Source organism: Hakea prostrata, chromosome 10 (assembly GCF_041222555.1).
Source record: "Hakea prostrata isolate BN-2017 chromosome 10, UWA_Hpros_2, whole genome shotgun sequence".
NCBI lineage: Eukaryota > Viridiplantae > Streptophyta > Magnoliopsida > Proteales > Proteaceae > Hakea > Hakea prostrata.
This window is the reverse complement of record NC_142609.1, coordinates 34,603,312-34,662,904: the sequence shown is the minus strand read 5'-3', so window position 1 is coordinate 34,662,904 and position 59,593 is coordinate 34,603,312. Positions and strand designations below refer to the sequence as shown.

The 59,593-nt window shown below is 37.4% G+C and overlaps 1 protein-coding gene, 2 non-coding genes and 1 pseudogene across 4 annotated transcripts; 3 read left to right on the top strand and 1 right to left on the bottom strand.

Moving 5' to 3' along the window:
• The first annotated feature begins 14,808 nt into the window (after window positions 1-14,808).
• Window positions 14,809-14,915, top strand: LOC149002621 (small nucleolar RNA R71). Its single transcript, XR_016170529.1, has one exon. It is a non-coding gene; the product is annotated as a small nucleolar RNA R71 (small nucleolar RNA).
• A 6,213-nt stretch (window positions 14,916-21,128) lies between these two features.
• Window positions 21,129-23,682, bottom strand: LOC149002620 (uncharacterized; annotated as a pseudogene). The gene is made up of 5 exons (XR_016170362.1): window positions 23,306-23,682; window positions 22,712-23,212; window positions 22,370-22,571; window positions 21,760-22,245; window positions 21,129-21,651 (listed from the first exon to the last, which is right to left on the bottom strand). The product of XR_016170362.1 is annotated as an uncharacterized LOC149002620 (transcript).
• An 18,683-nt stretch (window positions 23,683-42,365) lies between these two features.
• On the top strand, window positions 42,366-42,472 carry LOC149002619 (small nucleolar RNA R71). The gene has a single exon (XR_016170519.1). It is a non-coding gene; the product is annotated as a small nucleolar RNA R71 (small nucleolar RNA).
• Window positions 42,473-56,312: 13,840 nt separating this feature from the next.
• Window positions 56,313-59,094, top strand: LOC149002618 (uncharacterized). Its single transcript, XM_089137951.1, has 5 exons — window positions 56,313-56,783; window positions 56,876-57,377; window positions 57,518-57,719; window positions 57,847-58,332; window positions 58,440-59,094. The coding sequence occupies exons 1-5, from the start codon at window positions 56,426-56,428 to the stop codon at window positions 58,884-58,886; spliced, it is 1,995 nt and encodes a 664-aa protein (XP_088994077.1). The 5' UTR covers window positions 56,313-56,425; the 3' UTR covers window positions 58,887-59,094.
• Window positions 59,095-59,593: the final 499 nt, after the last annotated feature.

Genomic DNA, 59,593 nt, shown 5'->3' with positions numbered 1-59,593 from the left:
AACCAACTTTAGAGGCATTGGTATACACTGTCAAACCTCCAGAATCATTTATTATTGTCAATGTAAAACCCAACCCTAACCTTGACCCGGAAACCCTGTTGTTTGTAGGTCCGATGACCCGGAGTAAAGGAAGAAGTCAATTGTGGGCTATCTTAGTGGAAGATATGAAGTTTGACCCTAAACCCAAGGATGTTGATGTTGGTGTTCCAATTATTGATACTTGCTCAGAACTAAAAAGGAAACTACACCTGATTGAAGATGAGATTAGTTGACTGACTTGGAGTATTATTTGACTTGGTTCGAAGGCATTTCTATACCCTAGGTAAGTCATTTGAGGTGTGTGTTGAAGCTCTTTAGGTTTGGTGTCCATTTGATCCTCCAAATCCCAACTTTGGCCTTGCTGTCATGCTTGGTCGATTGATTGGTCGATTGGGCCAATTGACCAATGAGATCTGTTTTGGCTAATTAGGTCTTGGTTGCTCTATTTAAGTGCAAGCTCATGGTTATTTCGTCTCCTCTGCCTCCTAAGCCTCTGGAACCAGTTAAAGCTCCATCCCAATCACTTTCTTTGCATCCTAGGTTGGATTCTTGCAAGAAGTCTTGCATTTCTCTTCTCTTGCATCAAAAGGTATGTCTACACTCTCTTCTTCTTCCCCATCTCGGTTTTTCTTTTCTTATTGGACTGAGACAGTAGAGTAGATGCTACATCCTCTGTTGCAAACATCTCTCCACTCATCTCTCATGGTTTCCTAAGGATTGATGGCTAATTTAGTGATCTTAATCATGATCATTGCAAGCTTTTGAAGGAACCATGACTTTCTCTTTGATCTTCTTCTTGATTCATCTTTTGATTCAAATTCTTACATTCTTAGATCTGTTTTCTTGGTTAGATTAGTGTACAATCTCCATGTTTTCTTTACTAGATTAGTAACCTATCCATCTCTAATTTTCCCTTCATGATCATACAATGTTTTCTTCAAAAACCCTGACTGTTACTTTTATGGTAAGTTTTGTTTCCTTATTTTTATCTTCAGGTTTTGATCAATGATAGTGTTAGACTTGTTCTTTAGTACTAGTACACTATCATTATAATTCCCTTTTTGTATGGTGGTGTTTCGGATCGCAAAATTCTATTTTCGGATTAGAAACCTCTTTGTTGTCTGTTACTGACTCAGTTGGTCGACGAATTGGTCGACTGGGTCAGTAGACCAATCAATCGACCAATGAAGACAATACCTCTTTTCTTGGTCTGTTCTGATTCGTTTGATCTTCTGCCTTTTAGACTTCTTTCCTAATAAGATATGTATACTTGTTTAGGATCTTCTTGCCAAGTTTAGAAAGATTCTCCTTGATTCTTGGGATTCTATTCAAAGTTATATAAGGTAAGGATGGTTACTTCTATAATTACATAGATTGTGTGATCTTGGTTTCTATATTAGAATCATTCGAATTTGTTACCATAAATAGATTCTTTTATGGATACACTACTGATGCACTTACTTCAATTACAGTTGCATTACTTACTTGTATTCTTTAGTTTATGAATGTCTTCTATTGTCAATTGTATATGAGATGGATCATGTTATTGTATACTTTCTATATGAGGAGTTACTAGGATTGTGTATGACATGATTGACTGATGATTGTGACTGATTAGGTATGGTTCAGGATGGAGAGGTGTTCTTTTGACACTTCTGTCCATGGACATCAGCGGAAATATTATGGGATGTTTCCGGGGGTGCCCATTGACACCTTCCTGAATTGTTGGTTGTCATACCTAGGGTTGTCTAGCAGTGTTTGGCTAGGATGTCCCCGTTGTATCAGACCCTAGTCGAAGGGTATTTGCGACCGAACGACCCATGGTAGCAATGTGGATTCATGGGCGCTCAAAACCAGTAACCAACTCGTGAGAGGACAGGAATCACATTGTGGGGGCCATTCACTGGTAGGATTGCATATGGATAGACTTGGGCTCATGGGCGCTCAAGACCAGTAACCAACCCGTGAGGGGACATGAGAGCTTCCCGTTTACTATATGTGGATAACCAACAGGGTTGAGGAGTCCGTAGTCTGGGACTATGAGGAAAATTTATATTTAAATCCTGATTTTTACCCGGTTTAACCTATGGTTTCAGGACCGCGAACCCGGGCCTTGAGTCGGCAACAACTGTGGACCATTCGAGTTGAGCCCGAAGGTTCAGAGGAGGACCAAATGATCGTGGATGAACCTAGTGATGATTTGATAACTCTCATGGAGTTTAAAAGAAGAGAGAAGATTCATCACGATGGTGTTAAAAGGCGGTTTTGGCATATTCGTAAATCGGCGATGGATAATCCAATGGAGACAAATAAGGTATCAAATCGAAGATCGTCGAAATACCTTTCCAACGAGCTAAAATTCACTGAATTCCGAGTCCGTTTGGGGGTCCATCCATGGACGGAAAGTTGGGCCGGTTGGGTGAACCAATCCCCCACCCTATTTTCTATTTAGGGGCAAAAACGGAATTTCGGATTCTTAAACCCTATTTTATGTTTTAACTCATCCGTAGCCGCATTTTATTTTACAAGAACGACTTTGAGGCTGCGGGAAGAGGAGAAACGAAAGAGGGGGCGATTTCCATTCTTCCGGAGGCATTCTGTGATTCGAATCTTCAAGAAAATTTCAAGAAAGGTTAGTTTTATTTAATCCTTCTCTTACTCACAATTTTGTGAGTATTTTCTCTCCTTCCCTTTTGAGGAATCTTGAAAGGGAAGCATGTTTAGGTTGATAGCTTATTTCTCAATTTTCATTTTAATGTCGCTTTCTAATAAATGAGTTATTGGTGCAATCCCATGATAAGGGTGATTCATTTTGACTCTCTAGGTTACCCACGGGTGATTTATGAGAGCCAATTTGGGGCACTTTGATTTAGGTCAAATTAAATCAAATTGAGAACACCCTTTGATCTCTTTATTTCCAATTAATTTTTCCCCACAATTTCATTTCATTTCGACTTCAATTAAAGACAAAATTATAACTTTTAGCCGATTTAGGTTAAAAGGGTGAGTTAAAACCTAGAGTTCTATTTGGGGTTGTTACGGGAATATTTTTTACATATTTTACTAAACCCAAATTAACTCTTATTTTTATTTGGTTAATCCTTTTGCATGATTAGGATAAATTACCCAAAGGTTATTTCCTTGTGGGAAGAGATATTGATCTGTGGAGAAATATCAAAGTAAAAGGTGAGGAATAACCAACCCATTATATTGAATTGATTGTTGTTGGTTTATATCTTTTGATAAATATGAATTGTCATAATATATGTTTATCATTATTACTTATGATGTTGTTTCTTGCTGTGAAATATATTAATGTTGTTATGATATGGAATGTGAATGTATGTGAAGGGAGAAGAGAAATATTATTATTTCTTCTACCTTGTATTATCTGTTTGGGTTGTGGGTTCGCCCATCGCCCTAGTTATATGATTGCTTAGTTGTGGTTGGAGAATGGGGAATGCCCTTTTGGCATTTCTGCCATAGGATACCAGAGGAGGCGGTATGGGACGCATTCCTATGGTGCCCTTGGCGCTTTCCCTAACTACTGGTTGGCATATTTAGGGCATGTCTAGAAGTGTTGGGCTAGGTGACCTCTTGAGTACTACTACTCTTCCGGCAGGGGTATTGAAGCCGGTTAACCCGTGATGGTAGTGGTTGGGTCCTGTATCGAGCAGGCCCACTATCATCATTGAGAGGTAGGGTTGCATATAACAGATAAGGGCTCATGGGCACTCAAGACCGGTGAAACGACCCGTGAGAGGACATGGAGATCATCCTGTCTATTATATGTGGATGATCACTGGGTTAAGGGATGTAATCCAACAGATGCCTCCCGTTGAGGATTACATTCATAGGTGGGAAGGTATTGAACCAACGAGCACTAGGCGTGAGGGGAGATATCCGGACCATTGTAGTACGAGACTCGTATGACCTCGCACCGGGCTTAGGTTTGTCCCCGCACACGCGCTAGATCTTATGCCAATGGTGATGTGAGAGAGTGGTGACTTAATCCCCAACCATGGCTCGATGAGACTTTACCCAACAACCGCGGAGAACCCAACAGACGTGCTTAAGTGCCGTGAGGGAAGAGTGATGAGACTGCCCAAAGAAGACTGGTGTTTGACTTAATGCGTGTCTACTTTAGAGACTACATTATAGAGTTAGGAATCTCATATCATCACTTTGCATTTGTTTATTTATATTATTAAATACATGTTTGTCTTATGAATGTTGAAATTGGAATTGTATGAAGATATGATGTGATTGTGTTACCTCACTGAGTTCTATGAACTCATTCCTTTATTTTGTTGTTTCTTTAGACTGTTCTACAGGTCATGAGGACCCCTTTTTCGTTGAGGATCCCTTATCAGGTGGTTACCCAGACGGTGAAATTGGAGACGAAGTGGAGGCTCATGACTCTTCCTGTTCCTGCCAAGACTGCTCTTATGGAGAGTCTTTTCCTTAGAATTCTTTAGATTATTTCCGCTGCAACATTATATATTCTTTCTTTTCGTATAACTCTGATGTTCAGTTTTGAAAGGATTTTGAATATTGTAATCCTTTCTTTTCATTCTTGATTATTAAATACTTGAACTGATTTATCTCTGGTCCATTTAAATTTACTTTATCATGTATTGTATGGAATTGTCCCTGAACCTAGATCTTGCGGTGTATCACCCCCACGGGTATTCGGGTATGACCGGATCCGGCTGGGTGGGGTGTGACATCTAGTGTGAAGGATACTGGAAAGAACCCCAAGGGGGGAGGGGAGGGGGTGTGGGGATCGGTTTTGATAGGGGGGGTGGGAGAGGGGGGTTTGGGGGGGGGCCCCTTCTGGGTGGCGCGCTAGATTGAGGGTGGTGGTGGGGGGGGGGGGGGGGCCCTTTCCCCTCTGTGTTTGTTGGGGTGGGGGGGGGGGGACCACCCAGCGGTGGGGGTGGGTGGGGGTTTGTTGTTTGGTGTGTTTGTGGTGTGTTTTGTTTGGTTTTTGTTGTTTGGGTTTTGTGAGTTTTTTATTTTTTTTTTTTTTTTTTTTTCATTGTCCGTCTCATATCATATTGCATTATGCTTTGTTTTATAATCCTGCCATTTATGTTATTGTGGATTTAACCTGCCTTACTGGGTTTCTTTCGAGACTCACTCCTTTTGTACCATATCTTCTTTTGTTAGACTTCTCTACAGGTTCAGAATACTATGATGGTACGTATGAGGATGTGCAAGGTGAAGAGGCATATTTCCCGCAAGGTGATAGCTGTTACAATGATTACTGTGAAGATCCCTCGGGTGGTCATGCTTCGTACCATGATTAGTCCGTATGTGGAGTGGAAGCATCCTTGCCTTATCTCTGAAGTCTACACTTACAAGGACGTTCTTTACAAAGTTGAAAACAATTTAGTTACTTCTGTTACTTCTTTTTGGGATTAGTTGTAATCTCTTTTCTTTCCTTTTTGAGCTACTTTTCCGCTGTTTGGCAGAGTGAGTTTCCGCCTCACTTTACTCCTTGACTTGACATTATCTATTATCTTTTTGCACTCTGATGTTATATGATCTTTTCCTTCCTTATTTGGATCTCTCATTTATATTGGCACATTGATTATTTAAGTTCATGATAATGTTATTGCTTATGTGGGAGGATGATTTCCTCGATACTTGTTCTTTGGGACTGTGGATCACACACCTGGGTATGCCAGTTAGGGTATCGGCTAGGGGGATGTGACAGTCAACACTGGAGCATTAGTAATCCTCTTCTTGAGTTCTTGAAAACTCTTTTCACAGGTTTTGTTCCACTCAAACTTGATTCCTTCTCTGGTAAGCTTGGTCATAGGGGCTGATAGTCTAGAAAAATTCTCAAATAAAGCACCTATAATATCCAGCCATACCAAGAAAACTTCGAATCTCGGTGACTGACTTACGTTGGTCCCAATCGGCTACAGCTTGAACCTTCGCAGGGTCAACCTTGATACCATCAGTAGAAACAATGTAACTTAAAAACATAATTTTGGGTAACCAAAAGTCACATTTGCTAGACTTGGCAAACAACTTCTTCTCTCTCAAACGCTGCAAGGCAAAACTCAAGTGCTCAACAATGCTCTTCCTCGCTCTTTGAATAAATCAGAATGTCATCAATGAATACAATGATAAACTTATCCAAGACATCCTGAAATACTCGGTTCATCAAATCCATGAATGTTGCCGGTGCATTAGTAAGACCAAAAGGCATGACTCGAAATTCGTAATGCCCATAGCTAGTCCTAAAAGCAATATTGCAGACATCACTAGACTTTACTCTCAACTGATGATACCCAGATCTCAGATCGATCTTCGAGAAAACAACGGCACCTTTCAAATGATCAAACAAGTCATCGGTCCTAGGAAGAGAATATTTATTCTTGATCGTCAACTTGTTCAATTCCCGATAGTCTATGAACTCCGCATATTACCGTCCTTCTTCACAAACAACACCGGGGCTCCCTAAGGCAAAACATTGGGTTGGATAAACCCTTTCCTTGTCAAATCATTCAACTGGGTCTGAAGTTCTTTCAACTCAGTCGGAGCCATCCAATACGGAGCTTTCGAAATAGGGGCTGCTCCAGGAATTAGGTTGATTGAAAACTCTAACTCCCTCTCTGGGGCAAACCAGGCAAATCATCAGGGAAAACATCAGGAAAATCCCTGACAACATCGATATCAGACAACCGTTTCACACCTTCCAAAACATCCATAGAAGAGGAAAGAAGTCCAACATCTTTGGTCCATTGCCTGACTTTAACAGTCGCAGCCACAATCTTCTTGCTCAACTTCCCTTGACTACCTTGATACTCAAATGGACTATCATCCTTAGGATGAAACAGTATTTTCCTTTCAGAACAAAGGATAACTGCGCCATACTTAGACAACCAGTCCATTCCAAGTATCACATCAAAATCAGACATATCCAACTTGATCAAACGGGCTTCCAAGATTCTACCAACAATATCAATTGGACAAGACTCAACCACTTCATCTAATCTAACAACAGATTTGGTAGGAGTACTAATAACTAGTCATCTTTCCAACTTTGCAAGTGTAACAGGAATACAATTCACAAATGAATGAATAAGATGCACCAGTATCAAATAATACAAAAGCAGAGGTAGATGATACTGGAATAATACCTGTCACCACATCGTGATCTATCTCAGATTCTACACTGGTAACACTAAACACTTTCCCAGAAGGAACATTCGAGGCAGACTTCAAAGCTGACATCTGAGGATTTGGCTTATGAGTGTAGTTACGGGAATAATGACCCGCCTTTCCACAATTAAAGCAAGTCAAGTCCCTACCACCAACATGAGCTGCTGAAGAAGGAAATGCAGGTCTCTAGTTATTCACCACTAGACGGGGGTTAGCATATATTGGTCCAGTACCCTAACTACCTGCAACAGGATACTCCGGTCCACTTCTAGAACCATAACTCGATGCAAAGCTAAAGTTGGGACTAGCACCTCTAGACTGAAATGAAGGTGCGGAGTAAGGAGCAGGCCTAGAGAATCTCCGGTTACGATCCACCAAATGGTTCTGGTTAGCAACAAAATGCTGGAGTTGATAATTCTCTCTTTAATTATCTTCCACTTTCTTCGCATTCGAACCATCTCCAGCATAATCCACAATCGGATGAATTGCCAAATAAGTCTTCAGAGATGGCCTCAAACCTTTGAAGAATTTCTTTGCCTTTTCACAATCACCTTTAAACACTAAAGGGGCAAAGAAGATCAACTCTTCAAACTTCTTCTGGTACTCGAGAACAGTACTAGGTCCCTGTGTGAATGCCATGAACTCAGCTTCTTTAGCATCTCTCATAGACTCAGGAAAGTAATTCTTGCAAAAGGCTTCCTTGAAAATTTCCCAAGTAAGAACCGGGTGCGAAGCTTCCAAAATAGGTCTGGTCACATTCCACCACACATCAGCTTCATGCTACATTCTTTGTTCTGCACACAAAATCTTCTAAGTTCCATTACAACAGAGGTTGCGAAAAGCTTTTTCCATCTCTCGGATCCACTTGTTAGGGAACAATGTATCCGATGAAATACCAGTGAAAGCAGGGATCTAGAGCTTCAAGAAATGCTCCATCAATCTTGCATGAGGACCAGGGGCAAAACCATCCACAAAAGCACCAGCCGCAGAAGTACCAGCTCCAAGAGGATTAAGAGCTGCTTGGGGATTCTACTGAGTAGTTGCAAAACCTTGCATCATAGTAGTGAACTGATTCTGCTATTGGTGCAACATGTTTCCCAGAATGTTCATCACATCCTATATAGAGACTACTTGAGGTGGATTTAGAGGAGGGTTTCCACTAGGAGGAATTTTAGTTCCTGGAACTTCAGTTCCTGTGCTTCTAGTAGGAATCTCAGCACGAGATGGATCTTCATCGCCAACTTCGCCTTCTTGACCATTAACTACAACGTGATTCCTTAACTGAACCATTCTACGAAAAGAACTCCAGAAATTAGCAACACTGTAAGATCAAGTCCAAAAAAGATTCTTCAAACCAAACATGCACCACAACAAGGTGAAAACCCATAAACAAAGGCAACATTAAGCACAAAGTCCAAAAAGAAACAAAACATGGCCAAAAACCAAATTTTTGGGCAATAGCAACTGGGCCGGTCACTTGGGTCAATCAACCGCCACAAGCGACCACCCCAAGTCTCGCGACATAGACAAGCCTATATACGGTTTTGGGTCCCATTTTCACTTCTACACTTCTCAAAACAACATTTGGGCTCTGGGGATTTCATTCTTAGGGTAAAGAACTCATTTTGGAGACTCCGTTGGCTTCGTATGTACTTCCCACTTGATCTTTACACGCTACAGAGGTAATCATCTCACAAAACCCTTCTTTTCTATGGTTTGCATGTGAGAAGCTATAATGTGCTTCTATTTCTAGGTTTTCTTTGGTGCAAAACATTCCTTTTATCTCCCAAAACATGTCTAAGCATAGATCTACTATTCACTATACATTTTTACACTTGCGGGTAATTCCTAGACATGTCCTAACTCTAATTTCGCTTTCTTTTTACCCAAAATTTTTTTTTCCACACTAGATGGCTGCCCACGGAGGTAGGAGAGTACCCATTCGCGGCTGAGGTTGTGGTCGGGGTGACGCACATGACCCAGTCCATCCAAACTACTTCAGGTCACAGGAGGCACCGGCTTGTACTTTGACCACTTCAGTAATCGCCAGATCGAGCTAGGACGATCGGTGGTGACTTCAGAGCTAGAGCAGTTCCAGATTGAGGATAGGTTCGCGACAGTGGGTTGGAGAGTTACACTGTTCTTGAACGAGTCCGCCTATCCGAAACTAGTCAGGCTATTCTACAAGAACCTGACCTTCCACAGAGAGCCAGTGGGAGATCATGACACTAGGCTCGTCATAGAGAGCCGGTTGAAGACTATAGACATACGCTTCACCACCGAGGAGCTGGTTCACATCCTTAACGTTCCATACATCCACAGCGATAGGAGATGGTTCGAGTTGGGGATAGAGTCTGACGATGTCATCTTCTGGGAGTAGAGAGCTCTCATCTACTCAAGCATTTGCATAGGGGAGTGCAGCGGGGTAGAGTCGGTGATTGAGCTGCTTCCCTCATGCCGGATCATCTCACAGATCATTGCACAGAACCTGCTGCCTAAGGCAAGACATCAAAGTGAGATTTCACTCATGTAGGCTCTGATGACCTTCTCAGTGTACACCCGCTATCAGATAGACTTGGCATACATTATACATAATGCCATGATCTACCGAGTGACACATCTGAGGGAGCAAACCTTGGATACGGGAGGCAACTGACTCGAGTCTTCGAGCACTTTGGGGTCCACTTCAAGGGAGAGGAGGCTATTCCGGTCAGTCATGGTGCTAAGATCGGTTACAAATTGGTCGCTTAGATGCACTTACTGGGCGGACCAAATTCACTAGAGATGCCAGCCAAGCCGGAGGACATGGATGTAGAGGCTGATGATGATGATCATGCAGACTCACCACCACCATCTCAATTCGAGGTAGGGGGTACATTTGGGACTCAGGATACTTTGGAGGTCGCACCACCTTGGGCTAGGGGTCTGTTCACTCGAATGGACTAGTTCAAGCAAGGGCAGGCAAAGATGAGGGGCCAAATAGCAGAGTGCCTTGACATTCTCCGCCAGATGAGACTAGCACCACCACCACCACCACAACAGTAGTTAGACTTAGGCTTTTATCCTTTTCGATTTAGTACAAACTAACTATAGGATTTAGATATGTTTATTGTAGTTTTTTTTTAAAATTTTTATCAGCACATGTTATTCCCTATCTTTTTGTGAAGTGTAGAGCACACTCCAAGTTGTGTAAAGTTTCTTCTTATTAATGAAGTACAGTTATGCTTGTTGCATTTTTATTAATGTGAGAATATGTTTCACTTGACTTATAGTAAGTTATGCAAAAGAAAATTCACTTACTTTCTTAGTTTGTTTCTAACGAAAGGATTTTCCTATTATCCACTCTAGTTCTTTTTAGTCACTTTTGGATCTATGACTCAGATTTCTCATCTAACACTTGTATTAACTATTATTGACTACGTAAAACCATGACTCTAATACCACCTTTGTCACAAAGCACACCTGCCGGTCTCGGTTACCGCCTGACAACCTGTGGGAGTGATCCTTCACAGGATCCACGGTTTTTATCCATAAATAATATTAAATGCAAGTAAAGATAATCATGAGCAAGAATAAGTTCCATAATTAAACAAAAGGATTACAGGAGTCCAAATACTCCAATAAAATAATCAAGGAAAGAAATAAATAATCAAAAAAGAATATGAGTTCAGCAGAAGCAAACAAAAGAATTAAATGATTTTCTTTCCAGCTTCTTTCTCTAAAGCTAGATAATGTTTCTCATGTATTTCAAGAAAAGGGGTTCTCCAGATCTTCTCCATACGATGGGCAAATTGCCTGGCAACCTGTGTCCTCCGCCCATCAATGGGTGCTATAAGCGTATTCCATGCACTCGCAGGAGCTCCCACACAGGCTATCTCCATTTCCAAATGCCAGTGCCACATCTTCTTCATACGAGAAGGCTCCTTCATGGGAAACCAATCCATCTTCCAGCATATATCCTCCATCTGTATAGGCTAATATAACATAGACAAATAAAGGAATGAGTTCTGGTGAACTCAGTAAGAACAACAATAATTCTCATCCATATGTCAAACATCAACAATAATGAATAGATGATATGCATGGAGTGCAAAGTATAAATGCTACTAGATCTAACTGTGCAAGTCTCTAACTGTTGACATGCTTTAAGATATACACCAGCCCTCCTCTGGGTAGGTCTAGTCACTTTGATCCGGCAAGGACTGGCTACCATTGTAGGGATCCTGGGTAAAATGGTAAGTCCACACCTGGCTCTCAAACCATGGCTGGGGTTAAGTCAACACTCTCTCACCACGACCATTGGCATGAGTATTGGCACATGTCAAGGTTTCTAATCCAATGCAAGTCATAACCCTATGGCACCAACCAACTCGGTTCAGTATCCTTCACAACCTAGGATTGAGAATCCTCATGAACTAGTTACCGCTATTGAACTCCATTTCATAACCCTATGGTTATCCACATATTGTTGGGGCGAAATGCTCTCATGACTCCTCACGACACCCGGTCCGCTCCTTGGACGTCCATGAGCCCAACCCTGACATATGCAACCCTACCATTGTATGACCAACAGTGGATCACTGAGTCTCCGCACGAACTGGTTACCGCTATAGGATTAAACAGAGTCACATCACCGTCGTCATGGGTCATCCGGCTTCAATTCCCCTACCGAAAGGGTAGTAATATGTGGGTACCTAGATATGCAACTCTAGACTCTACCTAGATATGTCATCTAGTAGTTATGACACTGCTAGAGACATTAGGGAGCATGTGTCCCATACTACAGCCCTCTGATATCTCAAGCTAAGATATCCCAATGGAATACCCTTTCCATCAGAACCACAATACATCAATCATCATCATACCACATTCATAATTGATAAAGTTTATGCAAAGACAATACAAACAGCAAGCATACATTAAGACCAGCAAGCTATTCATGGTTACAGCAGTATATAAAGTGAAAGAACAGTATTGAAAGACACTGGACTAGAATGTTCAAGTCATTTTATAAAGATGAGGTTGTGTGTCCTTACTTGTAAATAAGTAGAATTCCTCTAGATTGCATACCAGAAACAATTATAAGACTTTTATTGGAAACAGAGGACACCTATAAACAGGGTTACAATAATATGTAAGTCGAATGAATCAAACCGGACAAAATCAAAAAGTCACTTGGTCACTAGAAGCCAGCCGGTCGCTTGTGCCGGTCGCTTAGGCTGAGCGACCGCCACTACTGACCACCTTAAAAACTGTGAGTTTCAATTCGGAACTCAGGCTTTTGATTATCTGTTTTCAATCCGATTTTTGGATGATCATAGTCCGAATTTCAAATCTAACACTCCCACAACCAAGGGTAATACGAAACCTAACAATTGACACCAAATTGGTTATCCAGAATCCTCCCCTTGATTAGATCAGTCCTTTTCACGAAAGTAGGGTTTCGTTTTCGGACCTGATCTCATCAAGATCATTAAAAAGGTAGGTACTGTAATAGAAAGATCATAAACAACCAAAGAGGAAAACAAATACTTTAATCATAGCTAAAAGCAGAGTATGAATGAGCAAGGGATCACTTACCTCAGCCAGATCAGCTATAAAAGACAATAGAAGCTTCCAGGACACTAACAACACTTTAGATCACCTTCCAGCACGTCTCTACAGCTGCCTAACCACCAAAAATAGCAATCCCGAATATAATATTCGTAAAATAGACGAGGGTTGCTATTTATAGAGGTCTGGGGGCAAAATAGGGCAAAACCCCGTAACCAGGACCAGGCGGTTGCTTGGGGCGGTCGCTTGGTCCAATCAACCGCCACTAGTGACCGCTCCCTAGTATATTGCTATACAAAGGTGCTCTACTCAGGGGGTTGAAGTCCAAGCACAACCTAACCCTAAAGAACACATGGGGGAGGTCTTACCTTCATTCCGGACAACTCCAGACATCACTTGCCTTCCAGAAGTCCAACTACCATGCAAGGCAGGCTCTTCAACAAGAGAATCCAGATCCATGGATTCAGGGTATGGATCATGGACTTCTATCCGGACACTCCACAAATTTACCCGGTAGACCTTCGGGCTCTTGGACCTGCAATACGGATCCCAGGTTAGAAATACGGGGGTTTGAACTGAGTTGGTTGGTGTCATAGGGGAAGTATTTGGACTACATGTAGTATGTCACTGTATGACCTTGCATTGAATTGGAAATCCCGACATGTGTCAGTACTCATGCCAATGGTCATGATGAGAGAGTGTGGACCTAAACCCCAACCATGTTTAATTGACAAAGACTGAACCCCTTGCCCGAGATCCCAATAAAGGTAACCAATCCGTGAGGACTAGTATAACTAGACCTACCTAGAGAAGGGCTGGTGTTATATCTTAAAGCATGTCCACCATGTAGAGACTTGCATAGTTAGACTCATAGTTGCATCCATGTATTTGCATATCATTCTTTATATATGTGCTTACCTTGATACACTGTCGATATGTATGTGAGATGTGTTTTCCTTACTAAGTTCGTTAGAACTCATTCCTTTTCTTTGTATGCTACTTTATACTTTACAAATGTGTATACTGGATCAAGAGAAGTTCCGTATGATTGGAGCAACTCCTGTGAAGAGGATGTGGTGGCATCAGTGGGTGATGGAGATGTATATCATGAAGCCTCTTGCGAATGCATGGATGGTGCGCTTATAGCACCCATTGATGGCAGAAGGAGACATATCACTCGGCATTTTGAGAAGTCTTTGGAGCAAAGCTAGATAGCTCCCCACATTGCTAAAACTGAGGAAAAGACTTTAGCCCAAGAGTGAGCTAAAAGAATTAAATTGAACTATTTTTTTTTTTTTTGCTTCCGCTGAACTCGATTAATTTTGGACATGATTACTTTATTTCTTTTCTTTGATTCATTCGTTGGAGTATTTGGACTCCTGTAATACCTTTCATTTGATTTTTTTAAATTATTCTTGCTTTTGATTATTATTGCTTGCATTTATTATTATTGATGATAAAACTGTGGATCCTATGACGGATTGCACCTACGGGTTGTCAGGAGGGACCGATACTGGCAGGTGGGGTGTGACAAATATCATCTTCTTTTATGAACATAATTAGGGGGTGGGGCTTTTGGTCTTGTCTTTGTTTCCCTCGATCTTTTCATGCAAAATTTGGGTTGTTCCTCCAACCTGAATTGTAAGTATTGTTGTAGGGGTTACATTGAGGCTTCTTACCAAAATTAGCATTTTCTGAAAAATTATTAGAATGTATATTAGAATCATGGCTAGCACTACTCATATTATAAAAAAAAACTCCCTGAGTTTTAAGAGAGAATCAAATTTTCCACTCTTCTCCCAATGGCATTGAGCTTAGCTTCAATTGTAGTCATGGCATCAACCTCATGTACCTGTGAAACTCTACCCTTGGTTATCTGTTAGATGGCCATTGGTAGAAGTCAGCTTCCATCTGATCCATCAATTCATGGACTTCATTTAATTCAATGTTATGGATTGATCCTCCTACACATCTAGGATGGATTTGAATTGTTTATCCAATTCATTGTAAAAGGTCGGAATGATCATTCATTGGGGAAGATTTTGGTGTGGGCATCTCCTCAAGTATTCTTTGAAATGCTCCCATGCCTCATGTAAAGACTGTCCTTCTCCCTACACAAAAGTAATAATGCCCTTACACAATTTAGTAGATTTAACAGGAGGAAAGAATTTATTTAAAAACTTTTGAACTAAAGACTCCCAAGTCCTAATTGAATCTGGAAATATGATTGTAGATATGTCTTCGCTTTGTCACGTAAAGAGAAATGGAAAAGTCTCAGATGGATGGCATCTTCACTGACTCCATTATACCTAACAATGTCACATAGTTCTAAAAAACCCTCCAAATGTGCATTAGGGTCTTCACTAGCCGGCCCATAAAATTGTGTCTGAATTCTAACGCATCTCATAAAAGCAGGTTTCAGTTCAAAATTGTTTGCTTCGATCGCAGGCCTTCTAATACTTGACATTGGGGCTCCAATAGAGGGTCTCTGTAGTCTCTCAAAGTCCTCCTAGGTGTTGCTGGTGCTAGGTTTTGTAGTCAATATTTTGCTAGTCTGTGAAGTCATTGTTTAAGGTATTTTGATGTCCCATCACTTCTTCTGACATAGATGTTTGGAGAATAACTTCAAGAGCTTTGAGTCATCCACTACCTAGACTTGAAAAATAAGAAAAAACTATGAGAAACGAATCAAAGAGAACCAAATTAGAACTAAGAAAAATCGAAAAAATTACGTTCAATAATTAAAACGATCCAAATTGTAAATAAAATGAAAAAGAAAAAAAATTCAGAACTGAAATTAAAGAAAAAAGTACAAATAAAAACAAAAACTTTTGACTAGATTAACAAAGTATAATTTAATTGAATAGTAATTTTAACACTTGTAAATCGCCAAGTGGTGCTAAAAATTTGTAGGCTGTTTCTTTTCTACTTCCTCCATTGTTACATTATGAGTATTTATTTATTTACCACTTCTCAAGCATGTGCTCTCTCCACTAGGTTTGGTTCAATATGTTCGGCAGACCTCTGTACTAGTGTTCAAAATTTTGTTTGGAGAGTTGGCCTACTTACTTCTCTAAATTATTTATAAATACCACATCCACACTCTTCATAAACCCCAATAGAAGTCTTTGCCAATCATCTCTTCCAAACGATTATTAGGGGTGGGGCTTTTGGTTATTGTCTTCGCTGCCCTTGCTTTTTTCATGCAAAATTTGGTGGTTCCTCCACCATGGATTGTAAGTATTGCTGTAGGGGTTACATTGTGCGATGCCCTGCATCACATTATACTATTAGTTTAATGTTTTATTAGTAATGTTTGAACCCCCGATCATAACCTAGTCGATACACAAACTGAGCCGATGATATAATATATATATATATATATATATATATATATATATATATATAGAGAGAGAGAGAGAGAGAGAGAGAGAGAGAGAGAGAGAGAGAGAGAGAGAGAGAGAGAGAGGACGGAGAAATAAAAGAGAGTAAAATAGAGGGGAAGCCTTGTGCGGTTCCCGCATGTACTGAAATAGCCAAGGATCATTCAAGAAATACAAGAGAGAGGGCGGGCTTTAACTGAGTCAGGATCAAGAAATGCGCCTAGAACAAGAACAAATAAGTGGTAATGACTAACCTATGTATGTTGTAAGTGGATGGTTCCACTTAGTAAATAGGTAACATTCACATGTTAATATAAAATCTATCTTATTCTTCCACTAATGCAATCTATGGAAGTGCATGATATATTGCTTTGTGAATAAACAACAGTGCATGGGATCAAATGACAGTTGAAGAACTTGATTGAAATATTTGAATTAAAATGTTGATAATGTTCTTGAACTGTTAAACTAGGAATTTGAAATGATGCTTATGCTTGTTAAATTTAGAATTTTCATGTTTTATTATATAAATGATGGGATTGTATGGATAATTGTATCAACCCTTATTCAAATAAGGCTAAGGCATTGAAATAAAAGAGTTACACTGAAGTAGACAAGGTGTAATAATGCAAGGCTGAAACTGAATATAAAAAGAGAAAAGAAAATGGAGGAAATAATAAGAATAAAGAAAGAAATAAAATGTTAATGGCTTCTGTAAGTTCTACTACATGGTGAATCCAAATGGGAATGCATGAAGCGTGACTGCAAAGTGAAAATATAGACCAGATCAATGATGGCCTCCTGTGGAGAACACCTGGCCTTGTGCCAAGAGACCTAAAAGAGAATTCTTAATGAGAACCTCTAAGATTGAGACTTAGATTGATGCCACTTGTGTGGTTTAGATTGAGGGTATCCTCTCTACAGGTAGTGCTTAGGTCTGGATTAATAAAGAAAAAAAATAGAAGGAGAATGAAAAGAAAACTGAAGGAAACTGAAATGCATAATGTCATATGACTTTGATGTGATAATGGATGCATGATGATTTTCCTAGTTTGCTTATTTGGTTGACTACATCGCTTACTAGGCTCGCATAGGTCATTATTGTAAATGTTGACAGGTCCCTATATATATGACAAGGGCAAGGGTATTGCTACCCAACAACACGTTAAAGTAGAAGATGGGAACTTCTTTTTGCAACTAATGTTTTGCTAAACTGAATTGTGGAATGTATATTTCTTTTGAGGTTGTATGTATCTAACTAGGTACTCGTCGAAAACTCCAATGTAATTAAAACTTGATTGTGGACTATATATGAGTCAAACTGTCAAACATGTTATCTGTCTTCGTCCTTGGAGATGTTTAGTTTGGCATTGTTTTTAGTGGCTTTTAACAGGTTGATACTATGAGGAATTGTCACGTGACCTTATTGGGTGACTATAATGTTGGCCCCACCAAGCCTATGAAAACTGGGGTCATGACACATTGAGGATTCCTACCAAAATTATTAGAGAAAAAAATTAGTATTTTCTAAAAAACTATTATATATGTATATATATATATATATATAAGAATTATGGATAGAACTAATCATATCATAATAAACTCCTTGAGTTTTAGAGACAATCAGATTTTTCCCTTTCTCCGAATGACATCAAGCTTAGCTTCAATTGCTGTCATGGCATCAATTTCATGCACCCCTGCAACTCCAGCCCTTGATTGTTTGTCAGATGGGCATTGGTAGGAGTAAGTTTCTATCTCATCCACCAATTCATAGACCTCATTTAATACTTTGTTATGGATTGAACCTTCAGTTGCATCTGGGATGGACTTGAATTGCTCTTTCAACCCATTGCAGAAACTTTGTATGATCATCCATTGGGGAAGACAATGCTGTGCGCATCTCCACAGGTATTCTTTGAAGTGCTCCCTTGCCTCATGTAAAGACTCTACTTCTTCTTGCTCAAAAGTAATAATGTCATTACACAATTTAGCAAATTTAACAATAGGAAATACTTTGTTTAAAAAATTTTGAACTAAAGATTCCTGAATCCTAATTGAATCTGCGGGTAAGGACTGTAGCCATGTCTTTGCTTTGTCAAGCAAAGAGAAAGGAAAAAGTCTTAGACGGATGATATCTTTGCTAACTGCATTGTACTTGACAGTATCACAAATTTCTAGAAATGCTTTTAGACGTGCATTTGGGTCTTCACGGGCCAATCCATAAAATTGTGCTGCAATTTGAAACATCTAAATAAAAGTAGATTTCAGTTCAAAATTGTTCGCTTCAATAGCAGGCCTTCTAATGCTTAACATTGGGGATCTAATAGGTGGTTAAGTATAATCTCGCAAGGTTCTTGTAGGTGCTGCTGGTGCTAGGATCAATCCATTAAGTTATTGTTTAGCTCATCTTGTTGATTATATATGGTATTTCCACTATATTTTCTCCTTCAAAACAACTTCAAGCACAAATTCTGGCCGCTGATTTTTTCCCCCTCTTCGAAAAGTTCTCTCTATCCATGGATAACAATTTGTTGTTGGGTTACCAAAGCTTTGAGTCATTCACTAGCTAGACAAGGAGATAAAAACAACTAGATAACAATAGGAAAAATGAAAATTGAGATCTACATCAATGTTAGATCTCCAAAGGAAAATTTTGCCAAGATAAGGGACAATCTCCAAAGGTAAGGGGAAATCTGTTAGGGTAAGTGACAATCTCCCAAGGTAATATAGATCAAGTTTTGCATAGCTCAAACGACAAATCTGCAGCAAGGCTGGATCTCCAAATTGGAAGATTGTCTAAGTAAGGGGCAAATCTCCTAGGGTAATAGAGATAAGGTTCTACGCAAGTTAAAAAGTCAGATTTATAGCAATGTTATATTTCCAAAGTAGAAGATTGCCAACGTAAGGGGCAAAATTTTTAAGTTAAATGAGATCAAGTTTTGAGCAAGTCTGAAAAAGGTCAATCCAATAAGAAGAAAACTAATTGGATCAATAACCCAAATGAAGCAGAAGCACAATAGAACAAATGTAGGGAAAGTAATAAATTCTGAAAGATTTATGGAAACCCTAGTTCATCTTCTTCATTGACCTACCGTCCAATTTTTTCAAAGTAGAAACTTAAACTACTCTCAAAATAGCAATCTCAAGAAGGCTCTGAATACCATGTTGAAATTTGTAGAAATTTCAGAAAGTGTATTTCATTCATCAACCCCAATTGGGTGTTTACAGTTACAATTTGAGTATATCCTACTCTAAGTAGGAAGAGAAAAACAAGTAAAAAAAAACTAGTCCCAGACTTATTAGGAATCAATCTAACACCAAATAGGAAACAAATATAGAAAAAATAAGAAAACAAAAGATATCATTAAAAGAAGAGTTTTATTCCAATTAGGAAACCTCAATCATATTTCAAACAATTATCAGTCCCTCAATATGGTTACTAAATTAGATCACCCCACCTGTTAAGCTTGAGGGTCTTTAACACAACAAATCCCTTCTACCTTTTATGCACAAAAAATTAATTCAATGCATTGCATGAGACATAGAATCTCCAAACAATGTCTAACAAACCGTCCAATATATTACACATTAGATCTAATTTATCATTCATCAACCCTAAGACTAACATATATTCTGCATTGTCACATGTATAAAAACATTCCACGAATTCATTGATATTGACCAGGCGTTCAGACATTAAGAACAAAATTGAAGAAAGCGAACAATAGAGGATTGTATTGCATAAAAGAGAAAAAATCAATATATTAATTCATGGAAGGATTCATCTACACTCTAGCAATAGAAGTTTAGGACATCATAGAAGAAGAAGAAGAAGGATAGAGGAACATCACTCTAGGGTTGGGTTTTAGAAGAAATTCAGCAGCAGCTCTCCAAATTTCGCCCAAGACTGAGCTCCTCTCCTAAACATCTCTAGCAGCTCCTTGCTCTACAAAATTCCTCCCTTTTGGCTGGAGTTTGCTTCCCTTTTAGAGAATGATTTCTTAGATTGCATTGGATATGATTATTTAACTCTGACACAGTTTGAAACAAAGTTTCTAGATTCTAATCTAACTCAATCAAGAAATTTGCTTGTCTAGGTAGCGTATAAATTGCACTGACTTCGAGAGCTAAAATGTACAATACAACTGCTGGAGTTGAAGATCAAGAAGTCATGAAGCTCATGTCCAAAAATCAACTCGGTTGGACTCTAGATAACCATCTGATTAAGGACTTGATCAAAACTGGATAGAACACACTCAAAAATGGGATTTTTTCCACTTCCTTCTTTGAGTAGGATTTCTTTTTCTCTTTTCCCTTCTTTGATCAAACTTTAATTGAAGGAGTTCAAGTACTGAGATGACTCACTATAGGCACAAATAATAAATTTGAATAAGGATTAGCTAGGATAAAAATAAATTACCAAAATTACTTAGATCCAAAGAGAATGCATTTGATGCTCATTTGCATGCAATATTAAGATAAAATGATACAAAATGATTGTGAACACATGAAATGTAACAAGTTAATTATTCAAAATAGTATGCATAAAATGAACTTATCAACCCCATTTTCCTTCCCCCCTAGTTCAATTATTTCTTCACCCCTTTATGAGTTGCTTTGTATTTATGATTGTTGAAATTATACCAATGCATTCCTCTCCCTGCTCACCCATACTTGTGTTTTTTCAGTAGACATCATTTTCTTCCTTGCCCCCACCATCCTCCCCCCGCCCCCCACCCACCTGCCCACGGAAATCTTAAAAAGACAAAAAGGAAAAAGGGACACATATCTATACAATTCAAGTAAAGCAAAATTAGTTAATATGAAATGTGATTTAATAAACATGACACTTCACAGTACTAGAGAATTTTTGTTTTTGTAGTTGGAATGGAAAAAAAGAATTACAAAACAAATTGAGTAAAAACCACATTAATGGAATTTGAATCAAGATACATCTTTAATCTATACATATAGCGTTAAGGATTTTTAACACATCATATAACTATATGCTTTGGAGATGCTCAAGGATGGGAAAGAGAGAGCTAACTCTCTACACCCTAAAATGCGCAAGGCTGAGATCTATGTCCTTCGGAACCCTCCTATGTGGAGGGAACTTGGGGAGGAAATTTGCCACATATTTAGCAGTCTCCAAGTAGTTGGTATATTTGCTTATAAGTACTTCATTGCTTGTCCTCTGATTGTCATTATGATCATCTCCACCATGCCTCAATCCATTGTTTCTAATTTTCAATCCAGGCTTAACATCACTTAGAGGAATGTCCACTGGTGCATAATCATCCCCCAATATATTCTCCATGAAAGCTTTAGACTGAAAGGTCCAATTACCAGTCTTCCAATTGAAGCTGTAGAGTGGAAGAAATCTCTGACCATATTTTGCAACAAACTCCAATGCAGCTAGAATGAACTCGAACTCTTCTTTTGACATGTAGTAAGGGAAACTGAGTCGGGTCCACCCAGGTTTTACACCAGTGTAACCCTATCAAAGCAAATTCAAAGATAAGATTAGTCACAATAAATTTTAGATGGACATTTATTTCATGGGGTTGCAAGAAAGGTTAATTGTTCTTAGCGGTTATGGACTCACCTTTTGGATAGCAGCACGAAAAGCTAGCGAATGACTCTTATCGACACCGAGTAGATGGTGACCATAGGGTCCAGCACAAGCACATCCAGCTCGAGCTTGGATTCCAAAGAGATCATTGAGGAGCTTTGCAACAAAAGGCCCATGAAGAGGTTTATCTCTCTTGTTTCCTGACTCTGCCCACATGTATAGACCCTTGCTACCTCTTCCATCTTCCTTATGATCGTAAGAAGAAAAATTGGTGGTTGAGTAAACCACGAAAGAGAGTATAGCTTGTCTTGGTGCAGTGGTATTCCCTAATACCAATATGTTTTTGTTTGGAAGGAGCCTTTGCATTGCTGCATTGATGTAGACATGCTCCTGGTTTTCAATTACACTGTATCCCATGAAGTCCTTCACCCAGAAAGCCAAAGCTGCTCTTATCTTCTGGACAATCGGTGGAGTTCCAGCATCTTCCCTTTCTTCCACATCATTGTAATACAAAGTGTGCTACAGATTGATTCAGATTAATTAATTCATAGGTTAGCAAATAACTCCCTTCATAAAGTAATTAACTTATCAAAAAATAATAAATATAGGAATAGTCACTTAGAGTGGTGATGAGGAGGTTTACCTCTTCATTAAAGCCATTGACAAAATCAACAGTTCCACCTCCGCAAGTTGAAGGTGCAGAAGAACTCAACTTGTACAAGGCCTTGTGCATCAATAGGAGGCCAGGTGTACCAGGTCCACCAACAAACTTGTGTGGGCTCATGAATATAGCATCATAGCCTTCTATCTCCCCAGATCTCATGTTAATCTCCGCATAAGGACCACTACACGTATCCAAGGAAATCATTTTTATCAATATGGAGATCAGAGAAAATTATTGGAACAAAATCTTGATTGTTTAGTGAACACATGAATAGCTTTCAGGCACACAATACAATAGCTGGATGTAGCTAGCTTGACTAACCTTGCTGCGTAATCAAAGCAAGCAAAAGCTCCATGCTGGTGAAGAAGCTTGGCAATGGCATGTGTATCAGTATATGTTCCAGTAACATTACTACATGCTGAGAATGAACCCAACATAGGACGTTTGGAATCCCTGTAAGACTCAAGTTGGTGACTTAGAGCTCGCACGTCTATCAACCCATCATCATCAAGACCGATCTCTACCACCTCAGCTAGGCTATTACGCCACGAGAGGAGGTTGGAGTGGTGCTCGTATGGACCGACAAAGACCACCCATCTCTCCTTTGTCTGTAGGGTTGATAATACCTTATCTCTCATGGTTGAAGGCACTGCAATTCCCATCACCTCTTGCAAGCGCTTGATGGCTGCAGTGGTGCCAGAGCCACAGAATATGAGAGCATCATCTGTCCTGCACCTAAGCAATTCTTGATGTATCTAGTGGCATCTTTGACCATCTTGGTGGTCTTGTACTCCACATAGCTGTCACTAGTATGTGTGTTACCTGTGGCCATGCGCGCAACCGAATGAGTTTAAGCTACTTCATGAATACTATGAATCATTAATACTCATAATTCAAACAAATCAGCTTACTTACCATAAAAAGGAAGAACACTATTGGCAATAAAATCTTCGATGAAGTGAAGACTTCTACCCGAGGCTGTGTGGTCTGCATAGGTGAGAAGGCGTCTCCCAAAAGGAGTGTTGAACTCAACATCATGTCCGATCAACTGCGACCGTAACCACTCAAATTTGGTTTCTGCAGAATCATTCTTGGTGACTTCCATGTCATGCATACCAAAGGACTCCGATCGATGGATACGGGCATCATCAGTGTCCAAAATACTACTTCTGGTGGACAAACTCCTGCTCATCATAGGATGTTTGTCAAGCTGATGAAGCTCTGGCTTTGGGTGCCAGTAGGTCTTTCCAACCATGGCTTGTTCGAATTCCATGTTTTTTTCACAAGAAGATGGTGAAGTACTGTTTACTGTTCAAAATGAGAGCTAGCTTATCGTAGAAAAAAATAGAGGAAACTAAGGAAGTTAAGGAGGCAAACGGTGCTGTGTCTTGGCCTCCTGGGACAGAACTGAAATTGGTTTATATAGGTTGTGGGAAGAGGAGTTGAGAGAAAGAAATAATCAACTACTAGAAAAGTAGAAATTCATGAAGAATATTAATATTTCCACTTGTTTAACCGAGAACGCGTCTTTGAAAATCAACCCTTCACACTTCTAAAAAGAAACTAGTTGACAACTCCTTTTACCGCCAACTTAGAGTTCTCTTTCTTTCCTATTTTACATTTTTTCTTGATAGATAAGTATCATTACAAGAACCCAGGCAAGGGGATCAGAATGAGCCATGCCATGAATAATTTAATCAATGGAATATGATGATATTAACCATTTGATCTCACTCTCACCCAGTCTTCCTTCTCGGCTTAAACAACATTTGAAAATATTTATGGGAAAACGAGAGGAAGTGGTCAATTAAACTATAGCAGATGTTAAACTCAACTCTTATTAATGAACGATCAAGTCGATCGTCATGATTCTGGTTTTCCAGCTGCAGACGAACTGTTTGAAAATATAAATCATAGAGGAGGAGTTGACCCAGCATCGCACGCTGAAGAAACAAGAGCAGATGTGGCTTGACGAATTGACCAAGACAGAACAACAATGCTAGTTCCATTCTTGACCGGTGTATATCCGTTGCCACGGACTGGGACGTCAGCCAAAGGAGTAAAAGAATCCATGGTAACAAAGATGGACTGGAGATGAAGCTAACGCTATTGATCAAATCAAATTTCCTTTTCACGGTTACTCCGCCAAATGGGATTTCCATCCGTATGAGCTGCAAACCAATGGAATGGGCCAGGTTTTTCAATCTCAATCCCAGTCATGAATGTTCGTTGCTTGGCCTATTAATCTTCTCCAACCCTAATTCAGGGCCTAGGATTCTTGACCTTGAGTCATGACGTGCCTGACTATTCTTAATTGGGCCATGTCTATCCCTTATTGGCCTTATCTCTATCTCTTTCCTTGATTGGCTTTGTCCCTGTCCCTAATGGAATTGTCCATGATAAATTTAATTCATATATATCATTGATAAAATGTATAATCTAACCTGTTGTTTATTTTGAATCTAACCTAATTTGCAATTTGAACAATCTAATATATAAAAATGTTGGTTTCATATAACTGGTTTATAAGGTTGAATGACTAACAAACAAAATTTGATGTTAATGTTTAGAATTTTATATTTTTAATTATTTTAATTTTAATATATGCCTAATCAATGCACAAAAGGAATTTTTTATATTATATACATACTATTTAAACAAATTACCAGTGGCACTTTGTGATTTATTTTTCTTTCTTTCTTTTTATTTTTATTTTTTATGTATATTAAGTAAACGATCAAATTTATTAATAAGAAAAGAAAAGGATCCAAGACTAATCGTTGAGGGTTACGTCACGCCCCCATTTACTAAGGTCAAGTGGGGCCCGTGATACCAAAACTCTATTGGGAAACATGATAGTTACTTCTTCTTTCCTTATCTTGGAAATAATAGAGACCCATATCATTCTACAACTGTAAAAACATTTCTACTAAAAAAAAGGGCAAGTACAAACTTCAAATTAACTGATGGCAACTTCCACAATATGGTTACATAAAGCTAAAGTCTTCAATATTATAGTATCATCTAAACATAACACTTATACCATCTTATACAAAACCTCAAAACATAACCTCCAAACTGAGACAAGTTAAGCTATTGGGCTCCAACAGGAATTTAAGCTTTCAATCATTTTCTTATGTTGCAATATCCTTACCCTTTATCCTAAGTTCGCCTGTCTGTATATAGTAGGGGGGAAATGAGCTAAACTAAACCAGTGAATATTATAACACAACCATGCTACAGACATGAAATAAAATGAAAATAAAAAATACATGTGTAAAAATAAAACAATTCCTTTGTAGAGAATACTTGTTATGAAAGATATTTGCAAGTTGCAACATAAATCTTTGCAGAAAATACATGTTATGGGAAAGCTTCATATCTCTTTTAAAAATCCTTTTACATATACTTCATTTATGTTTATCTGGCATTGTAGTTTTAAGCCTTGGCAATTCCAAAGGTGCACATTTCTCTTCACCACCGAAGTGACATTTGTCTCTTCACCCCTGAAGTGGTTTCATTCTCTGGGCATAAAGCCATATATACCACGTAGATTGCCATCATTGACACATTATCCTCCCGCCTCATCTTTCCATTCCTATCAAAATCCTCCAAGTATCACCCTCGTCTCATTATTATCCTTCCAATTTACCTTTCTTATCTTGTATTATTCTATAATATTTTGTAAAGTATTTTGATTTTACATTCCTAACTAGTAGGAGTATATTAGAAACCATTTATATAAAAATAACACTCTTATTGCAAAGGTAATACAATCATACACACAGGTTGTTTTTATTATTTGTGTTTAACATGGTATCAGCCTAGGAATTTGATCCTTCTTTTCAACCATGGTTGGTGCCACTCTACTTCGTAGGGATTTATTTGCATTGTGTGTCCTCAAGCATCTCAGCCATGTATTGATGCTACTACAGTCAGTGACCCATTGGCACACTTATACATGCTTCTTCTCAATCATCTGGTAATCATTCCTTAGTTAAGGTAACTTTTCACTCTCTACTTGGATTTTGGATTCTGGTGCAACTGAGCACATTGCTTTTGATTACCCTTCGTTCACTTTACTTACACCATGCAAATCTCATAATTACTTTACCCAATGGTTCTATTGCTGCTATTTCTCATATTGGTATTGTGACCATTTTTCCTGGCTTTCTACTCAATTGTGGTCTTCTTGTTCCTTCTTTTAAATTTAATTTATTATATATTATTGGTATGCTTACTTCTGCTTCTAATATTCTTGTTAGCTTTTATCATAATTCTTTTTTTTTTTTAGGACCCACATTTGAAGAAGACTATTGCGGTAAGGAGTAAGCATGGTGGTCTCTACCTTCTTGATACAAGCCCCCATTCTGTTTTTGTAACTACCCCAGGTAATCATTTTGATCTTGGGCATTGGAGGATAATGAAGTGATGAGGGTGGTAATTGGAGGATCTCAGTAGATATAAAAATATGAGGTGGGAGGATAATGTGATGAGGGTGGTGATTTGAGAATCTCGGTAGATATGAAGGATGAGGTATGAAGATAATGGTGGTGATGTGGAGAATCATGGTTGATCTTGGTGATGTGGAGAATCCTGGTGGAAAATACCCCCCCCCCCCTCAAGTTGGAGCATGAAGGTTTCAAATGCCCAACTTGGAAAGTAAGGGAATTGCTCATAGCCTAGCACTTTAGTGAATAGATCAGCAAGTTGATCCTTGGAGGAGACTTTGCATGGATTGATGAGGCCTTCACTAAGATCTACGACTAAAACCCAGAGAACTGTACCTTCAATAGACACCTCAAAGCCTTATTTGTTCTCCTTGCAGTGTTCCTCTCCTTCTTGGATCTTCATACACCTTTGGCAACGATCCATTGAACTATTGCATCCTACTCGCAAGAGCACAAAGTCGACTAAATATAGATGTAAGAGGGATGTCGTTCTCACGAGGATTGAAAAAGAGTCAAAATATGTACTAACTTCAGAAACACCTTTGATTATCTAGTCAATTAAAACTGAGAATTAAGTATGATTAGCTACTGATTACACTAACAAAACACGAAGGATATAATGAAAGCACTAATGAAAAAACACTGAGCAAATCAACGAACCAAAATACTAGAGTTTCAATTTTGCCAAACATTTCATAAATTATCAATCCCTCCCCATCATACAATCAATTTACTCTCTACTCTTGCCAACAGGATTACTAAATTAGATCACCCCACCTATTACACTTGAGGGTCCCTAACACACCAAATCCCTTGTATTTTTTATGCATAGATGATCAATTCAATGCATTGCATGAAACATAGAGTCCCTAAACAATGTTGAATAAACTATCAAACCTGTTACACATTAGATGAAATTATGATTCGTCAACCCTAGGTCTATCATGCATTCTCCACTATTACATGTGTGAAAACATACCACAAATTCATGAATATTAGCTAGGTACTCAAATATTAAGAACAAAATTGAAGAAAGTGAAGACCAGAGGATTGAATTGCATGAAAAAGAGAAATCAATAAATTAATTCATGTAAGAATCCATCTACATTCTAGCAATAAAATTTTATAACATCATGAGGGAAGAGAAGAGAAACATCACTCTAGAGGAAGAAAGACTCCAGCCTAGGAAGCAGCTCCTCTGATACTTATTTGATACTCCTCTCACCTCAAAACGTCTCCAGGAGGTCCTCTTATATGAAATTCATCCCTTTGGCTCATGTGAAATCCCCTAGAATCCTAGCCCAATATCCCATTGGTTTCAGGATTACGGACCCGGAGCTTGAGTAGATGACAATTGTGGACCATACGAATCGAGCCCGGAAGTTCGAAAATGGAACCGAGAGATGTGGATGACCCAGAAGAAGACTCAACCACTCTATTGGAATTTGAGAGGAGAGAAAAGATTGGTCGAGAAGGCTTTAAAGGAAGGTTTTGGCACACCTGGAAACAAATAGTAGAAGACTTAAATATTAAGGTAAAGTACACCACTGATTAGGCCTTGGAATGAACTTTCTACCCTTTGAATTAATTTATTGATTTCTCCGGAATCGACCTTTGCATGTGAGAGATAGAGGGCAGATCGATCGGGCTTGTTGCACGAATGGTTCGACCACCACCCCTAGGTGTGGGGCAGATTCAGGATTTCTTGTTTAAAATCCTATTTTTTGGTTTCTACCTCTTATAAACACATTTGTTTATGTTAGAGTGGGGCTGAGGGCTTGGGAGAGGAGAAAGCCAAGAAGTTTGGAGGATTCTTTGCATGCGGTGAAGCATCAAAGCCCGAATCATCGGGATAGGAAGTGAAAAGGTAGGCAGTCATGAAACCCTCTTTTTTTCACCTAGCTTTTGATGGTATCTATTTTGCAATGAATGCTATGTGCTAGTTGTTGGTGTTATTGGATTGTATTGAATGCTTCATCTTACTTCCATTTGTGTCTCCCAACATATTTGAGAGTTAGTTTGTGCAAATCTTTGCATTAGAAAACATGTTGAACCTCCCTAAGATGCTTGTGGGCAAACACAAAGAGCCTAAATTGGTTCTTTTCTGTTGGGGGCTTGTTGGGATGATTGACTGGTGTTTTGGGGACCCGAATGTTGTTAAAATGAAGACCCCAGAGACCCATTTCGAGTTGTTTGAATTGGAGTGGAAATTGACCGATTTTGGTTACAGCCCTAGGGTGAGTGGTTGACCGGCCCTGGCTGGCTCGTCCAACCACCCCCTATGTTGGGTGTGTGTTTTGGCCCCCCTTAACCCCAATCGATTCCCGATTGTTGCTCATTTGATCTCTTATGTTTCTAGGGTCATTTTGGTCATTTTGGTTTGATGTCCCCGTTATATCAAACCCTAGTTGGAAGGGTATTGAGACCAAACGACCCGTGGTAGTAATGGGGATTCATGGGCGCTCAAGACCGGTAACCAACCCGTGAGAGGACAAGAATCACATTGTGGGGACCATTCATTGGTAGAGTTACATATGGATAGACTTGGGCTCATGGGCGCTCAAGACCGGTAACCAACCCATGAGGGGACATGAGAGCTTCCCATTTACCATATGTGGATAACCAATAGGGTTGATGAGTCCGTAGTCTGGGACTATGAGGACTCTAGTGTGAAGGATACCAGAAAGGATCCCGAGAGGGGAGGAATGGACGTATCTGATACTGACTTGATATGACTAAGTAGAAGACTTGCATTTGGCTAGGCTCAACCATGCGCCAATACTTATACCAATGGTGATGTGAGAGAGCGGTGACCTATACCCCCAACCATAGATTGTCCTGAGGGATGGAGGACCCACTACCAACTGGCGTTGTGATGAGATGAGACCTTCCTAAAGAAGTATGGTGCTATGATTTAAAGCATGTCTGCTAATAAAGACCAGCATCCTTAGAGTTAGATTCATGTTTGCATTGTTTGCCTCATATCATATTGCATTATGCTTTGCTTTATGATCCTACCATTTATGTTATTGTGGATTTAACCTGCTTTACTGGGTTTCTTTCAAGACTCACTCCTTTTGTACCCTATCTTTTGTTAGACTTCTCTACAGGTTCAGATTACTATGACGGTACGTACGAGGAAGACCAGGGTGAAGAGGTATATTTCCCACAAGGTGATAGCTGTTACGATGATTACTGTGAAGATCCCTCGAGTGGTCATGCTTTGTACCATGATTAGTCCATCTGTGGAGTGGAAGCGTCCTTGCCTAATCTCTGAAGTCTACACTTACAAGGACATTCTTTACAAAGTTGAAAACAATTTAGTTACTTCTATTACATCTTTTTGGGATTAGTTGTAATCTCTTTTCTTTCCTTTTTGAGCTACTTTTCCACTGTTTGGTAGAGTGAGTTTCCACCTCACTTTACTCCTTGACTTGACTTTATCTATTATCTTTTCGCACTCTGATGTTATATGATCTTTTCTTTCCTTATTTGGATCTCTCATTTATATTGGCACATTGATTATTTATGTTCATGATTATGTTATTGATTATGTGGGAGGATGATTTCCTCGATACTTTTTCTTTGGGCTGTGGATCACACACCCAGATATGCCAGTTAGGGTACCGGCTGGGGGGATGTGATAGTGAATGTGTGGACTTTATTGTTGGACTCTGTCCACTTATATTTTTATGCTAACTAGGGTTGTGGGTTAGCCCATTACCCTAGTGACCTTATATACACTTAGACCTAGGTACATGGTCAATAAGTGTCTAAATAAGTTGGCTAGTGGACCCTTGAATACTACTACCCTTTCGGTAGGGGTATTGAAGCCGAGTGACCATCCAAACCACCTATAGTATGAGACCTTATGACCTTGCAGTTGGCCTAGGGGTCATCCCTGACACGTGCCAATTCTCATACCAATAGTGATGTGAGAGAGAGGTGACCTAATCCCCATCCATGGTTTGATGTGACTTGACCCAACTACCGCGAAAAATCCAACAGACATGCCTGAGTGCCGTGAGGGAGAGTGGACTGAGACCACCTAGAGGAGGCTAATATATATATATATATATATATATACCTTAATGCGTGTCTACTATAGAGACTTTATTGTTAGAGTTAGGAGCATAATTGCATTCATATTCACTAACACGCATCATTATATTTATACATGGATTGTTTATGGAAATGTGCGATGAATGCATGGAATATGGTTATGTGACCCCCGAGTTTTATTGAACTCACTCCTTTATATATATATATATATATAATATATATATATATATATATATATATAATATATTATATATATATATATATATATATATATATATATATATATATATATATATATATATATATATATATATGTTTTTAGATCTTGTAATAAGATATCGGGATCCATTCAAATGGAGGATCCCACAAATGCTTTAGGGGGCTAGTGAGGAGATGGACCGCATGGAGATTCGTGCCAGTGCTTGGATTGCTCCTATGGAGCCAAGTACTACTAAAGGCCCAGTGTTGTCTTTGGAGATTTTGTCTTCCCTTGTAGCCCTTTGTTATGTTATTCAGATTGAACCCATAGAGAAAGATGAGGTCTTTTTTATGTGTCCAAATTGACATCATCACTCTCTTCACTAATGAAGAGCAACCACTTGTCTAAGGTCAAGAGGACTTATGAAGATGGAAATAATATCGACAAAGACTAATATAATACATGCATGGTGATGACCACATTAAAGCACAATTTGTCTTTCTCTTTTCTCTTTCTTTTCTCTTTCTTTTTATTATGAGCAAACTGCACCGGCACTCCAAAATGGAGGCTTTAACGCATTGACACCCCTCTTTATGTTTGAAAACACAAATACCCCAAAATTGGATTTTCATTGGACACATTAGTCCGATTTGTCACCGAAAACCATTAAATCACTATTTATTTACTTTTAATTCCAAAATTTTCCCTATCAAAATATAAAGGGAAAAAAAAAAAAAAAAAAAGATAAACAGTGATTTAACAGTTTTCAGTGACAAATTGGACTAATATGTCCAATGAAAATCTAATTTTGGGGTGTATTTTTCAAACATAAAGTGGGGTGTCAATGCTTTAAGGCCTCCATTTTTGGGTGCGAATGCAATTTGCTCTTTTTTTCTTTTTTTTTGGAGGGGGTATTCTCAAGGCATAACACCTCACCTAAGAAGCCACCCAAGGCATATCCTACACCTATAGCATGACTCTCAAATAATTATCTATTCAAGTGTTCATGAGGAAGAGGAAGATCTACTCACAATATTTTTAATCCTCACCATGTTTTTAACACTTGAATTCAGATCACACAACTTGGGGGAGTTGCCAATTATGAGATACTAACAAATACATCATGTACATCTCCATGAATTTATAGATGAAGTGAAATATGGTAGGGGTGGAACTAAATAGAAGAGAATATATTTTTCAAAGTTTTAGGTCAAGAAGAACGACCTCTACATATGCCTAGAAAAGTAGTACTTTTGTGAATTTCACTTCAAAAGGGGATTGAGGTGGATTCTAATATGTTGACTTAACAAGCAAGATTGCATGTCTCATTCAGATATCCCTAAGTGCACATGACTCAATAGCAAGGTTTTATGCTCAAAGGGTGGGTGACATCGTCAAGGTTAAAGTGATTCACATACTCTTTGAATGTCACATCCACCCAGCCAATACCCTAACTGCGATACCCAAGTGTGTGATCCATAGCCCCAAAGATCAGTTCATAGCAATCATCCTCCCACATTCACAATAATATAATCAAGAACAAAGCTTAATCAATGTTTAAATATTTTATAAATGAATAATCAAAGAATAGCTCTTAGAAAGATTTACAATTCAAATCAGAGTGCAAAAATAAGATACCAAATGAATAATCAGATTATAGAGTGTGGTGGGAAATCACTATATAACAACAGCGGAAAAGTTGAGCAATCTCAAAAGAAATTACAATTGAATCAAATCTAAGAATAAAACTAGACTAAACATAGGACTCTTCTAATCTAAAAAGAGTATGTCTAAACGTAAAGACTTAAGTATCCCAATGCCAACACACAAGCCCCAAAGTCTAGACTAATCCAAATTACATTCCACCATCACACTGGTAGTCTTCACCGTCGTAGTCATAACAGCCAGCACCTTGGGAACTGTATGAGTCATCCGGCACAGTCTCATAATACTGGTTCTCATAGTCATCAGTACCTGTAGAAAGATCTAACAAACATTGTCCAAAAGGAATGAGTTCAAAAGAACTTAGCAAGTAGTTCATTCACAAACAACCCATAATACATAATTTCAAAATATACAGGATGCAATATGATATGAGACAATTATGCAAGTATGCTTCTAACTCTATATATGTTGGTCACTAGTGGCAAACATGCTTTAAGATAAAACATCATACTCGTCTAGGTAGGTCTCAAATCACTCTCCCTCAACCGTCTCGGTATCTTGGGTTCTCCGATGGTAATTGGGTCATGCATCCCTCTCGGACATTCCATGTTTGGGGTTTAGGTCACCACCATTTATCTGAGTATTGGTGCATGTTAGGGTAAATATTAGCCCAATGCAAGTCATCTACTAAGTTACATCAACTTAATGTTAGATACTTCCATTCCTCGCCTCTCACGATCCTTTCCGGTATCCTTCCCCCTAGAGTCATCGTATCCTATGGCTCCGACCAACTCAGACTATGGACTCTTAACCCTATTGGTCATCCACAAATAATAAATGGGAAGCTCTCATGTCCTCTCATGGGTTGGTTACCGTTCTTGAGTGCCCACAAATCCCCATTGTTAGGATCATAGAACGGGAAAGGGGCAGACCAAGGTTCAAAGATAAAAACTGAAATCAAGGTCCAAGTTTAAGGTCTAACTATGGTCTCAATTTCCCTCCGATAGGGTCTGATATAACAGGGTATCCCTAGCCAAACACTGATAGACATGCCCTAGGTATTGTCAACCAGTAATCAGGGAAAGTGTCAAGGGGCACCATACGAAAGTGTCCCATGCCACCTCCACTGGTGTCCAAAGATAGAAATGCCAAAAGGGCACTCCCCATTCCCCAGTTACAACATAGGCAATCACATCTCAATTCAGTCAATCATAAGCATGACTGATAAGCCATTCACATGAGTAATAACCAATCATTCATATTCCATATAGATAAGAAAATCACATGAGTAATGTCCTACTATAGTTACAATGGTTACAGCAACAATTCAATTATAAACAAGTCCTAAAAACAGTAGTATGATCATGCAATTCAATTCCCATATGAGAAAACATGTATTTTAGGTTATTTGTAAATGAACATCCTTACCTTGATTGGATTTGTAAACTCCGGAGAAAGGTCAGAGGATAGGTCCAAAGTTACCAAAGAAACCCTAAACAAACATAGATTGGGCATTAAGAACAAACCCCCAAAGATTGGAGATCAAACTGATCAAAATTGGAAAAGTTGTTGTCACTGACTACTTTAGTCGGTCAAGGTTGGTCGCTTGGAGCGACCCAAGCTAAGTGACCAAGGTGCTTTTGTATGGACAAAAACTCTAGATTTTGATCGACAACTCATCTTTTGGGATTCGAAACACTCCAAAATTTCAAGGGAAGGTTACTAACAGTAAAAGAAAACTATCTAGCATGGTCTAGACATCTCATAAGGTTAATGGATAAGAGTTCCAATTAAATCATATAATAGGCTTTTACCGATATCAGTCCACAGATTCTACGGAAAGACTAGAGAGAACGGGAATTCACTCTAGGAAAGAAAGAACAATAGATCATAATCAAACACTATCATAGGAATGAATCTAACATGCAATAGAATTCAAGGTCTTCAAATGAATATTCATTCGTGAAGATTACCCTTTATTTCCCTTTAAAACCATCCTGTGTAGATTCACAAAGTAATAGAGTGAATGGGGATTCACTCTAAAACTACGGGGATTGAAGGAAAGCTCATAGAAATGGCATGAGACCTTCCTCATGATCACGGAGGTAAGTAGAAAACAATGAAAGAGTAAATCTAGCGAGAGTGTGAGTGATTACCAACCTTGAAGAAGGAGATTCAACAGAAGAACTTCGGCAAATGATTGAGGATCTTCCAAAGCTTCAAAGAGAGTGTTAGGAGGTACTTCCCACGTTCTTTAGAGGCTTTAGAGCATTATGGGACGAATTAGTTCGTAGATATGATAAATAGGGCTTTGAAAACCTAAATTCTCGAAAAGTGACAAAACAGTCCCTCCCCCCTTTGGTCGGTCAAGGTTGGTCGCTTGGAGCGACCAAGGCTGTTAGTAAGGCTAAAAACAAGTCTAGATTCTCCAAAAGCCACAAACTCCACTAGGACTTTTCCCAACTTAACAAAGGGTCTTACCTAGCATTTTAGGACCTTCCAAAGAGTGTCAAGCTAGGGCTCAAATCCATCAAACAAGCTCTTCCCCAACAAGCTACAACTTCTTCTCAAGGTCAAGTAGGGTATCCATAGAAGAAACTCCATCATCAGTCTCCACTTGCTCTAGGTCAAAATCAATGGATTCAACTGAGATGGCCCACAACTACCTTCTACCTTCACTTTGGGTCTTCAGACCTATAAGAATTAGAGTTTCGGATTAGGGTTTGGGCTGGATTTCACATTAAAGGTTTGAAAAGTTCATATTATTCAAAGCATTATAGGAGAATACAACTAACATGAAACGTTGAACAAGTCATGAAGTTTGAGTGTCATCATTTCCTTTTATTTTACTCTATAACTGGATGAGTAAGCTCTAACCACAAAATGGTTTTGAAAAAAAAATTTCTTTTGAAAATTTTTTGGTTTTGAAAATAGTGAGTATAATTCCCAAACAATATCCACCCTAACTCTAATATGAACATTGTCCTCAATGCGATGGAACAACAATTGAAGTGCATACAATGGGACAACCAAGTATAAAACCTTGCTATTGAGTTTAAATGAATGTCTAATTATAATTCTGGCAGCATCTTAGGCAACAAGATTTTAAATCAATGTCTAATTATAATTCTGCTTTGGTTTATATTGTTTCTCAGCTTGAGTTATGTGGTGTCAAACTCAATGATATGGAATTATTAGAGAAAACTTTATCCATCTTTCATGCCTCTAATATAGTATTGCAACAACAACACCGGCAACGTCAATTTGCCACATACTCTGAATTAATTTGTATGTCCTGACAACTGAGCAAACCAATGAACTGCTGCTAAAAAATCATGATCTTAGAACTGCTAGTTGAAAAGCATTGCCTGAAGCACATGCTAATTCTATGAAAAAATTTAGCCATTTTAAGGGCTTTGAGTGCAGGCAAGGATATAATCCTCTAAGGTGTGGCAGAAAATTTAACCGCCTTAGAAAATCAAACTTGGCCCAACGCATGGTAAAGGAAAGAAGCTAATGAAGGTGCCTAATGAAAACATTCGCTATCGTTGTGGCATGACTGGACACTAATCATGTATTTGTCATATGCCAAAACACTTTGTCAATCCATACCAGGCATCTTTAAAAGAATAAGGACAAGCATGGTGAATCTCATGCCATTGAAATTAGTCCTACTACCTTAACTACTGTTGAGGCCAACAATATCTCTATTGGTGGGATTTCTTTTGCTTCTGAAGTAGCAAAGACATCTTGGGATATAGCTGATTTCTTTGAGGACCTCACACCAGTTTGATCATGTATCAGTTTTATGATTATAATAATTTTGTTCCTAGTTATTTCTTATTTTGAATATTTTTATATTTTATTTTTCAATATGATTATTAATGAAATGCTTATGAAAATAATCTTTGTTACTTGTTAAAAAATTTATTTGATTATATAATTAATTTGCAAATTGTATGAAACTTGGCACCAGAAATTGTCAATATAAGTGCACATGATGAATACCGGGGGAAAAGATATGTGTGTTTGCTTGATAGCAAATCAACACATTCACTATTTCGTAATAAGTATATTCTTTCTTGAATGTGACATTACATCAGGCACATCAAGTCCTATTAAGATTATTGATGGTTTCAAAAATGTCACAATTGTTTTGTTGAATGATATCATCCTACATATTGAGAATGAATTTCTAAGCAATAGATCCAAAAGGAATCTACTTAGCTTCAAAGATGAATGCCGTAATGGGTATTAAATTAAAAATATTTATAAATAAAATAAGGAGTATCTTGGCATAACCTCTTATAAAATGGGCATGAAAATCATCCATGAGAAGCTAGAAGCTTCCTTTACGGGTTTGTATTGTATTATGATTAAAACAGTTGAAACCTACGTATCATGCCTTTGATACTGATAAATCTTGACGAATTTGGACTATGGCATGATCGCCTTGGTCATCAAGCACTACAACGACCTGTAGAATAATCCATAATATAAAAGGACATCCCTTAAAGGATACAAAGATATTATGATCCAAATATTATAACTTTGAAGCTTGTTCACCAGGAAATTTTATTCTTAAATCTTCTATATAAAAGTTAATCTTGAATTCCTTTTATATTTCTAGAGAATTCAGGGAGACTGTTGCATTCATACTCACAAGTGCACAAGGTCACCCAAGTAATATAAAGGTAAGAGGGATATTGTTCATAAAAAATAAAAATCAAATTACGTACCAACTTCAAAAACACTTATAATTATCTAGTGATCAAAACTAAGAATTAACTAATAATTATACTAAAAAAATCACAAAGGAAAATACCAAGCGAATCAATAAACAAAATTTCCAGAGTTCCGATTTCATTAAACATGTCATAAATTATTAATCCCCCCCCTTCTTACAATCAATTTACTCTCTACTCTTGTCGACAAGATTATTAAATTAGATCACTCCACCTATTACGCTTGAGAGTCCCTAACACATCAAATTTCTTCTACCTTTTATGCATAGAAAATCAATTCAATGCATTATATGAAACACATAATCCCTAAACAATGTCTTACCAAAAAAAATTCCCTAAACAATGTCAAACAAACCGTCTAGCCTATTACACGTTTGATGTAATTTATAATTCTTCAACCCTAGGTCTAGCAAAATATACCTTGAAATTCATGAATGTTGATCAAGCATTCAAACATTAAGAGCAAAATTAAAGAAAGCAAAGAGTAGAGGATTGTATTGCATGAAAGAGATAATCAATAAATAATTCACATAAGGATCCATCTACATTCTAGCAATGGAAGTTTAGAACATCATGAGAGAAGAAGAAGAAAAAGTTAAAGAAAACATCACTCTAGAGGAAGAAAAACTCTAGCCTGGGCAGCAGTTCGCCTAATACTCCTATGATGCTCATCTGAATGTCTCCAGCAGCTCCTCCTCTATAAAATTTGTCTCCATCCTTCAAAAAATGTCCCTTATGGCTGGAGTTTGCTCCCCTTTTATAAAGTGATTTTCTAAGTTACATGAGATATGATTCCTTGACTCAATCTAACTCAGTTTGAAACAAACTTTGAGTTTCTAATTTGACTCAACCAAGAAATTTGCTTACATGAGATATGATTCCTTGACTAAATCTAACACAGTTTGAAACAAACTTTGAGTTTCTAATCTGACTCAACCAAGAAATTTGCTTGCCTAGGTGACTTATAAAGAGGACTAATTTAGAGAACTCAAATGCACAATCCCACCATTGGATTTGAAGATCAAGAAGTCAAAAACAACTCGATCGGATGCCGGATGATCATCCGATGAAGGACTTGATTGAAATTGCACAAAGCACAATCAAAAACGGGATTTTTCCCTCTTCCTTCTCTAAAGAAGATTCTTTTTCTGTCTTTCCATATTTGATCAAGCTTCAAAACTCCACTAATTGCTCCAGCAAATAAATCCTAGTTGTTGAAGGAGTCCAAGTACTAAAATGATTCACTACAAGTACAAATAATAAATTTGAATCAGGATTTGCTAGGATAAATATAAATTACCAAAAATTACTTAAATTCAAGGAGAAAGCAACTGATGCTCATTTGCATGTGATATTGGGGTAAAATGATACATAACAGTTGCAAACACATAAAAATGTATCAGCTAAAATTTTCAAAAATAGTATGGATAAAATGAATTTTTCAAGTTATCTCCAACTTATGAGTTTACTAGTTCTCGAGCAAACATCAAGATCAGACAAACTCTCGTCTTAATTCAACATTCCATCTCATTCAAGTTCAACCATAATTTGAGAAGGATATAAATGAAGTTAAATAAGAGATGAGTATACAGATCACAAATCCAAACATTGACCCATGTGTGTATAGACCTTAACCAATCAAGTGTATGTATGTTTGGGATCCCAAATTCCTAGTCCAAGATCAATTCTCATATGTCCAACCTATCATCTCTCTCTCCATTAATGAATAGAAACCACTTATCCAAGGTCAATAAGACTTATGAAGGTGGAAGTAATGTAGAAAGGGGCCAGATGGATGAAAATACACATGGAGATGATAAAATTGAAGCACCATTTCTCTCTCTCTCTCTCTCTCTCTCTCTCTCTCTCTCTCTCTCTCTCTCTCTCTCTCTCTCTCTCTCTCTCTCTTCTACAAAACATATAACAATTTCAAACATTTTTCCTTTTTCATTCTCAAGGTGATAACACCTCTCCCAAGAAGCCTCCCAAGACATCTCCTACATCGTAACATGGCCCTCAAATACTTATTGACCAAGCGTTGTGTTGGCCTTTGTCCCTAAGCCCTAATCGTGCAATGTTAACCCAATCAAAATTCAAAAAGCTCACTTAGTGGCATTAACTATGGAGATCCGCAAATGCAAGGAAGATTTACTCACCATGCTTTTAACATTCCAAGCTACCTCCAATGTATTCAAGGGATCACACAACTTGGGAGAGTCGCCAATGAGATATTAACACATACACCATGTACATCTCCATGAAATAATACATGAAGTAAAGCATGGTAAAGGTGGAACAAAATAGAAGATAATATATTTTTCAAAATTTTAGCTCAGGAAGAATGGCCTCTATCCTATCCCTGAACAAGTCATACTCTTGAGAATTGCCTCAAGAGGGCATTCAAGGTGAATCTAATATGTTAACTGAACAAGAAAGATTGCATGTCTCATTCGGCTATCTCTAAGTGCACATGACTAAATAGCAAAGTGTGGTGCTCAAAGGTTGGCCCACATAGTCAAGGTTCAAATGGTTCACATACTCATCTGATGTTCATCCAAATTCATATTATTTAGGAATTATAGGAGAACATAACTAAAACATGAAACACTAAACAAGACTAGAGATTCAAATGTCATCAGTTCCTTCTATTGTACTCTACTAACTAGACAAGTAAGCTCCAACCGCAAAGAGTTTTGAAAAAATCTAAAAAATTCTACTTTTGAACAAAAAAAATTCAACATAGTGAGTATAATCCCAAAAGAATAATCTCAAATATCTACCCCCAACTTTAATATGAGCATTGTCCTCAATGCAACAAAGAAAACAATAGAATTAAAGTGCATACAATGAGACAAGCTATAAATAAGATATCAAGTAGGGTTAGGATACTCCCCTAATCCATAGCTTTAGGTGTAATGTAGTCCAAATTCACTCTCTTCTCCTCATTCCCTTAAAAAAAATCGAAAGAGGAAAAAAATAGCAACTTAAAAAAGTAGAAGGAAAAATAACATAAAGAAAACTAGAAAACTTGGGTTGCTTTCCATACAGTGCTTGCGCTATAGTTCATAGCCGAACTACCCCCAACTTTAGGTCAAAGATAAGAGTGAGTTCTAGGGGTCGAAGCCACTTCCAAAGTGATGATTAGGTTACTAGCCATGGTCCTCAATAGAGGTTTGGGTTTTGACCCTCCCTTCATTAGTTCAGATAAGCAAGGTGCAAGCTACCTGGTAAAGGGCTTAACTAAATTTAACTCATGCAAATTTTGTTTGCACCTCTTCTAATTTATACTCACATACCATCTCCAAGGGGTCATGGTCTATCAATGCTTGGGGTAGGGATTTAGTAAAATCCAGTCTAAAACAGTTCATATACACATTAGGGTGTGGTATTGCCTTAGAAACATTAAATGTACCACTTGTATCTCCTAACCTAAATGTAAAATTTCCCCTTTTGTACATCAATCAAAGATCTTCCCGTGTCTAAGAATGGTCGTCCCAAAATAATGGGAATCTCAAAATCCTCTTCCATCTCAAGTACCATAAAATCAATGAAAAAAATAAATTTATCAACTTTCACTAGCACATCTTCTAAATTTCCCATGGGTACCTGATGGATCGATCCACCAATAAAAGGGATATCATAGTTGGCTTAACTTCCTCAATTCCAAACTTCTCCATACACAAAATAAGGCAATAAATTATTGAAGTTTCTAAATCACATAAAGTGTTATTAAATGAAATATCACTAATCTAGCAAGGTATAGTGAATTCCCTATATCTTTCATTTTTTTGTGGACTATTATGTTGAAGGAGCGTTGAGCACCCCTCATTCAACTTGATAGTCGCATAATCTTCAAGTCTCCTCTTCTTCGCAATGATCTCCTTCAAGAATTTTGCATAGCTCGACATTTGAAAAATTGCATCTACAAAAGGAATGTTAATTCTAAGTTTCTTGAAGACATCTAAAAATTTGAGGAATTGTTAGTCCTCATTCTTCTCAACAAACCTATCAAAAAAATGAATAAAGAAATATCATATGGGGGGTTGGGGGTAGAAGCATTTGAATAGATAGGTTTAGAGTTATCCTGTTTCTTTGGCTGCTTTTTTTCTACCTCCTCCACTACTAAATTAGTAGTGTTTATTTCTCCACCACTTTTCAATGTGATGGCTTGTACTCTCTCTGCTTGGTTTTGTACGGTGTCCTTGACAGATCTCCTTACAGACGTTCAACAATCTGTTTGGGGAGTTGACGTATTTGCTTCTCTGAATTATGTATAGATGCCTCACATCCACATTCTTCGTAAACTCAGTAGAAATCTTTGCCATTTGTATCATCATCTCTTCCAAATGATTATTAGGGGGCAGGGCCTTTGGTTCTTATCTTTGCTGCCGTTGATCGTTCCATACAAAATTTGGGTAGTTTCTCCATCTTGGATTATAAGTATTGTTGTAGGTGGTTACCTTGAGAATTCATGCCAATATTATCAGAAACAAAATTAGCAACTTTTGAAAATTTATTAGAATATACATCAGAATCATGGCTAGCACTACTCATATCATAAGAAACTCTCTGGGTTTTAGAGACAATCAAATTTTCCATTCTTCTCCCAAGGGCATCGAGCTTTTCTTTAATTGCAATCATGGTGCATGTCAACCTCATGTACCCCTGCAACTCTACCTCTTGGTTGTCTATCAAATGGCCATTGATAGGAGTTAGTTGCCATCTCATCTACAAATTCATAGACCTCATTTAATTCTTGGTTATGGATTGACCCTCCGATGGCTGCATCAAGGATGGCCTTGAATTGCTCTTTCAACCTATTGTAGAAAACCTGTATGATCATCCATTGAGGAAGACCATGGTGTGGGCATCTCCACAAGTATTCTTTGAAATGCTCCCATGCCTCATCTAAAGACTCTCCTTCATCCTACACAAAAGTAATAATGTCATTATGCAATTTAGCAAATTTAACAAGGGAAAAAAATTTTAAAAAACTTTTATACTAAAGAATCCCAATCCTAATTGAATCCGAGGGTAGGAACTGTAGCCATGTTGTCGCTTTGTCACACAAAGAGAAAGGGAAAAGTCTTAGAAGGATGGTGTCTTCACTAACTCCATTGTACTTTGACAATATCACAAAATTTTCTGGGAATGCCTCTAGGTGTGGATTAGGGTCTTCACTGGCCAATCCATAAAATTGCATTGCATTTTGAAGCATCTAAATAAAAGCAGGTTTTAATTTGAAATTGTTCGCAGTGATTGCAGGCCTTCTAACGATTTACTCTGACAGGAAGTTCTATGTTGTCTCTCAAAGTCTTGCTAGGTGTTCCTGGTGCTAGGTTTTGCAGTCCATTATCTGTGAAGTCATTGTTCAAGGTGTTTTGATCTCCCATTGCTTGTTCAAAACTAGGTGCTTTGATAACAACTTCAATAGCTTTCAGTAACGCACTATCTAGACCTGAAAAATAAGAGAAAACAAGAAGTAAAATGAATTAAAGAGAAACAAATTAGAACAAAGCAAAATCTAAAAAATTATATTCAATAATTAAAACAAACTGAACTATGACTAACACACAAAAAAAAAAAATCAAATCTAAAATTCCAGAAAAATATTCAAACCCATACAGCAGCAACAAAAAGAAAGAAGAAAAACACATTAAAATAAAAACCGGAATTTTAATGAACTAAGAACTAGATGAATGAAGCATAGTTTCAGTTGATAGAAATTTTAACGCTCATCCATCTGCGACAATAGCACAAAAAACTTGTTGTGTTCGTATTGCCAAGTGCACTAGGTCACCCAAGTAATATAGAGGTAAGAGGGATATCGTTCCGACAAGATTTGAAAAGAATCAAATTACATATCAACTTAAAAAAGACTTATAATTATCTAATGAAAACTGATAATTAACTAATGATTATACTAACAAAATCGATCGCAAAGGAAAATACTAAGCAAATTAATTTAACGAAATTATTAAAGTTTTGATTTCACCAAGCATGTCATAAATTAACAATCCCTCCCCTTCATACAATCAATTTACTCTCTAGTCTTGCCAACACAATTAATAATTAGATCACCCCACCTACCACGCTTAAAAGTCCCTAACACACCAAATCCCTTCTACAATTTTATGCATAGAAGATCAAATCAATGCATTGCATGAAATACAAAATCCCTAAACAATGTTGAAAAAATCATCTAACCTGCTATGCATTAGATGTAATTTATCATTCTTCAACCCGAGGTCTAGCATGCATTCTCCACTATTACATGTATGAAAACATACCACGAAATAAGTGAATGTTGATCAGGCATTCAGACATTAAGTACAAAATTGAAGAAAATGAAGAGTAGAAGATTGTATTGCATGAAAGAGATAAATCAATAAATTAATTTATAAAAGGATCCATCTACACTCTAGCAATGGAAGTTTAGAACATCATGAGAGAAGAAGAAGAAGAAGAAGAAGAAGAAGTTAAGGAAAACATCACTCTAGAGGAAGAAAAACTCCAGCCTGAGCAGCAACTCGCCTGATACTCCTATGATGCTCATCTGAATGTCTCTAGCAACTCCTCCTCTATGAAATTCATCTCCATCCTTTTAAAAACATCCCTTATGGCTGAAGTTTACTCCCCTTGTATAAAGTGATTTTCTAAGTTACATGAAATACGATTCTTTGACTCAATATAACACAATTTGAAACAAACTCTGAGTTCCTAATCTGACTCAACCAAGAAATTTGCTTTCTTAGGTGACTGATTCGGAGAACTCAATGCACATTCCCACCATTGGATTTGAAGATCAAGAAGTCATGAAGCTCCTATCCAAAACACAACTCGATTGGACGTTGGATGATCATCCGATGAAGGACTTGATCGAAACTAGACAAAGCACAGTCAAAACCAGGATTTTTCACTCTTCCTTCTCTAAAGAGGATTCTTTTTCTCTTTTTCCATCTTTGATCAAGCTTCAAACTCCACTAATTGCTCCAGCAAATCCTAGTTGTTGAAGGATTTCAAGTACTAAGATAATTGACTACAAGTAAAAATAATAAATTTGAATAAGGATTTGCTAAGATAAATACAAATTACCAAAAATTACTTAAATTCAAGGAGAAAGCAGTTGATGCTCATTTTCATGCGATATTGGGGTAAAATGGTACCAAACAATTGCGAACACATGAAAATATATCCGCTAAAATTTTCAAAATAGTATGTTTCAAAATAGTATGTGTAAAACGAATTTATCAGTGATATTTGTGGACCAATCCAACCACTTAGTGGACTATTTGGATATTTTATAGTCTTAGTGGACACATCCTGTAAATGGTCCAATGTTTTGCCTATTATCTATGCGCAATGTTAATTTTGCACCATTACTTGAGTAAATTATAATGTTATGGCACATTTTCCTGATTATCCAATCAAGAGCATGATGGATAATGCTAGTGAATTTATGTCAAAGAGTTTTGATGCTTATTGTGTTTCACTCAACATCGAAATTGGATATCCGTTCCCACATATTTATATTCAAAATGGATTGGTTGAATCATTGATTAAACGCACCCAAATTATTGCTCGTACTCTATTATTGAGAACAAATCTCAATGCTTTAACATGGGGTCATTTGGTTTTACATGCAACAACACTAACTAGATTGTGCCCTACTGCTAGTCCCTTATATCTCTCCTTCAGATGGTTCTTGGTTATAAACCTGATATTTCACTTTTACACACCTTTAGTTGAGTTGTACAGGTGCTTGTAGCACCATAAAAAAGGACTAAAATGGGTCCCTAATGCCGGTTGGCCATTTATGTTGGTTTTGATTGACCATCCATTATTAGGTTTTTGGAACCGCTTAGTAGTGACCTTTTTACTGCTAGATTCGTAGATTGTCATTTTGATAAGACAGTGTTTCCCTCAATTTGGACACCTATGAATCCCATAGTTGCAAATTAAAAGTTAGTTGAGGATATTTCTTGGGACACAATGAATTTATCTGGATTAGATCCAAGGACTCCTGAATGTGAAAATGAGGTACAACATAAAATTCATTTTACATGCTCTAGCTAATAGACTTCCTAATGCATTTAATGATGCTACTAAGAAAACAAAGTCTCATATTCCAACTATGAATGCTCCAGCTAGGATGGTTGTTCCTAAAGGATGGACTGAAATTAATCAAAATCCCTATGCTTCACAGGATAGACTGAAATTAATAAAAATCCCTACGCTTGAAGCATAGTAAACAGACAAGATCAAAGGACATTGTTCCTCAGAATCAAAGGGAAATAATAAGGAATCTGATCTAGAAGAGCTTAGTATTGTGCCTACTCCCAAAGAGCTTATTGCCCCTGAAGCAGTACTAACCAATGCAAAGATCGCCAACCCCGAGAATACTAAGAATTCCATCACATATCCTAATGAGATTTGGGATCATAATGAAATCATTATTGATGATAGCTTTGCATTCTCAGTTGCTTAGAAAGTTACGAAAGATGATTATGAGTCACAATATATTATTGAAAGTCATCAAAAGGAAGATTGGCCTAAGTGGGAGGGAGCAATTAAGGTTGAATTAGGTTCCTGACCCAAACAAAAGTTTTTGGGCCCATAACTCGAATCCCAGATAATATAAATCTCGTTGGATATAAATGGGTATTTGTCTATAAACGAAATGAGAAAAATGAGGTTGTGATATATAAAGCTCGACTCATTGCCCAAGGGTTTTCTTTGAGACCTGGGATTGATTATATTGAAACATATTTATCTATGATGGATATGATTATGTTTCGTTTCCTATTAGCCTCATATTATTTGAAAAATCGGAAATGCATCTTATGGACGAGACAACAAGGACACCGACCGAAAATGAAAACAGAGGCAAAAGCGGCAACACCCCCGCAACACCAAAAAGCGCAAAGACCCAAACAACAGCCCAAGGGACAACGCAAGGAACCAGCCAGGAAGACAAGAAGATCCATGGAGCATCAAGAAATCGAAACAAATTATAGCAGTATATGATGATAGAATTGATGGAACCCAAAGAGTAGCAAAATGTTGAGTATGAAAGGAGTTAAGTAAAGATTGGGAAACCAAACTGTCTTAGTCAGAACGAGTAAAACAAAGAAATTTATCCACAACACAAATGAAGATATCACGTAATAGGAAGGCTCCTTAAGCACTCCTAGATGAGGTCTCTAGATCCCCAAAGGATCATTCGTCCAGAGAATCAATGAAGAGATACTGGCATGAAGTACCATCCAAGCAATAGGGTTTTGATGTTCTTGACCAATGTACTAGACTAGATTTGCTCTGGTATCTTAGCATGTTCATTTGAGCCAACTGAAGCACAGGTGTCAAACTTATTTTCCATTATCACTAGGGAACCATAGATTTGGGATTATATTATTCCAAGGATGCCACTACTTCTAGTTTAGTGGGATATGTTGATGTTGGATATAAATCTTATCCACATAACGCTCGTTCTCAAACCGGTTATTTATTTTGTTATAACGATACTACAAATTCTTGGCATTTAATTAAGCAATCACTAATAGCTACATCTTCTTATCACTCTGAGATTTTGCTTTATATGATATTTGAAAAGAGTTTGCTTAAGGTCTGTTATAACACATATCCATAATTCTTATTGTTTAACATCGGTTATAGATTCTCCTACTATAATTTATGAAGATATGCTACTTGTACTGCACAAGTTAGGAGAGGATACAATAAAGGTGATAGGACCAATTACATCTTGCCAAAAATTTTCTATCCTCATGAACTCTAAGATAGTTGACAAATTAGTGTTTAACAGATTCAATCCATAAATAATTTTGTAGATCTTTTTACCAAAGCATTGCGAACATCAATTTTTGAGAGATTAGAAGATGTCATTGGTATGAGGCAAGTACATAAGATGCAAGATTAATTAGCCCCAACAGTGGCTATATGGTTTAATAAAGCAGAGATATTATGAACTATCATTTATACTTTTTTTTTTTTTTGTCCGGTTTTTATACAACTACGTTTTCTAGCTTAAATTTTGTAATGAGGTAGATGTTATCATCAGGAGGAGTAAAATACATGCTGCACTCTTTTTTTTCTTTACTAAGGTTTGGTGCCATTGGGTTTTCCTGGATATTACGAGACAACTAACAATACGTATTATTTATAATTGTTTATTGTTTTTTCCTCATTAAGATTTTTTTCCATGGCATTTTTTTTCTTTAGTAAGGTTTTAACAAGCTACATTATTTGTTAATGGACATCCAATAAGGAGTGTGATAAATAACATTAATTATGAATATCCATCACTTCCCAAAGAGTTAATACCAAAAAGGTGTAACTTCCAACTAAAGATTTCAACTACCTCAACATGCAATCTTAGTGATCTATATTTCCATTTAATGCACCTTCTATCATGGGCAGAAATCTATCTTTTCATACCAAATGTAAGAATTAATTTGAATATCATATATTGTATTTTCTTATTGACTCTTATATTTTCATTTCAAAGATATCTTTATTTCTACTATAAATGTGTAATGCACACAACTCAATAAAGAGAGCAATTAATCTTTATCTATTTTTCTTCCTTACCTCCAAGGCTCCAATATATCTTCTCAAGGAATCCTTAAGTTTTACAATAAGGACTATGTTATAAATAATATTGATTGTGAATATCCATCACCCCCAAATAGACAATACTTTCAATTGAAGATTTCAACCACCTTAGCATGCAATCTTGGTGATTCACATTCCCATCTTAATTGAAAATCACAATGATCTAAACACACAATGTTGGTAGTCAATATTTCCATTCTATATATGCACCTTCTATCTTGGGCGGCAATATATCTTTCCATATCAAGAACATTCTTATTGTGTGCAAGAATCATATATTGTATTTCTTTGTAAACTCTGATATTTCCATATCAGAGAATATGCTAGTTCTACTATAAATTTATAATGCATTCAACTCAATGAATAGTTTGACTGATCTTGTTCTAGTTTTTTTCTTTGGCTCTAATATATTCTCTTTATTTTATGACACGTTATTAGCATGATTCCACTCGAAGTAATTGTGTTCTAAGCACAACTCTGTCGAAGTAATTATGTACGACTCCACTCCAAGTAATTGTGTTTTGAGGTAAATTTTCATATTGGTTTTTATGTTCAAATTCATTATTTCAAATATTAGAAGATGCACATATTATTTAATGTTTACATGAAATTTAATTTTATATTTTATTCCTCTTTGAGATTAGCTTACATCATGTCAAATCTTATGAAATTTGAATTTGCGGCCCTTGATATAACAAGCAAGAATTACTTGTCATGAGTCTTTGATGCTGAGATCCACTTTGACGCTAAAGGTCTTGGAAATGTAATTATGAAAGAAAAATATGCATTCAATCAAGATAAGGCGAAGGCCATGATTTTTCTTCGCCATCATTTCCATGAAGGATTGAAAGCAAAATATTTGACTATAAAAGATCCAGTTGAATTGTGGATTAATTTAAAAGAAATGTATGACCATCAAAAGACGGTAATCCTACTTAAAGCTTGCTATGAATGGATACACTTGAGGTTGCAAGATTTTAAAACTGTAATTGAGTACAATTCTGCAATTTTTAAAATTAGTTCTCAATTGAAATTACGTGAAGAAAATATTATTGATGAGGACTTATTAGAAAAAATCTTTTCAACTTTTCATGCTTCAAATGTGCTATTACAACAGCAATATCATGAAAAGGGTTTTAAGAAGTACTATGAATTGATCTCATTCCTTCATGTGGCTGAATAAGAATAATGAATTATAATGAAAAATCATAAAGCCCGTCCTACTGGTTCTGCTCCATTCCCTAAAGCGAATGCAGCAATTCACGAGAAGCATGAAAGAAGACAAAATTATAATCGTGGACATGGATTTGGATGTGGACGTGGACGAGAAAAAAGACAAAATAATTATCCTCCTCATGATGAAAATAAACAAGAGAAACATAAGGATTCTGAAAGTAATTCTTCAAAGAGTAAAGATAATGTTTGTTATCAATGTGGAATGAAAGACCATTGGTTGCGTGTTTATCGTACTCCAAAATATTTTGTCAAGGTTTATCAAGCTTCAATAAAAAAAAATAAAGAAAATAATGTGTAAATGAATTTGACTTTCCAAAATAAGGGTATTGAAGCAAATTTTGCTTATAAAGAAGATGATTTTGATGGTCTCATAGACATTACACATCTAAATGCTGCAGACTTCTTTGAAGACAATATTTGATGATTGGGTTATGTTATTTGGATTCTTTTTGTTACTTGGGTTCAAATAAAATTGATGTTATGTTTTCAATTAGTTTTTTTCCCTTTTAGTTTTATTCATTTTTTTATGATTTTCTACATTTTTTTTTAATGTATTCCGTTTCATTTCAATGAAGAATATGGATGTCCCTCAATTTTCAATTGGATCCAAGATTAGGGAAGACAATACATGCCTCATAGATAGTGCTACGACGCATATTATACTAAGAGATAAAAAATATTTTTCTTATTTGAATATGGAAGAAGCCAAAGTTCATACAATAACTGGTAGTACAAAATTGATTAAAGGTTCTGGAAGAGTTAATTTATTATTGGAACCAAATTGGTAAAAAATGATGCATTATTTTGTAGTAAGTCTCAAAAAACTTATTAAGTTTCAAAGACATTTGTCAAAATGGCTATCATATTGAGACTGCATATGATGGTAAAACCGAATATCTTTGTATTACTACAAAAGTGACAAGTAGAAAATATATTTTGGAAAAAATACTTATTTTTTCTTTCAGTTTGTACTATACAAATATTCGCATGGTTGAAATACATGCTTCGGTGAATCAAGGAATATTGATTCCAATAGCTTTATTATTTGGCATGACCGGTTGGGCCATCTCGGGTCGAATATGATATGAAAAATTATTGAAAATTCACATAGTCATCCATTGAAGAACCAGAAGATTCTTCAATTCAATGAATTTTCTTGTGTTGCTTGTTCTCAAAGGAAGCTTATTACTAAACCATCACCAGCTAAAGTTGAATTTGAATCCCCTGCATTTTCGAAAGGTATACAGGGTGATATATGTGAACCCATCCAACCATCATGTGGACCATTTAGATATTATACAGTTTTATTAGATGCATCTACAAGATGGTCACATTTATGTTTATTATCAACTCGCAATTTGGCATTTGCAAGACTATTTGCTCAAATAATTAGATTAAGAGCACAATTTCCAAATTATACAATAAAGACAATCCGTCTTGATAATGCTGGTGGATTTACATCTCAAGCTTTAAATGATTATTGTATATCAACTGGAATCACAGTTGAACAGCCTATTGCTCATGTTCATACCCAAAATAGTCAGGCAGAATCATTTATTAAACATCTCCAATTAATATCTAGACCATTACTTATGAGAACAAAACTCCCTATGTCGGCATGGGGATATGCTATTTTATATGCAGCATCACTTGTATGCAGTAGGCTGACAAGTTATCATAAACTCTCTCCATTACAATTGGCTTATGGTCAGGAACCAAATATTTACCATTTTAGAATATTTTGTTGTGCTGTTTATGTTCCAATTGCTCTACTACAACGCACAAAGATGGGTCTCCAAAGAAAGTTGGGAATATATGTTGGATATGAATCTCCCTCTATAATTCAATATCTAGAACCAATGACAAGAGATTCAGTTAAAGCAAGATTTGTTGATTGTCATTTTGATGAATCAGTTTTTCCAACATTAGGGGGAGAAACCAAATAGTTAAAAAAAGAGATTGATTGGAATGCATTATCTTTATCTCATTTAAATCCTCGCACTAAGAAATGTGAACTTGAAGTTCAAAAGATAATTCATTTACAAAGTATTGCGAATTAGCTGCCAGATGCTCTTACTAACTTGCCAAAAATTACTAAATCTTATATTCCGGCTGTGAATGCTCCAATTCAAATTGATATCCCTGTAAGACAATTTATTAGTGAAAATGAGACTAAACCACATTTAAAACATGAAAGACCAATCGGTTCTAAGGATAAAAATCCTAGAAAAATAAAGGGAGCAAATTATCAAGATGGATATAATATGGAGACAATCGATCATGAAAATCCTGAAGGCATAACTTTCCATAAAACCTTAGAAGAGTTTAAGTACCTGAAAATAATGAAGAGATCTCGATTAGTTATGTCACTATAGGAAAAAGATTGAACCGAAAAAATATAGTTGTCGATAACATCTTTGTGTATAATGCTTCGGTTGAAATAATGAAACAAGACGAGGATCTTGAACCTAAATCCATGGATGAATGTAAACAAATAAATGATTGGTCAAAATGGAAAGACGCAATTCAAGTGGAACTGAATTCACTTAAAAAACGTAAAGTTTTTGGACCTATAGTCCAAACACCTGAAGGTGTAAAGCCAATGGGGGTACAAATGGGTTTTTTGCAAAAAAAAATGAGAAAAATGAAGTCGTAAGATATAAAGCATGACTTGTAGCACAAGGATTTTCTCAAAGGCCTGGCATTGTTCAGATATCTTATTAGTCTGGTAGTACCTAAAAAACTTGACATGCATCTAATGGATGTTGTAACTGTCACACCCCACCCGTCGGTATCGGTTATGCCAAACAACCCGTGGGTGCGATCCGTCACAGGATTCATGATCTTACCATCAATAATAATAAATGCAAGAAATAGAAAATCAAGAGCAAGAGCAAGTTCAATAATTAATTAAAAAAAAAAGATTACATTAACCCCAATAATCCAAGAATGAATCAAAGAAAAGAATCAAATTTCAAAAGTTATCGAGTTCAGTAGCAGAAATAATAAACTAAATCAGTTTCTTTCTAGTAGCTTTCTCTAAAGCCAAAGTCTGCTTTTCTAAATTACCAAGAAAGGGGGTTCTCCAGTTCTTCTCCAAAGACTTCTCAAAATGTTTGACAAACTGCCTTCTTCTGCCACCAGTGGGTGTTGTAAGAGCACTTCAAGCATTTGTAGGAGGCTTCATGGAAAACATCTCCGTCTCCCACTGACGATACCACATCTTCATAGAAGATGTTGCACTCACGTGTAACTTCTCCTGATTCCGTCACACTACCATCTATACAATATAATATAACATACAAAGAAAGGAATGAGTTCTGACGAACTTAGTAAGGATAACACATTTCTCATACATATGACAACATATCCAGATAAGCATACATTAAATGAATGATATGCAAGAATATGAATGCTACTAAGATCTAACTATGCAAGTCTCTAGTCAATTGACATGCTTTAAGATATATCACCAGCCCTCCTCTCGATAGGTCTAGTCACTCTAATCCCTCATGAACTGGTTACCTCAGTTGGGATCCCGGGTAAAGGGGTTCGTCCTCATCAATCAACCATGGCTAGGGTTTAGGTCAACACTCTCTTACCACGACCATTGGCATGAGTACTGGCGCATGTTGAGGTTTCTAATCCAATGCAAAGTCATACAATAACATACTACATGAAGTCCAAATACTCCCCCTATGGCACCAACCAACTCGGTTCAGTATCCTTCTCAACGTAGGAAAGAGAACCCTCACGGACTGGCTACCGTTGTTGGACTCTATTCCCTAACCCTATGGTCATCTATATTGTTGGGGGGAATGCTCTCATGACCCCTCACGACTCCCTGGTCGCTCCTTGGATGTCCATGAGTCCAAACCCTAACATATGCAACTCTACCATTGTATGATCAACATTATATCACTGAGTTTCTACACGGACTGGTTACCGTTGTAGGATGAAACAAAGTCACATCACTATTATCACGGGTCATTCGATTTCAATTCCCCTACTGAAAGTGTAGTAGCATGTAAAGGTACCTAACCATCCAATCTAGACTCCCTAAGTATGTCATCCAGCAATCATGATAGTGTTGGGGGCATCACTGAGCATGTGTCCCATACCACAGCCCTTTGATATCCCAAGCAATGGATACCATTCCATCATAACTACATCACATCATTCATCATTAAATCATAATCATTCAGTCTATATCTCATTGTAATAAAATATATAAAAACATCATATACAGAGCATACATTCAACATTAATTCATGACATGTACATCTACAGCAAGTTAATTACATGAACAATGGATAATGTAAAAAATATACCATTTATCATATAACATGTCATTGTAAATTAAAAAAAAAAAAAAAATAAATAAAAAAAAAAAAAAAAGAGCAAGGACCAACTTCACAGAGCTACTATGACCCAGCCGGTCGTTTGGGTTGGTTGGTTGGGTCAAGCAACCGCCCTGAGCGACCGCCCCTGTTACAGATAGTCTACAACTCCGAAATTCTTACTTTTAATCAACCAATTTTAATCCAATTTCGGGATGATTTAAGTCCGAATTTCATTCTTAAGAAACCTATAACAAAGGTACAAAACAACAACCCAAAATTCTAAAGATTCATAATCAAATCATCTCCTTTGATTAGATCTATCCTTTATGCAAATGCAAGGATCCGTTTTCAAACAGGATCATCTTTATAAGCCCAGCCAACCCCATTTGAGAGCTCCTACCTTGCCTATTATTGCTCCCTAATCATTCTCAAGCTCTCAAAATTATCAAAGATTGTGCTATCATTGCCTTCCATCCTCACTCAACCTTAAAGAATATACCAAAGTGTCTAAGCAAGCTAATTGGAGCCAAGCTTCAGGTGATTGAAGGCTTTTGATGTCTCATTGGTGGTGCATCCATTTTCATTTGAGCATTCATTCTCATTGCATCACACTCACACAAGGGGTAAAGTGTCATTCCCTTTGTTAGGTAATATCATTTCATCTCTTGTATTGTGTTTGTTCAGTTCTAGTGTAGATTGATTAGAATTGGTTACAGGTGCTCTTGCCCTAGGATAAACAAATATTGTAAAGGGTTACCCTAATTGAACATAGATTATAAAGGTTTGATCTCTATCCATTGTATTGAAAGAGAATCACTAGTGGAATACTCTCTTGAGGCCAAAAGAGGAGTATAAAGTTGAACCACTATAAAATCTGTGTATTGTGATTGACTGCGATTGCTCAACTTTAATTTAATTTCACAACTAATTTTCAATTTGCAATTAAACCAAAAAAAATTAGACAAATCCACTAGTTTCAACATATTCACCTCCCCCCCCCCCCCCCCCCCTCCCTCTCGTTGCATTAACACCATCTAATTTAAGAATCACTCTATAAAAGGGGAGTGAATATGTTAAATTTCCTAAAAGATCACGAAGTGCCACTGGTAATTTGTTATGTAGTTAGGGGTGTAAGAGGATCGGATATACAAATATTGAATACAAATTTTCGACTACCTGTTCGTATCTTTATTATTTAATTTGTTTGTGAGGCTAGGTTCGAAATTTAAGAATTTAGCAACTTTGGTAGTTAATTTTAGTAGAAAATCTAGAAAAATAGTCACATATCTCAAGTAAAAAATATAAAAATAAGAAAAATAAATCCAAATAAGTAATTTAATCGGATAATTTTATCAGACGGATAATAATCGGAAAGAAATGGGTATACCATATCCACATCCTATTAGTAATTGGACGGATTTGGATACCGCTAAAAGGTTGCGGATGCGGATTCAAGACTGGATTTTGGTTATCCATTTACACCCCTATATATAGTATACATACTATATAGAAAAATTGCTGTTGTGCCCCTTAGAAAAGGTTTTCTTTAAAATGTCTTATACATTGATTAGGTATATATTAAAATTAAAAATATAAAAATATAAATTTCTAAACTGCAACATCAAATTTTGTTTGTTAGTCATTTAGCATTATAAAACCATTATATTAAACCAATGTTTTTATCTATTAGATAATTCAATTTGGAGAATAGGTTAGATTCAAATTTCACAATAGATTAGATTAAATATTTTATGGATTATATATATGATTTAATCTATCATGGACAATCCCATTAGAGACACGGACAAAGCCAATTTGGGATAGGGATAGGGATAGGGACAAGGCCAATAAGGATCAAGGATAGTGTCATAAGGGATAGACATGTATCAATCAAAAAGCACGTCATGGCTCAAGGTCAAGGACAAGAATCCTAGGCCCTAAACCAGGGCAGGACAGGAATTTGCCTAGTAAAGAACATTCAAGACTGTATTAGCGTTTGAAAAACTTGGGTCAACTCCTCCTCTATGATTTATATTTTCAAACAGTTCGTCTGCAGTTGGAAAACCAGAATCATGACCATCGACTTCATCATTCATTACTGAGACTTGAACATCTACACTCTCTTGAACAGTAGGAAGGGTGACAGACTTTACCAATATTGACCACTTCCTCTCGTTTTCCCATAGATATTTTCAAATGTTGTTTCAGCCGGGAAGGAAGACTGGGTGAGACTGAGATTAAATGGTTAATATATATCATCCTATTGCATTGATTAAATTATTCATTGCATGGATTATGCCGATCCCCTTGCCTTGGTTTTTTAATGATAGTTACCTATCAAGAAAAAAATTAAAATAGGAAAGAAAGAGAACTGGAAGTTGGCGGTGAAAGGAGTTGTCAACTAATTTCTTTTTATAATTGAAGGGTTGATTTTCAAAGACGCGTTCTCGGAGAAACAAGTGCTAATATTAATATTCTTCATGAATTTTTACTTTTCTAGTAGTTGATTATTTCTTCTCTTAACTCCTCTTCCCACAAGCTATATAAACCAATTTCAGTTCTGTCCCAGGAGGCCAAGACACAGCACCGTTTGCCTCCTTAGCTTCCTTACTTTCCTCTATTTTCTCTACAATAAGCTAGCTCTCTTGAACAGTAAACAGTACTTCACCTTCTCCATTCACCATCTTCTTGTGAAAAAAGACATGGAATTCGAACAAGCCATGGTTGGAAAGACCTACTGGCACCCAAAGCCAGAGCCTCATCAGCTTGACAAATATCCTATGATGAGCAGGAGTTTGTCCACCAGAAGTAGTATTTCGGACACTGATGATGCCCATATCCATCGATCGGAGTCCTTTGGTATGCATGACATGGAAGTCACCAAGAATGATTCTGCAGAAACCAAATTTGAGTGGTTACGGTCACAGTTGATCGGACATGATGTTGAGTTCAACACTCCTTTTGGGAGACGCCTTCTCACCTATGCAGACCACACAGCCTCCGGTAGAAGTCTTCGCTTCATCGAAGATTTTATTGCCAATAGTGTTCTTCCTTTTTATGGTAAGTAATCTGATTTGTTAGAATTAGAGTATTGATGATTCATAGTATTCATGAAGTAGCTTAAACTCATTCGGTTGCGCGCATCGCCACAGGTAACACACATACTAGTGACAGCTACGTGGGGTACAAGACCACCAAGATGGTCAAAGATGCCACTAGATACATCAAGAATTGCTTAGGCGCAGGACCAGATGATGCTCTCATATTCTGTGGCTCTGGCACCACTGCAGCCATCAAGCGCCTACAAGAGGTGATGGGAATCGCAGTGCCTTCAACCATGAGAGATAAGGTATTATCAACCCTACAGACAGAGGAGAGATGGGTGGTCTTTGTCGGGCCATACGAGCACCACTCCAACCTCCTCTCGTGGCGTAATAGCCTAGCTGAGGTGATAGAGATTGGTCTGGATGATGACGGGTTGATAGACGTGCGAGCTCTAAGTCACCAACTTGAGTCTTGCAGGGATTCCAAACGTCCTATGTTGGGTTCATTCTCAGCATGTAGTAATGTTACTGGAACATATACTGATACACATGCCATCGCCAAGCTTCTTCACCAGCATGGAGCTTTTGCTTGCTTTGATTACGCAGCAAGGTTAGTCAAGCTAGCTACATCCAGCTATTGTATTGTGTGCCTGAAAGCTATTCATGTGTTCACTAAACAATCAAGATTCTGTTCCAATAATTTTCTCTGATCTCCATATTGATAAAAATGATTTACTTGGATATGTGTAGTGGTCCTTATGCGGAGATTAACATGAGATCTGGGGAGATAGAAGGCTATGATGCTATATTCATGAGCCCACACAAGTTTGTTGGTGGACCTGGCACACCTGGCCTACTATTGATGCACAAGGCCTTGTACAAGTTGAGTTCTTCTGCACCTTCAACTTGCGGAGGTGGAACTGTTGATTTTGTCAATGGCTTTAGTGAAGAGGTAAACCTCCTCATCATCACTCTTAAGTGACTATTCCTATATCTATTATTTATGATAAGTTAATTACTTTTATGAAGGGACTTATTTGCTAACCTATGAATTAATCAATCTGAAAATCAATCTGTAGCACACTTTGTATTACAATGATGTGGAAGAAAGGGAAGATGCTGGAACTCCAGCAATCGTCCAGAAGATAAGAGCAGCTATGGCTTTCTGGGTGAAGGCCTTCATGGGATACAGTGTGATTGAAAACCAAGAGCATGTCTACATCAATGCAGCAATGCAAAGGCTCCTTCCAAACAAAAACATATTGGTATTAGGGAATACCACTGCCCCAAGACAAGCTATACTCTCTTTCGTGGTTTACTCAACCACCAATTCTTCTTCTTACGATCATAGCGAAGATGGAAGAGGTAGCAAGGGTCTATACATGTGGGCAGAGTCAGGAAACAAGAGAGATAAACCTCTTCATGGGCCTTTTGTTGCAAAGCTCCTCAATGATCTCTTTGGAATCCAAGCTCGAGCTGGATGTGCTTGTGCTGGACCCTATGGTCACCATCTACTCGGTGTTGATGAGAGTCATTCGCTAGCTTTTCGTGCTGCAATCCAAAAGGTGAATCCATAACCACTAAGAACAATTAACCTTTCTTGCAACCCCATGAAATAAATGTCCATCTAAAATTTATTGCAACTAATCTCACTTTGAATTTGCTTTGATAGGGTTACACTGGTGTAAAACCTGGGTGGACCCGGCTCAGTTTCCCTTACTACATGTCAAAAGAAGAGTTCGAGTTCATTCTAGCTGCATTGGATTTTGTTGCAAAATATGGTCAGCGATTCCTTCCACTCTACAGCTTCAATTGGAAGACTGGTAACTGGACCTTTCAGTCTAAAGCTTTCATGGAGAATATATTGGGGGATGATTATGCACCAATAGACATTCCTCTAAGTGAAGTCAAGCCTGGATTGAAAATTAAAAACAACGGATTGAGGCATGGTGGAGATGATCATAATGACAATCAGAGGACCAGCAATGAAGTACTTATAAGCAAATATACCAACTACTTGGAGACTGCTAAATATGTGGCAAGTTTCCTCCCCAAGTTCCCTCCACATAGGAGGGTTCCGAAGGACATAGATCTCAGCCTTGCTCATTTCAGGGTGTAGAGAGAAAGCTCTCTCTTTCCCATCCTTGAGCACCTCCAAAGTATAGCGTAATATAATGTGTTAAGAATCCTTAACACTATACTACAGATTAAAGATGTATCTTGATTCAATTCCATTAACGTTGTTTTTACTCAATTTGTATTGTACTTTTTTTTTTATATTCCAAATAATGACACAACACCTCTAGTAATGTGAAGTGTTATGTTTGTTAAATCACATTTCATATTGGCTAATTTTGCTTTACTTGAATTGTATAGATATGTCCCATTTTTCTGTCCTTTTAAAATTGTGTGGGCTGGCGGGCGGCCGGAGGAGATGGTGGGGGCAAGGAACGAATTGGCATCTATTGAACAAACACAAGTATGGGAGAAGGAGGGGAATTCTTGGTATATATTCAACTATCATAAATACAAAGCAACTTGTAAATGGGAGAAGAAATAATGAAACAAGGGGGTAGGAAAATGGGGGGAGATTTCTAGTCAAATACTATTTCCAATTTTGAACATGGCGGCAGCTAGGGATGGCTGCATGCCAAATCTGGAGCATCCAGAACGTGTTTCTCAAGCCAAAATGGTCTGAGGAGGAACACCTGTATCCCTGGAAGGTCTACCTGAACCAATTCAGGCTGAAAACCTAAAGAGATGAGTGACTTCACAAGAAGATTTTTAGAGCCAATGAAACTTATAAGGTTCAGGTTTCACAAGAAA

Bases quoted from the DNA above. Each gene is read 5' to 3' on its own strand.
- LOC149002618 (XM_089137951.1), top strand. From the start codon at position 56,426: ATGGAATTCGAACAAGCCATGGTTGGAAAGACCTACTGGCACCCAAAG. The intron at 57,378-57,517 runs GTTAGTCAAGCT...GGATATGTGTAG, and splicing joins TGCTTTGATTACGCAGCAAG to TGGTCCTTATGCGGAGATTA. The intron at 57,720-57,846 runs GTAAACCTCCTC...ATCAATCTGTAG, and splicing joins TCAATGGCTTTAGTGAAGAG to CACACTTTGTATTACAATGA.